The following is a 71,694-nucleotide window of genomic DNA, read 5'->3' as shown; positions in this document are numbered from 1 at the left end:
TATTTTTGCTTCAACGTACGACACTTTTATCTGCACATCACACACGTGCATTTTTATATTCATCGTTCGTCCCATCCTCGCTGATTAATCTGCTAAGCGAATCTCGAATAGTATTATAATAATACGACTGCACGAGTTCAGTCATGGCTGCGACACAATCGCGCGAGATCGTTTATATTTGAGATAGCTTGTTTTGCATGTATTTCAAGATTGTAGGGTTCTGATTAATTGAGTAGGATAAAGGAAGAATGTCATGAAATTTTATACTACTGAGATTGAGATTGTTTAAAGAAAATGTCTATTATTCTATTTCAAACATTTTTAACTTGATATCTAACTCATATATTTTACAGAAAAATTGTTGATTCATGTTCCTCGTCATATTTCCCTACGATCTTAATCATATATACTATAGAAAATTTAGACTCACTTATTTTTAATCAAGGTCGTTTAAAATTTTTGTTATCTCCATAAAATTTCATTCTAATTTTTCGTATCATTTGCCCTTCGTTCTATTCTATCTCAGTCAGCACAACCTTAAACTTTAATTTTATAAATTATTTTAATTTCATTTTTATTATGTTAAATTTTTATTTAGCAAAAAAAAATTAATTATGACACTAATTTTATATACATCTAAAAAAACTAGCCAACTCCTGAAGATAATGGTAAAAAAATGAGTGGAATGAGAAGTATATATTACAAAGTCTAATTAGGTTTTGTTATAATATGAGTGAACGGGAAAGATAGCAAAAGTAAAAAGGAAGAAAGGAGTTAATGCCTCACATCAATGACTTGGATCGGTGGTGATGACGATGATCCTCCACCCCCGGAGACATAGGAAGACAGCTGTTGTTGCTCATGCGCAATTCTTTTCTTCTTACACCAATCTTGTTTCTCGGAAGCCATTGACTCAAGTTGTGCTATTTCACCCTGAATTCTTCCTTCTTGTTCTTGCAGTTCTTGAATATAGCTTATTGCATCTTTCACAGTCGATGCCTTGTCCATCTGCAACACAAAGCCAATATTGTGACGGCACTAAGGAGCTAAGAGTTGATCACTACTCGGTTGGTCTTAGATTTTGACAAAAGTTTAATTTTATAAAATATTCAGTTATTTCATATTTTTTGAGATTTCTTTTTTCATAAATGTCTACATGGTGACGGAACTAAGGAGAGTCAAGCATATGAGAAAATATTGTGACGGAACTAAGTAGAGTCTAGCATGGGCTGATCACGACTCGATTGGTCATAAATTTTGACAAAAGTTTAATTTTGTAAGATATTCAATTTCATTTTTTATAGGGATTTCTGTTTTCGCAAATGTCTACATGCAAATATGCATGTGAGATTAGGTTGTGTACCTTAGTTATGTTGGGCACAATAGCTCGGAGGGCATAGAGCCTATCATTTAGTTTCTGCCTTCTGTTTCTTTCGGCGACTATGTTTCTTGATGCAGCTGAAGGCTGGCCTCCGTCTGGTGCAATGGAATCGCCGGGGGCTAATAATGTGTCATCCTGCAACAAGCTACACACCAAACATTTGTTCACGTATTGTTATTTCTCAAAAAAATGCCATAAAAATCATTAACTTATGAAACAACATGTGCATGTGTACTACCTGCGTATTAGTTCTTCAGCATTATAGTTGCTGTTGGTTTCCCAGTGCAGCTTATATTCATCAAAGCTTTCCATTTCACAACTATGCTTATATCTTTATTCTCTCTATGTGACGAGAGAGGATGAGGTGAAGCTTATGAAGGAGTTCATTCGCCTTTTATACATATTGGACTGCAAGCTTTCATATATAGGTTTGGTCATATACAAAATTAACCTAGTCAACAAACTATTAGCATTCAAATAATTGATCAATTTTAGCTATCAATTGATCTAAAGAATGAAGAATGCAAGTTGGCGACTTAGTCAGTCAGTCAGTCAATATTATATTCTTATATATATAATAAGCAAGCGTGCGAAATGATAATTTGTCCGTTATATACAGTATTTTAGAATAAATATGAATCATTGAATCTTATTATTTCATTAAAATTATCATTAGATATTCATATATAATATTTAAATATAATGTATAATTTATATTTTAATGTTTTAAACTAAATTGATATAAGTTTTGTAATAAAATGTTCCTCATATTCTTTTTATAGAGCATTTAAAAAATAGGAATATATATTTACAACTACAGTTATTTAATTAATAATATATTTTTTTTTATATATTAGTTAAATCGCAGTCATTGAATGGGTTTTAAATGTGATGGTGATTTTTTTAGCCTCTACAGACTCAGAACATATATTATATTTTAAGGAATTTAATTATATAACATTAATGATAATCATAATATTAAATTATGAACTTATTAAATTATTGTAAATTTATGTTTTTAATAACAAATATAGGTTGGATATAATTTAATAATAGAAATATTTAAAAACATCTAAATTAATTTTTAAGTAATATTATTTATTTTATTATAAATTAAGGTCTACAAATATTTTTGCTATGATTCGAATTTGTTTCAATTGTGAACTTGCTGTGGAGAAAGTGTATTGATATATATTAGAAATATATGTAAATATTTTATACCATATTATAATTCAATTATTAATTTATTGCTTAACTTTCTATTATATTGATACGACTAATTTTATAATATTATAATTATTTTTAGAAAAAATTATGAATTTAATTTCAGATTTTTAAAAATTTAGATATATATTTAAATGTTACAAAGTATGACTAACAGTGTTAATGTTACAAATGTATATGTAAAACTGATATAATTCATACAAGCATATACTAACAGCTATATACATTCCATAAGTTGTAATTAACTTTTAACAACTTGGCCGTCACAGCTGGCATCTGGTGATGTGGCAAAAATGATGTAAACAGGTGTGTTCATGAGTGGAGATATGCTAAAACTTTTTGACGCATCGAGTGACAATCAATCTCGAAGTGCTTGGTGCGTCCATGAAAATATAAAGTTTGAAGCAATGTGGTGGGTGTGATGGACGATAACTCATCCAGTACACAAACAAGTCAGGTGAGCTCACAACAAGTATCGGCAAGAGCACGATACTTACTACAGTCGATGAACAAGAAACCACATGTAACATCTTGCATTTCAAACTCACAAGAGAACCGCCAAGAAGTACACAAAACCCAGTTAAAAATTGTCGAGTGATAAGGCAGCTTGCCCATTCTATATCATAAAAAGACTGAAGCGACAGTTATGTCTTTGTAGCAAATGGCGATCCTTGACCACAAGTACTTTTTAAACGATGAACAACTTTCAGAGCAGCAAACTAGTGATTTTGACGAGAAGAAGCCATAAATTGGGCTCCACCAAGCCATTTTATTGTTGTGTATACTCCCAACTCGTTGATGTACAATATCCAACTCAGTAAAGTATGAAGACAATGCATTATTGACAAATTTCGTACCATCATCAGTGCATATAGTTTTAATAGAAGTGGGAAATTTTTTTATAACATGAGGAATAAACTGTTGAAACACATAAATAACAAGAGATTTGTCTTGCAACAATTGTAAGACAAATAAATGCTACTATCTTGAATTTTATATCGACATGGACCCCATAGATCAGCATGAACAAGCTGAAAAAGGCACGAAGTTACACTAACACTTGGAGTAAAAGGATCTCTAGACTATTTTCCTAACAAACAACTATCACATGTAGGAAGAGTTGTAGAGATACCCTCAACTTGTAATTTCTGCAAAACTAGAATAGAAACATGTCCTGAACAAAGATGCCAAAATTTGTGTTGTGGGGAGTTGCGAGAACGATGAAACAAACACACGAGTAGATGGATAACTGGGCAAAGATTTAGTCGAAAGAGTGACATTAATTGTGTATGTACAAGCCTTGATGCAGTTTATCGATCTCGAGGTCCCTCATCCAAGTACGGGCCTGGAGAGAACAAGAGGCATATGTAAAGGTAGCTTGACAAGCATTGTCAACTAATAGTTTAGATATTGACATTAAATTGTAGGTGCATGATGGTACACACAAAACATCATCCAATGTGATATTATTAAGTGTATCAGGGTAGGAGTTACATGGTCTGTGGCTACATTATTGATAATCCACTATGAATTTCCAATCTGAACTAAATGTATAGTGTTAATTGAATGAAACACTGTACTGTAAATTGGGAAGAGTTAGCAGTTGGTGTGAATCATGATAGTGTCATGCCAGTCTCAAGTACCGTAAAAGATGATGAAAAACCATTGATTAACTTCATGGATTTTGCAGCATCTGTACAACTTACTGACATTGGCTCAGTGAAGGTAACGATTCATTAACAAAATCTTACCTCGTAATACAATGAAATAATCATTAAATTCCATCAGAAATTGAGACAAATGAACCTCAAGATCATGTACATCCAGTTTAGCATTACTACTACAAGTGCACTTAACATAACTACAGTTAGGAGCCAAACATTCAAGTTCATCATGAACAACACGAAATCGAGTGAAATACACAGCAATTGATAACGTTTCTTGCGATAGATAAGAGATTTCACTTCACAAATTGAACAATTTAAGAACATTACTTTGGAAGTAGGGAAGTTCCAGATCCAACCAAACATCATGAGTAGCACGCAAATAGACAACACTATTGCCAAGACGTTACAGAATTGTTACAACAAATCTAATGAACAAGCAGTGAAGATGAACTCTCGGGTTTGAGATAGAATCCATCCATAAAACTTATCTTAAATTGAAGACAATGCAATCTCTGTTGAGCGACTCCACTGATTAAATTTTTATTCATCTTGAACAACGGTAGTGATCTACATTCTTGGAATATTAGAAGGATGCATATAGTACAGATGATTAACATCCAAACTAGTCAAAGAAGACAACACCGATCGAAGAGCCTAGAATCGCAGATAAGGACGAATCAGCATTAAAATCTATGACAGACACAAAATCGGAGCAACACAAAACCGACAAAATAAACAAAACACAAGTAATCTTAACCAGATCAGTCGAGCAACGAGATCAATTTTGCAACAAGATCAACTGAAGAATTTATCAACACAGACCATACGAGCAGAGCGACACAAAATGAAAAAAACAGTAATGTCTAAAACACCATGAACATGAAGAAAAGATCAAGCGCAAAGACTGTGATCCCATGTTATAAAATATAACTAACAGTGTTAAAGAGAACAAAACATAGAGATGATTGATGTGCATATCGATTTTACCGGAACTCACTCACTCTCTCTCTCTCTCTCACACACACACACATTCATTCATTTATGTGCATATCAACTTTCCTATTGTTAGTAATGGAAATGAAAGCACCCAAAGATTACCCCTTTTCGAATTAATTTCGTTGGACATCAAAAATGTTTCTTAAATTTAATTATTGTCTACTTATATAATAATAATCTTAATTAGTTATTTTATTTATAAAAAATTAAAGTATTATGACAGTTTAATTTATTATCTATTATCTATGATGAAATGCAATTTTATCTCTCTCTATGCAAAGGATCTTATTTAAATGCAAATCATTAGAATAAAATTTAGTTTATAAGCTAATATGATTATGGAAAATGATAACAAACTCGAATAGACCTCAAGATGGGTCTAAGCCAGCCCATGTGAGGTCGAGTAAAGTCGGGATGAGGGTGACGCTCGTGAGACTGAGATGGTCTAGAGTCTAGGTTCTCGAATTTGTCAAAAAATGTATGTGATGTGTTCAGAGTCTTAGTGAGATTTTAGTGGAGCTCGAATGGATTTAATATATCTTGAGTTGGTGATTTCAGACAGGGGTTGTGGGTGTTGGATTATATATGGTCATTTTTGTCAATTGGGATGGTATATTTTTATTTGTATACAATTTTTATTTTAATAATTTATTTTGTATTAATTATATAATTATTCATTATATATTTATTGATTCTTATCGAGTTTCAGATTTTAGATCGGTTTTTGAATTTGATTCGGTATATATAAAATAAAAATTCAAATTATTTTGAATTTAAAAGTTAAATTTAAATATAAATATTTGAATTAATTTTTTTCAGTTGGGTGGAACGAATCAGGTAATTAATTGATTCCGGATTATTTCAAAATCTCTAACGAGGGAGTTGAGTGTTTGTTTCCTGAGCGCAAACCCAACACCGATCCAAAAATTCAAATTTGGGACAGATTATCCCAACTTCTCCTCCAGCAGTGATCCAAATTTATATCAGTGAACAGTGTTGATCGAATATCGAAGTTAGTAGCACAACTGTTATTAGTAGAAATTTGAATTTTTGGATCACAGCTATTCGAGGTTGCATAAGTTATTAGCACTATTTAATAGAATTTGTGCCGGAAAAGAAACTTCAATAGGTAGTTATTTTGACTGTAATCAATAGGGCCGTTTGGGTGAAATTAAAACATGTGCTTATTTTTCAAAGTAAATAAGTTAAAAGCAGGTTAAGATTTATAAGTCATGAAACAAAAATCATTATAAGTACTTCTTGATTTTTTACCCAAACGGTACGAATAAGTGCTTTTAACTTATAAACTCAGGAGAAGCCGGGCTTTTAAGCCGGGTCCAATACCTGCGATAATATTCTCTTGCTATTATTCCGACCTCCACGTTATTTAATGCTATCCAGATCTTTTTCAACTGTTTATCTTTTTTTTCAACTGTTTATACTACCTTCTTTCTATAAGGATTCGACCCACATTATAACCCTCCAATAAAATATAGTTTGATAAAATATTTTAATTTTTTTCCTAACTAAAAATTTAATATTTAAAACTTTATATAAAAATTGAATTTTTTTAAAAAAATTATAAAATTATACTTTATGTACATATATTAAAATACATGTCAGACAATTTTAAAAACGGTAAAAAAATTGGCGGGATTGACAGAGTAATATATACTGTCTCTACAATTTTGTACGTTATTTAAGACTTCCTTTCGGAGTCAGTGCATACATATTTTTACTCTTTAAGTCCATCTCATTTCTCTACACTTTTTGATATTGCTTGAGACGCATTTAAGACCCATATAAAATATAATTTTAGAACTTTTTTTTGAAATTTTTCTTAATTATATAAAAATTTAGATAATAACAATTTATAGAAGAAAACGCATTAGAATGTGTGTCGAACTCCCGTCCCCTTAACAATTATGGGGACGGAGGGAGTAATTATTGTCTCAAATCATGATAAGCAACTTAATACATGACATCAAGGTCTAAATCGCAAGTAACATATAGTATGTGAATCTATCTACTTATATATATAGTAGCCCAACAGGTTCGTGTCAAGCCTCCCTCCTGAGCAAATAAATTACCTAGCTCCGAACCTGAGCCTAACTCCGAACCTAACATCGAACCTAACATCTTCTCATATATATAAAAAAAAGATGTTATTCATGAGGCTCGAACTCGGGATCTCTCCAATACAAATACATCACTCAAACCACTTGAGCTACACAAACAATTAGTTTATTACTCAAAAGCATTAATCACATACTTTAAAACTTTTGTATTTATATTCGTCTCAATATCTTATTTATTTGAGATGAGTTATTATTTCAGTTAAGTCTCATATATTGTTTACATGATAGATTAATATCTATAAATTAATTATTTACATAAATAAATTTAAAATTAAAAAAAATATGAATAATCGGGTTCGTGCCATGATTCGGATTTCAAAAAATAGATATAATTCGTATTCGAATTCAAATCTAACTTAATAGTTTAAACGAGCACCGATACAATATTATAGAAATTTTAAGTCATGAATGTGAGAAATAAGTACAAAAACTGAGGTTTAAGCGAGCATCTTTGAAAGGAAAAATTGATGGGCTTTCAACATGGGCTATGTCATATTAATTTCTTTTATTATAAAAGGCAATTTACAAAGAGATTACAATATTTTGGAGAACACGAAATAAGGTGTCTGAAAGAATATTCCTATGTAGAATATTTTTTTATTTTAAACTTATGAATTCAGAATTTGATGTGTAACTAAATCTTTTTTTAAAAAAATTATAGATATAAGGATAGTGACAATACATCAAATTTGGTGTCGGAAAATATATCTAAATGATATAATTTTGATGATATATGTATTTGAAATACTATAACTTGTGATATGAAGGTGAATTTAAGGAAATTTTATATTGTTAATCAAAAGTCAACCACATAATAATAAAACGCGTTTACGAGAACTACTAAAAAGATTTGAGTTATAAATTTTACTTTGTTAAATAAAATAACACAGAGAAATAAGTTATATATATTAAAGTCTTAAAACTATAATTTTTAATATGCCATCATCCAATATATAACATACCAGTTAAATAAAATGATTTAAACTACAGTTAAATTAATCATTTACAAATTAAACTAATAAAATATAATTAATTCTGAACCGGATAATCTGATGCGATACGGTGAAACTAATATCTGGTTAAACGGGACTAGAACAAGAATAGTTTTTTCATGATTCAAAATATCGAATATATAACTTGATCTTTAACAATTGAACATGATATGCCACATTGATCACTCCTAATAAATACGAGTATCAAAATATTAAAAATGTGAGTTTGCACAAAGCTAAAAAAGTAACTACACGACTAATTGAACTAAATATTTTATGGTTTTATGAACTTCATGATGCCTAACTCATATCTACTCTCTTTTTGCTATTTGAAATTCCATAAAATCATTTGTTTGAGATCTGTTTTATAACGATTACATGAAAAATCATTAAAAGTCTTAATAGACAAGCTCAAAAAACTAATTATAGAAAATTAAAATTTTATAACGAGATAATGTTATAACATACTGTATCAAAGTAATATTCATCAAATATTTTTAAATTAACAATAAAAATATAATACATTGAAGTACTATATAATTGATATGAAAAATAAAAGGATAAGACACATCAAAGGTGTCAGAAATTTTTGGGGTGCAATTATATGGTTAGTAGTTCAATTGATACTTTTATAATAAAATAAGGTACGTGTCTTTTTACGTACAACACATGTTTCAATTTTTATTTATACAAAATGTGTGCAACATATGCTAAAAAGAATGTGTTGATGATCTGCTCCATCATGTATCACTTTAATAATTATGCAAACGTACGCTCAAAAAAGAAGAAATAAATGTAGGGCAACGCGGACCACACATCTTCATTTAATCATGATTTAGGATATCGTAATTCACATATCAAAAACAGGTTTTTATCAAAATCATGGTATATTAGTTGAAATAATTTAATAATTTCAACAATAAATTACAGATTCTTTTAATGAGGTATAATATATTTAAAATTTAAAATTTCAGTATTAATTTCGAATATAATTTTGAACATTGATAATATGATGATGGTCTCTATATCCTAACGAATTTGAATATAGAAATATCAGTTCAAATGTAGTTTTTGATCTATAATTTTTTTTAAAAATATACTCCCTTCGTCCTATTTTAGGTGACCTTATTTGACTTTCACGGAGATTAAGAAAAAAGTAGTAAAAAAGAGGAAATTTAGTTGGAAAGTGGGTAAAGTGGTGGAATATATCAAAATTTAATAATAGATTTGAGATAGTGATGGTAAGTAGTGAGTGTAATAGTGTTTATTTAATATAAAAGAGTATAAAATAGAGAAGTAGTGTGTGTAATAGTGATAAGTAGTGTTTAAAAATAGTAAGTATAGTAAGTTCATTATTTTAGAGATGTCTCAAAAAAGAATAAGGGTCATATAAAATGGAATGGAGGGAATAGTACTTATTATTACTATTAATGCTATTAGCTTGCATATATTACATTTTTCATGTTTACATATTTTGTCAAAAAGTAAAACGTAATAGTTACGCTCGAAACAATATGATGACACACGGATATTATTTAAAACATAATACAAACTCAAGGTCCGTACAAGAACAATATAATCACATATGAATATTATTTAAAAAACAGCAAAAACTAGAGCCCCGTGCCTCGCACGGGCTTTTATGCTAGTTGAACCGTATAATCTAACGTTCAAGTGATCAATTAAAATCCTTCCAACTTATAAATTTTAAATCCTATATAAATAACATTTGTGTTTTTGATTTATTTTTAGTTTAGTAATTTTATTTTATTAAATACTAATATATTATTACCATATTTTTGTCATAAATTGGAAATTTACAATGGATGGGTGGTTTAATTTCGGTAAGGAGACCGGTTCATTACCGTGCTAATCACGGTTCATCATGTTTTGCTGGTATGAAAAGAGTTTTACGCAGTCCCCACGTGCGACACGTTTCGGCAAATAAACTGCAGAAGATACCGGACAGTTTTTAATATATTCTTCGCGTCAACAGCAACTACAAATCAAAGTCTGCAGCTTGATATCAGGCGCAACGGTTTACTCGCCGAAAAAACAGTCATCCCACAACGTTAAAACCCATTCGACCGACCAGCACAGCTCCTGTTTACCATATTAGTGCTATTTCAACGTAATCAAGTGTTGAGAAGACTTGTTGATGTATAATTCACGTCTTATAAGATTGGTCTCCGTTATTTTGAACATTTCATAACCATTTACATACATGAGATTTGGAGAATTTTTTGATATAATACTTATGGATCTACATTAATTTTTTAATCCACGGTATTATGTAAAAATCTGAAATATACTCTTAAAATATTCAAATTTAATGAGACACGTCTTTTATTTTTATAAGATTTGTTTTGGTGAAATTGAATGTCGATTTTTTTAGAGTAGACCATTAGAGCATCTCCAAATATAGAAAATCCTTAGCTAAAATGTGAGTTGTCATATCAAAAATAAAAAATTTAGCCTAACTTCTCGAAAAATTGACACTTTAATCATATCTATTGTTTTCTATAATTTTAGCCAACCTCTTGTGGATAGCTATATTTGTCGAACCTCAACAAGTCTGTAAGTTACCATATTGAACTTAAATATTCTATTTTAACAATTTAAAATATTACTCCCTCCCTCCTTTTTCAGTTGTCACATTTCTATTGTTATTGGTCAGTTTGACTAATTTTTTAACAAAGATTATAAGTCACTCTTTCACTATTTTAAAAAACTGAAAATTACATGTTAAAGTAGATTAAAAATTATTTCCGGTGACATATTTGTTTTATTTTATCAATTGATAAGATTGTAATAAATTTCAGTCAAATTTTGGTCAATTTGACCGACACATAGCCAAATGTGACAACTAAAAAAAGACGGGAGTAAAAACATACTCTATTTAAATTATAGCAATCAATATAACCAATACCATTGAAGCAGTTTCGGCATATTTTATATAGTTTTTTACAAGTCCAATTTAGCCAACAATTATAGTCAACCCCGTTGAATATGCTCTTAGCATCTATCTCTCATTAAAAATTAAATTGTACGGAAAAATATCAGATAAAATAGGTTGTTTTGACATTCAGTAAGTATTAAAAAAAAATTATTCCCTCCATCCTTCTGGGATGTATACGTTTAGAATGGACACGGAGACTAAGAAAAATGTATAAAGTAGTGGAAATTAATGAGAAAGAGAAAGAAAAGTAGGTGAAGTGGTGGGACCCATGAATATTTAATTGATAGATTTGAAAAAGTAGATGGAAGTAGTGGGTGAATAGAATTTTTATATTATAAAAGTTTATTATTTTAGAAAAATTTTGAAATGTATAAAAAAGATATCCCGAAAGGAAAGTATATAGAAATCATAGGGAGAAAGGGAGCAGCAAATTGGATATATCACTTTTATTCAATAAATCATGTTGCAAGTGGTGCAACTCGGAGAAGTAATCATTTGTGCATTACTTTGGTCACTATCGCTCCTGTCCTGTTTACTAGATTAGTACTATTTCAACGTAATCAAGTCTTGAGAAGACTTGTTGATGATTGATTCATGTCTTATAAGATTGGTCTCCGTTATTTTGATGATCATTTTATATTCATTTGCATACATGAGATTTGGAGAATTTTTTGATAAAATACTTATGGATCTACATTAATTTTTTAATCCACGGTATTATGTAAAATTCTGAAATATACTCTTAAAATTTCAAATTTTATGAGACACGTCTTTTATTTTTATAAGATTTGTTTTCGTGAAACTGATAAAAAATCTTTAGCTAAAATGTGAGTTGTCATACCAAAAATAAAAAATTTAATCTTACCTCTCGAAAAATTGACACTGCAACCATACTGTTGTTATATAATTTTTCCGTCTCATTTTAGTTGTCACATTTCTATTTTTGTTGGTCAAATTGACTAATCTTTGACCAGAGATTATAAATCATTTTTTTCATTATTTTAAAAAATTGAAAATTACATCTTAAAGTAGATTAAAAGTTATTTCCGGTGACATATTTTTTATTTTTTCAATTGATAAAATATTGATAAATCTCAGTCAAACTTTGGTCAATTTGATCGGCACAAAACCAAAAGTGACAACTAAAATAGGACGGAAGGAGTATAATTTTAGCCAATCTCTTATAGTTATGGATGACTATATTTGTCGAACTTGTACAGATCTGTAAGAAATCTGTAGAAAGATCACACATTATTTATTATCATATTGAACTTAGATTTTTTATTTTAACAATCTAAAATATTAAAAACATACTATTTTTAAATTATAGCAACCAATATAGCCAATACTATTGAAGCACAATTTCTCACAGGTTCGGCAAATTTACATAATCTCTTACTAGTCGAATTTAGCCAACAATTATAATCAACCCCGTTAAAGATGCTCTTAGCATGTATCGCTCATTAAAAATTAAATTGTACGGAAAAATATCAGGTAAAATAGGTTGTTTTGACATGCAGCAAGTATTAAAAAAATTACTCGCAGCAATTTGGATGTATCACTTCTATTCAATAAATCATGTTGCAAGTGGTGCAACTCGGAATTGAAGTAATCATTTGTGCATTACTTTGGTCACTATCGCTGATCAGTTAAAAGTAATCAATCAATAATAATAGAGGTGATTGCATATCGCACCCCCTAAGTATTGTTCAAAAACGATAGAGTACCGATACTTTAAGAAACTCAACTCGCACCCCTTATCTTTACTTCTCAAAACCGATATGCACCCCCTGCCGTTAACTTCCGTTAACTCAGTGCACTCCGTTAAGTCAGTATATATATAATTGCAATTCGGACCCCCTAACTTACGTTCAAAAACGATATTGTATCCATATTTTTGAAAACTCGAATCGCACCACCTATTTTTACATCTCAGGAACGATACGCAACCCCTCCGTTAAATTCCGCTACCTTCCGTTAAAATTCTCCCCCGTCTCAATTTACATGTCCCTTTTGCTTTTTGAGGAGTTAAATTGACTAATTTTTTACCAACTATTTGAAAATATGTATTTATTATTTTAGAAAATAGAAATTTACATATTAAAATAGATTAGATACCTCTATTAAAACAGTCTAGAAAGTATATTTTAATGTGTAACTTTCTATTTTCTAAAATAATAAATAAATATTTTTTTAATAGTTGATCAAAAATTAGTCAATTTGACAAGGGACATGTAAATTGAGACGGAGGAGTATTTTAACGGAAGGTAACGGAATTCAACGGAGGAGGTGCGTATCATTGTAAAGTTAGGTGGTGAGATTTAGGTTTCCAAGAGTACAGGTATAATATCGTTTTTGAACGTAAGTTAGGTATAATGTGCTGAAGTTACTCCCTCCGTACTATTCAATCATTTCTATGCAGTTTCTTTTTTTTAGATGTCTCATCATTTTTATACATTCTAAATATTCTAACTTTAATAATATAAAACATTATTACACGCACTATTTTCTTTCACTATCTTCATTATATAATAATATAAACACTATTACATCAAATCCTTTCCTCGACTATCTGAAATCTATAATTATATATAAATGAGTCCAGCCACTTACCTACCTTTCATCTAACTTTACTTATTTTTTACACTTTTTCTTGATCTCTGTGTCCACACCGAATGTATATAGACGATTGGGACGGAGGGAGTATAAATTATGATAATAGCATTCAAATGGAGTCTAGCAGTGAGTTTTTTCAAAGCTGAATTAAACACTTGTCCTAAGGGCATCTCCAACCGTGATCCAAAAATCCAAATTTGGGGCAATTCTGCCCCAAACCACTACAACCGTGGACTAAAAAAGTGATCCAAATTTGGATCAGTAAACAGTAGTGGTCCAAATTTGGATCACTACCAATCACTGATCCAAATGTTTTTAACATTAAAATATTATTACTTTTATTATTTGATGATTTTTTTAATGTTATTAAAGATAGATTAACTAATATTATAATATAATTAAAACAACGATTAATTATAAATTAAAATTTCAGAATACATGAAAATCAAGAGATTTGTTAAAGATGAGATATTTACAAGTACTTCTTCTGCACATTCAGTTGGAGTCAAGTCTGTTTGAGCTATCAACCATAATTGCAAACCCTTAACAACTTTTATCACTAAATTAAAAATCATACTCTCACAAACAAAAGAGAGAAAATAACCAAAATTCTCACCAAGGAGAAAAAGACGTAACTCTCGCGAAGGAGACTATACCAAACCAAAGTAATAAATAAAGATAAATAAATCTTAGATCGCGGAACCACATAAACAAGAGAAATTGGACTCAAAATCCACCCGCTTGAAACATAGAAGAAAGACATCGAAATCTCCTATGGTTTTAGATCTAAGAATTTTTCCGAGAATAGATCTGGAGCAGAACTACAAAAATAAGAGAAATCGGACTAAAAACCTACACGCTTGGAAGAAAGACAATGAAATTTCTGATGGTTTTAGATCTAGATTTCTCTTGAAAGAGTGTTATTCAGAAGCTAAGAAGAAACAAAATAATTAAATGATGTGGCTCTTTTCACCGGTGAAAACCGATATAAGTCTCAGACGCCCGACACGAAAAAGAAAGAAATAGGGCAAGAGAGGTAAACCAAATATTATTACAATCAATACATTTAAATCACCAAGATATCAAATGTCAATTGTCAAAGCATCATAATTATCCTGCAATATGGTTCTATAGGTTTTGCTATATGCCTTTTTGTGTTGGCGGTCTTTGTGCCAATACGTAAGACATTCCGAGAATGATTTATAATACAGACTTTTGCTTACTTATAAAAATTACAAGCATCATAGTTAAAAAATGGAACGAGTGTTCATCGTGGTCATCGTAACTGCATGACCTAATGCGAGATCGTTCGTAATAATTTGATTTGTTTGGTAAGTATTTTATCGTTTATTTTATTAGTAGTAAGATTACAATTTATGCCCAATTTGCACAAGTAGTGTAATTAAGTAGAACTAGAAATTTTATGTACGTACGAATACATTATATTATATTATATTATATTAAAAATAAATCAACTTTAGAAATTTAATAACCCATAAAAGAACACTTATCCGAAGAAATAAGGGAGGTAGATAGATCCTAAATAACGATGTATGAAAAATATTAAGCTAACCCAAACAGCCCTATAATTTGATCGTACTCTCTCGTTAATAATTGAAGACAACATTCATTACAGATATAGAAGTACAAGAAAACAGTTGCATGTTATTTCATTGAAAAATATACACCCGCCGAAATAGATAAAACTACACACACAAACAGATAAAAATCAAATAAAAATCAAAGAATTGTCGAACTATTTTTGGTATATGAAGTCTTCATAATGAAGACTGCACTTTGCAGAATCAAGAGTTAATACACCCACGCAATTCTTGTCTTTTTATCTGACTTTCACCCACGTAAAAACAGAAGTCACTATCAAGAGTTTTCGATATTACTGCACCTAAAATATGTATGCTGTTGAGTTAGCAGCTCATTGGACTGTCCGGATGATTATGAGCTGCTACAGCAGTTTCGATCTCCGACTTCACTGTATTTTTCTCCTTCTCATCAGCCTGACAATTATAAAACATTGGACTTGCTTAATTATTAGTGGACGACTGAGGAAAAAACTTGTAAAATATGAATGTGAATGTTTAAACGCGTTGGAGAACAGAGAAAAAACACATCCTAGACCAGCTTAGTGTTTGAAAGTTGAAACACTATCACGTGAAACATACGATCTCTGTTATGTATATGACACGTACACGGACTAATGGAAGCATATTACGCTGTTGTTGCATCCGCACACCACAAAGTGGTACTAATGTCTTTTCCTCTCTTGTGATTGTCAAAATCTTCTCAATTGTGTGACATAGACCCAAGAAAACACACATGATTTGTTGTCTTTAATTCAATATAAATGAAAAGCATACTTATTTAATGAATTTGTTATCGATAAACACTAATATTTCAACGATTTTTGAATTATATTCGGTTATCACACTATAACGATCATTTTTTTAATTATGTGATAGATTTTTATATAGCGATTCCAATCTCATTATATTAATAATAATGAGGTCTTTATATGAACAAAAAATTTTATTAACAAAAATTTGACACATAAATAAAAAAATTATTATATTTCTAACCCATCTTTATATTCAATCAACTAAGAGCATCTCTAACCCTTAAAATCTTTAGCTAAAAGTCCAAATATTATGTTAAATATAAAATTTTTGAGATAAAGAGTATGAATTACACTATACTTCAATGGTAGAAAACCTTTATTAACCAATTTCTTGTTGTGCAAAAATGATTGATAAAAATATATTGCCCCTCCTAAAGCAAAAGCGCACACTCATACCTTATCCACTCGAAAAACCATCTACAAATCCTATCCAGGTCAAATGTGTTGTGTTCATTGGTCCATATCTCAATGGTCCAATATCTCAACGCAAGGATGCAGATTTTGGAAATTTAAAGATTCTCAGCAGCATAGAAAATGCATAAAAATTTAGTAATATTAACATGACAATGGTCCCTGCCGTGACTTCTGGAAATTATTAATAAGATCTATAGCCCAGCCACACATTCACGCGTAGTTTAGTGTGCGGTAAACGCACGGTTGTTTCATCGATCGATGTGTACATCGAACTAGAGAATAAAACGATCATCTAACATGCCTGTTTTGCTATTTACAGAATTAGAGGAAAGTCGAGCTTTGTTTTCTTGTTTTGGCTTATAAACAACTGTCGTGTAAGAAATCCTATCAAATACAAATTTTTTCTTTCGATCATATTTATGAAATATCAGGATTTAGTTCTAAAAATGAGAGTGAATTAATTTATAATGAAATATTCACACCAATTAATAATGGTTTTCGAGATTCTTTGAACCCATACCCAAACTCATATAGTTGTTAAACGATCAATTTTTCCAGAATCCTAACATGTTGCTAGGAGCATTTACCAGGATCATATTATATTTTAACATTTTTCTCACTTGAATGTCCATTTATGGGTCGAGAATGAAACACGGACACTCATCTTTGAAGTAATAAACTTGACTTTGTGTCCTTAATAAATTATAAGAATATTTGGGGAGTCGAACCTGAGTTTTCCGTATACTATGTTAATTGACAAATTCTCCCAAAACTTTAAGGTGTTAGATGGAGAGCTCATCATGATTATACTCCCTCCGTTTTGAAATATAGATCGCTTGACTTTTTGGCACACACTTCTAAGTCCTTTGACCGCATAGCTAAAATCATTATTTTCCAAATTTTCTTTTTCTGAATTAAAATATTAATCGTATACTTTTATTCAGAAAAAGAAAATTTCAAAAATAATAATTTTTGCTATGCGGTCAAAGCATTTAGAAATATGTGTCAAAAAGTCAAACGACTTATATTTCAAAACAGATGGAGTATTATATTATATTATATAGTTTTGTTAATTTTGTTGGATAATCAAGAAATTGTTTATAAATTAGTTTCAAAAAAAAAAAGAAATTGTTTATAAATTATAAATCAAGGAAAGAAAAATTTAGACAAACGGCAAGAGATTTACCTCGATAAAAACTGTCTTCAAAAGGGTGTCAGATAAGGAAGTAATGTTGGCAGAGATAATCTTAAGCTTCAATGTTTCAAAAACTTGGCAGAGCTTGATTATTGTGTCCGTTGTTTTAGTGCATGTCAGGCTCACCACAATTGTTTTTTCTCCGATATACGACACCCTCAGCTGCACACCACACACATGGCTTCTTTTTATATTCATCTCGATCGCCCCATATATTATAATAACAATACTATATGACTACAGTCATGCCCAAATTTTAGTTTTTGTATAATATATGTGTAAATTAGCGTGACCAGGCAAATGAGTGAAAGAGAAGTTGGGGAAAAGGAAAAAAAAAATAGAAAGAGTAAATGGCCCACCTCAATGACTTCGATGGGGGATGATGATGATGATGATCTTGAACCCCCGGAGTCATGGGAACACAGCTGTTGTGGCTCATGCACAGTTTTCTTCTTCTTCTTACAAGATGATGTCTGGTCTGCTTGTTTCGAGTCCTCACTACACAAATCTTGTTTCTTGGAAGCCATGGACTCGAGTTGTGCTATTTCACCTTGAATTCTTCTCTCTTGTTCTTGTAGTTCCTGAATATAGCTTATTGCATCTTTCACAATCGATGCCTTGTCCATCTGCATCACATGATCAATATTAATGTGAAGGAACTAATATGCTGATTAAATCTCTGGTTGGTCTTAAATTTTGACTTATTATTTACTTTTATAACATATGAAGTTTCACATGTCTCGGAATTCTGATTCCGTCACCGTTTGGTTCGTATATAAGGTTGAGTACCTTGGTTATGTTAGGGACAACAGCTCGGAGAGCATAGAGCCTATCATTTAGTTTCTTCCTTCTGTTTCTTTCCGAAACTATTGTTTTTGATGCAGTTGAAGACTGGCCTCCGTCTGGTGAACTGGAATCGTAGTAGGCTGATAATGTGTCATCCAGCAACAAGCTGCACGCCAGACAATTTGTAAGAGTTATTAATTCTTCAAGAAAATGTTATAAAAAATTCATTAAATTATGAAACAACAGGCTGTAAACTACCTGCCGAGTTCTTCAGCATGATAATAGCTGTTGGTTTCCCAGTACAGCTGATATTCATCTAAGCTTTCCATTTCACAACTTTGTATATATCTCCCCAAGTATATCTTTTATCTTTTCTTTGGCTTCCACTTCTCTATTTGAGACGAGTGCAAGAGGTGGAGACTTATCAAGGATTCAGTTGTTTATTACTATATATAAAGGACCGCCAGCTGTTCATCAATATATATAGGTTGTTCATATACCCATGCACGGTTTTTCTATGGTGTGTCTATGGGCACACACTAAACACAAAAATTTATGAATTTGGATGGTTTCTATTGGCTTATCTTCTTTAATAATGGTGAACCCCCTTGTAATTACAACAACCACACCAATCAAAACTCTCCAATTTTGTAAATGTTTGTGCTTAGCATGTGACCATAGACACACGCTAGACAAACCCATCTATATATGGTTGTAAAAATCAGGAATCCGAATTAATGAAGACTGTGATTAGAATTGAATGATTGAATGATTGAAAATAAATGAAAAGATTAATTAATTTAATTGAAAATCAAATATTTAATAATATTTAGAGTTACTAACCAAAAAATCCAATCAACTTATCTTTTTTTGCCAATAAAACCTTTAAACTTTTCTTTTCACTAAAAACCTCAATAGTAAATCTAGAAAAATAATTAATCAGGTTTACTTATCGCCGACATGTTGATTAACACATATCTTATGTGGCAACATAACTAAAATTAATCAAAAATTAGTAAAGATAACTAAAAAATTTTATTTTTGTGAAGATTTAACTACAAGATCTAAAATAAGTATAACTTATAATTTTATTACAAACTTTTGTGTACGCGAGTTTTAGCAAGTAATCATGATGATTAAGTAGCTTACTTGACAAATTATTGCAATTCAAATTAATATAATAATAGAAGAAAAAATGAGACATCAGACAAGCACATCTTCACTTATTTTCATATTATTTTTTGAATCAAAACTAAAAATATCATACCAATAAACTCACAATCCCGTCAATAATTTTTAAGTAGAATATGTACATATGACTCATACAAGTTAGAGGCTTAAGTAGAATAATTAATATAAATAACTTCAAAAAAATTATAAAACGGTCAAAATAATTTATTCCTTGGTACAAATGATGAAAACCCTTGGATCTTCCATGTGGTGTGGGTTTATGAAATTAAAATATTATAAAATATAAAAGAAAAAATTATATTTATTATTGAATAGACAATATGTGGCATATACGTGTATAAAAAGATGCAAATAAGGGAAATATACTTAACAAGTACCATTGTAAATTTAACCATGATTTATTTTATATTATTTTTTGAGTAAAGTGCACTTTTTGTACTCGCACTTTACTCAAGACACCACTTACAATACTGTAATTCAAAATCGAGCACTTGCAATATAAATTTTTGTATTCCATTACATTTTGTTGCATTCCGTTAATTTAGATTAACTTTGTTAATAATTTAGAGAGTAAAGTGCATTTTGTGTACTCGCATTTTACTTAAAGTGCATTTTGTGTACTCACACTTTACTATAAATTTTCAACTAGAGTATTGCAAGTGATGTTTTTGTGCAAAGTGCGAGTACACAAAATGCACTTTACTCCCTAAATTATTAACGGAATTAACCCAAATTAATGGAATACAACAAAGTGTAATGAAATACAAAAATTGATATTGCAAGTGCTCGATTTGGAACTATAGTATTACAAATGGTGTCTTGAGTAAAATAGGAGTACACAAAGTGCGCTTTACTCTTATTTTTTAAGAAATTTTGAATTATATTATTTTTAAAATACACAACCTATCAAACTTATTATTGTTATTATATCTTCATGAAACACAAATTATTAATAATAGTCTGTGATGCATAATTTATTTTAATAAATTAATAAATTCATATATATTTAAATTAATATTTTATTTTAATATGTTGGTAACAAGATTTGGAGCTTAAAATTTTAGTAGCATTTTAGTGAAATATAAAAAAATAGTTTAGTAAATTCTTATCAATTTGATATAAGTGGTCAAACGATTATAATAATCGTACCGAATTCATTATCGATTCGTGTGTGCATGCCTTTGGCTCCCGTATATGCCGAGACACCAACATTGTGACAACACTAATGGCCTCGTGGGTCTTGAGTGCGAATACGAGTTTGTAAAATCACTCAAGCAGACATGAGTCAATTCGGTCAACCGTTTTACACAGGTGACTCAAACAGTCAAACATTACGACCCTTGAGTCTTGAGATGAGAGGCCACGCTTTTGTTGTGGGGAACAACAAATGTTTAAACATAAACTCTGCCCACCTCTTGTGTGCACTATGCCAGGACGGTGGTGTTACTCTTTTCATTCATCATCTCTACGACTCTACTTCCTTAATATATTAAAAATCAAGTCGAAGTATATATTAAAATATTTTATAGTACTATTACAGTATTTTAATAATTAAAAAATTGCTCAAGGTAGATGATTCTTAGTTAGATTTAAACACTATGATTGCGAGCGATAGATCGTTATCATGACAGAGGTAAACAAGTGTCACTACCTAGGGTACAAGTGTCGAGTACAGTTAAATTAATTATTTCTTAATTAATGTTATTTTAACATTTATACTATTACGATATTATCTGTGATACTTACTTTTTAATATTTACTGTTATAACTGGAGCTATCCTACTGTTTAATAAGAAAGCGGATGATATTGTCACCTTTGATGCAATACTGACTTTATTGATGGAGCTTGCAATGACCTAAATGATAATATTCTTTGTATTGGTAAAAGGGGTTAACTGGGAGAGAAATCGGAGAATCATGTTCTCTGGACATAAACAAGGTTGTAAGTTGTAACCCTCTAAAAATTACAGTAAAAAGGAATACAATCACCTTTTTGTTCTGAAGCATCAAGCAAACATCGGATATCCAAGGTAGAATTACAATCTGCACAGGTAGTTTATTAGTACATTAATTCAATAAAGCCATAACAGGAATGGCTGTGGAGCATGGAGAGAGTAGTTGGAAAGATTTGATGGACTTTCGTATAGACGTTGAGCTTTACTTTGTTACTGGAAAATAGAAGAGTTGCAGTGGAAGATGATTTCCGAAAAATGAGAGAACAGAGTAATATTTTATATGGATGGTGGCTAGGTAATTTACATGCATAGATTATTTCGGAGTAAGAGTCGGGAGGATATTGATCCAACAGATTCAATTAAGGAGCTTCCACGATTTTTAATTAGTTGATATAATATTGGAAAGTTAAAATCACAGAACTGGTATTGGATCCGTATTTGAAAGGTTCGGCCAGTAAGTACATGCTCAGCTATTTTTTCTTGGGCACTTGGGCAGCAGTCGAACCAGTGTGTATTAATGTCACAGGCTCCTTAAATACAAGGCTGAATTATTCACACATTTGTTCTCTAGAATTATCTCAAAAAATCCAATACAGAAACTAAGAGAGAATGAAGAGAAATTTAGTCTTCCTCTTCCCTAAACACCACTATGTGACAATGTTCATACAATCTCCTAAATGCTCCTCTTTAGAATGGGAACAATTCAGACATCGCCGTGTATTTTGATGCTATCTAGGATCAGTGGTCTCTCAATTATGGCAAATGAGTTATGTTTTAGGTTTATTCGTCTTAGATGTACTTTCTATGAACAAGAGAACAAGGTTCAGCCGGAGATTTGACAGGGCTGGCTGAAGCAATATTGTGGCTCAAGGCAAAGTCAAAAACTGAGCCAATTATTTGAAAACGTTAAATATAAAAAAAAAAAAAAAAAAACTAATATTAATAATGTGATGCAAAAAATAAATTTATTACTTTAGTTAGTGATGAAATTAAGAAGTATGTTTAAACTTTTAGATTTTTTTTAATAATTTATATACATATATATCATTAATATTATATATGCATTGTGTAATTTGTGTTAGAATATTTCCTAATTTTTTAAGTAGGGTAAATATTAATATTTGTATTCATTATTAATCTTAGATATAGTTCATATTATCTTTTACAAATTATTATATACTCCATTCTGCATCTAAATGCATTTTAAAAGTGATATACAAGTGCTAGTGGGATGCATTGTTCAGGGGAACTAGATCAATCCTATTAGGCTTCTAGAAATCATGATAAGAGATCAGTCCATTATGACGAGGCTGTGCTAGTTGAAATTCCGACATTGGCATGTAAACATGAAACATTGAAGATAATAGACAATACTGCTTCCATGTTACCGTAATAAGATCTGAAAAGGCTTTAGTTCTCTTTCAACACAGATAGCTGTCTTTTAAGGACCTCATTTTCTTTCCTCAGTTTCATAATCTTTTGCTTTAGTGTTTCAACATTTCTGCTTGAACTCAGATCATGTTGCTGTTCGCCCAACTTTGCTTTGCTAACCAGCACTGAAAACAGCAAAACAAGAGCTCAGATTATACACATTTTGAAGAAATTACATCTGTACTTGAAGAAATTTCCACCAGTTAGAGTATATTGCATTTTCGTTCAGAGCTAAAACAGGACTTCATTTTATGCCTCTGCCTTGTGCACTCACATTCTTTCTCGGTATCCTGAAGCCTCCTGTTCAAATCATTTTTTTCTTCTTGTTCAATCGATAGACAATCCCTTAGATCTTGATTCTCATTCTGATCTGTTTGTGAATAATGAGGGTTTATAAGTCGAAGAAAAAGTAGTCTGAAATTCAACATTACGAAATCTGCTTTCTTAGAAGCTTACATTTTGATTCCACGTCCAGGTGAACTCTTTCCAACCTAGTTACTAGAACTTCTATATGCTTCCTGTGCATAGCTAAATCTTGGTGGAGCTGAACTATAGTAGCTTCATTTGATGTCTTTTGAATTAGGCATGCCCTGAGACAGATCAAAAATTTCACACCAAGATCATGATATCAGACGTGTAACCAAATCCCCACCCCCTCCAAAAAAATCTTGAATTATTCAAAAGCAGACCTGATCTGGGTTTCCATATCAGTAATCCGGGCTGCATATTCTTGTTTAAGAATTTCTACGGTATTCATGTGTTCCTGCTCATGAATTTGACTATTACTGCCAAATGCAATTAGAAGAACTCCAAAAACACTTTATAGTACAATCTACAAGATGAAGTAAGGAACCTTGACATTTGGACAAGCAATTTGCAAAAATTAACAATACAAAACTATGCAGAACTCAGCAAAAGTTTTCCTTTAATGATATAAGTGCATGAGTCATGTTCAAGAGAGAACCATTAGAGACAGAACCGATAGAACCCTTACCTTATTTCTAGTGTTAGTTAGGGTTCTGCAGCAAAACTTTCACATGCAAAAAATGTCAATATCTATGTATTATGTTTTAAAATTATTTTTGAACACACACAACGATGAAAAAAAATGAGAAAAACACGTATTTAGATTTAGATCCTAAAAATCTATTTAAAATTTAGGGTTCTGCAGCAGAACCTTAACCTTAGTGGTTCTATGGTTCTATTTTAAGCACTGGTTCTCTCTTGAGCGCGACCCATAAAGGCATAACAGTGAGCCTGTAGATTGAGTAAAGGAAGATTTTACTTTAAAACAATAGAGTTTTACAAGGATCAGTAGGAGTGTTTGTACTAAAAGCTTAAGATAGAGTCTAACCACCATATCTTGAATGGCTCCACTCTCCATGATTTAGCAATGTGAATATAACTTACATTTTCTTTCCTGCCACATTCATCACGCAATCTTTTTACTTCCTCTTGTAATCTTTTGAAATTGCAGTCGCGTTCAACCTGTCGTATATATGTGTGTCAATGTGTGTGTGTGTGTGTGTGTGTGGATAAGGTCAAATTCTGCCAGAAACCATTTGAACTACAAACCTGCAAATACAAATATACAAAAATTCACTCTATATACAAATAAGTTCTTTACAGAATCAGAATGGAAAATAGAGTTTATACTACATATATTAACAGTTCACTGAAGATAAAGATAAGATTCACACAAATTCAGTTTAGATTCACTTATATTACAGTTTGTATTGGAATGCAAACCACTTCTTAGGTAATAGAATACACGGCTTATAATATACAAAATAATATATAACAAAGTATAGCTGAATTCAGTGGAGAGTTACTTGATTTGAGAACCTGAGAAATCTACTTTTATACAATTGGATGATTAGACAAAAACCGTTCAGACTAGTTTTGCGAGAATACTTTATATTTCAGATATTTTTCACAAGCAGGTTTTTTAGTTATCGGGCAAAAAAGGGTCTCGTTTAAACCAAAGCCTGAAAAAAGTTATCCACACAACCACAATTTTTTACTTTCGGAGTGAAGTTTAAGCAAAATAACTAAATAAGTAAGCCCAACAATAGATTTTATGTCAGAGGTGAATGTGCACCTGATCTGCCATTTTATTAAGACATTCAGTGTAAAGATTGGCCAGTCGCTCATTCTCTGCATATTACAACAAAATTAGTTTAGAGTCAGAGACTCAGAATTGTCAATATCAACTGCAATGTACAAAAGATACGAATCTCTTATCTCTGTGTGAAATCAAGTGATGAGATGAATCATGATTTGTATACATGCTTATCTTGGATATGAATGGTACTAAAAAGACATGTTAGTTAAGATTAGCCACAAGATTCAAAGAGTTGAGCAATCAGGTATCAGACAATATCATAATGACATGTCAGACCATTCTATCAACTCATCACGACATCAAAACACAAACTCAGGAGGTACCTGACAAGAGAGAAATTTTTGACAAACTGAAGGAAATAATTAGTTCTGTAGCAATCAAGCAATGAAAGAAGAGGGAAACACAAAAAATATGATCTTAGGGGGGCATTTAGATGTTGATGAGATACGAGAATGGGAACAAAGGTTGAAGGGTATAGGGAATGGGGGTAAATGTAAATGAGAATGATATAAAATCCCAAAGGGTTGGAGAGTACAATTTAACCAAATCGTTAATCCACACACTAACACGTACGATTGAGGTCCCAATTCCCATTAACAGGGCTCATAAAACATGAACCAACCACCACCTTAGTCTTGCCAAAAGGCAGCAACACTGCAACACAGTTTGCAGACTACTATTCTACAAAGTATAATCTGTTCCTTAAACCTAATTAAGACTCGCACATCGCACACTTGATAAAAAAAAAATCTTACATAATATTAGGTTTAGCAAACTAATCTGTTTTTGTACTACAAACATATTCATCTTAGATACTTCACCTTGCCTTATTTTACAACACAATCACTTCGGATCAAGCAACAAATACATACATTCTTCACCTCAACCACAACAAAACCAAAAAAACCCGAATGATACCCAACTCAGTATCACAAACTCAACTAAAAATGTAGCACATTACACTCTCCAAATCATCACATCGCAAGTAACTTCATATACGAATGTCAAATATTACAAGTGAGTCTAACTATTTAAAACATCAGTAATCATCAGGCCTAGATGTATATACATACAAAAACTCAGAACGAAATCGATAAAACAAATTCGACACTAGTCTAACTTTACTCGGAAACAAATAAATATAAGATTGAGCTATAAAAAAAAAAAAAGTAACAAACGTAATACAAACCAGATTTGAGGCTATCGAGACTGAATTGAAGAGCCTCTCGCTTCTTAACTTCAGCGTTACAATTGGCTTTGAGCAATTTGATCTCTTCAGCACTCTTCTTAAAATCCTGGTTCAAAATTTAGTTTATTATATAATTAGAGATTCAAATCAGAGAAATTAAGAAAGTTGAGAAACAAATATGAATAGCACAAGTACTTGCATCGTATATTTGATTGAAATCAGAAAGCATTAAATCAAATTCATCATTTGCCGCCATGTCCTATTTCATCAGGCCCTCCCCCGCTTAGCTGCTTAGGTGAATTGTAAAATATATATATTATTTACCTTGTTTGAACAAATTGAACTTCATATTTCTCCTTTAATAAAAAAACTTCATATTTATTTTGAAATTGATAACGCTAGAGATAAAAGGAATTACATGATTTGTATAGGAGTAAAATTGTTATAGTTAATAAAAGTTTGGCGATGATTTGTGTTTAGGATCTGTCCAATTTCGATTGTGTTTGTAGATGCCGTATGGCTTTTAATTAATGAATTGATTCCTTGTTATCAAAAAAAAAAAACAAATATTGTTTACTTTTTATACATTAGAGTTAGAGTTAAAAAAGTTACGTGATGATTTGCAGTTTTATTTATAAGTAGAATACATCACAATTAAAAATAAATCCATTTTATTTTTATTGTTCTAAAAAAGTAGAGAAAACAAGAATTTGTGAATGAACAAAAATATGTGACCAAACTAAACCAACCTACGCGTAAGTTGAGATGGATTGAGAATATCTAAGTGGGGCTCGAGCTGATTTCCCTTATTTGTATTTGATCTTCATTATTTTTTATCAATACTTTCATTATTCAGCAAATTTCTTTTTGAAATCTGATTTTACTGTATATTTCTTTATTCTCAACGATCAATTATAGCAATACCATATATGCTATGTGACTTAAAGAAAATAATTTTAAATTTTACTTTAAGAAGGTTTGTAATGAAGTAAAAACACATACATTTTTATACATATACAATTCATCAAATAGAAATCAAATTAAAATAGAAACTAAAAACTAATATAACCTTTACATGAATCGAATCTAATAAACACTAAGTAAGTGAACACAGTTGCGGACTATTCCAATGAAAAACGTATTTGTTTAAAAGATTTTGCGAGTCCAAACTATTCTGATAAAAACCTTTATTTCTTAAAAGGATTTCATGATTCAACCTTTATTTCTTGAAAGGATTTCATGATTCCTCTTCTTTTTTCTTTTTTTTAATCTGACTTTACTGTATTTTTTCTTCAATCTCAACGAAAATTACATTTATGACCCAGCAAAGATAATGATAAAGATTTAGGAAACACCTACTAGTGAAATACTACATGTTATCCATATGAAAAAAAAAATGCTGTTAAAAATTATCTAGGGAAGTTGATAATTTTTTATTTACTTTATCGAAGCCTTTAAATTACATAAATATTCATTTGCATTCACGTCAAAAAGCCCTACGAGCATCAAGCTCTGTGTATTGTATTGGGATGGTTATGAAGATCCCTTGAAATAGAGAAGAGCAAGACCTACAAGTATAGATACGACAAGAATTAGTACAGCAGCTGTGATGTTGAAGTTGGCACTTCTCACAGATTTCTGGACACCCACGGTGCCTGCATCAACTATGTTTCTCTCTGACAGTGATGGCTTGTTTCCTGAAGACTTGGGAATCACCATATCCCAGAAAGATTTGGAGGCAAAAAATCCCAATGTGGGTGCTTCTGTTTCAAGCTCCAAGATTTTAGATGCATCAGTTGGGGCTTCCACCGACATCAACTCTACAAAATGATCTTTAAGAACCTGGTATCAAGTAATGAGAGACAGAAGCACGAAAATTTTATGAGAAGAATTTAGCAAAAAAATAATTATGAATTGCTTAAATATTTAATACAAGAGTATCTATGTGTAGTAACAGGCTAACAGATGAAATGTATTTGCCCTCTCCATGTTTGCAAAATGATATGCACCGGAACCAAACAGCATGTAATTAAAGTTACTTGTTACCGTATCCCATTTTATTAATGCTTTCAAGTTAATGCGCAACTAGCATATCCAGTTAATTCACATCTAGTGTTGCAGTTACTTGCCTAGAACTATAGCATATCTAAGAAATCCCGCTAATTATACCTGAAGAAAATATCTCCATCATCAGTATATATTGATGTATAATCATGAAAAGACTTGAATGAAAAAAGAAAAAAACAACAGCAAACATGATTTTGATAAACCTACTGCTAACTCTTTACAACTCTTATTTGTCTACTGGCTCTATTACTTATGAAATAGTTGCAGGCGGTTATTACAGCCGCCCAGTCGACAATTCAAGCCCAGAAATCGACTAGTCAACAAGTCCTGACTATGTGTGTGTGTGTGTGTGTGTGTGTGTTTAGATTAACTAAAATATATAAAATAAACACACATTATTTCATAGTTTAAATCACAAGTAGTAGATATAAGTTCAAATAGCAAAGGGCAGTAATTACACACAGAGCAGAATGGAGGAATAAATAAGGCAGTAATTCAGTAAAGCAGTGAAAAGACAGTTGAAGACTGATGCAGCAGCAATTGAATGGTGAAAGAGAACTAGGAACTACGCTTGTACTGAATCAATGATAAAAACAGATCGTGCGTACAATGTTATGCTTATTGTATATATAATATGTGTACAATGATGTGATATAGAATAGATTATTCGAAAGTTAAAACTCAAATTTATAAACAAAAAAAATTAAGTCTAAAATTTATAACTAAAAGCCAAAAAAATTAATTTTGCGTAAATAATCAGCAAAAATTCATTTTTCATATGAATAATATAATATTTGTTTTTTTGTGTGAAAAAAATTAATAAATGAAAGGGATATTCTCTATGAGACCACTATATAACTCGCTTTTGTCAAAGGTGCAATCACATTTTTGGTTTTATCATTGATAATATTGTATATTTGATTTTCCACATATAATACCCTAATCACTGTTATGTAAAATGTAATAGAATTGATTTAAGACTGTAAAACAAATTGTATATAAAAAATATTTCCAGAAAAATATACATGAAATAGACCTTTGAATCATGTAAACGAGTTTAATAGGAGACGATGGAGAAAAGTTACAAACCTCAAGTGTTTCAGATGGTTGTACGTAGTCACAGATGTATGTATCCGCCAACCATGGTACAAATACTCTTCTTGGAAATGCAATCTTGCATTGTTGACTGTTTTCATTGAACAAAAAAAAATTCATTAGATCTTCATGTGGCACCCAGGAATTGGTATAATAGTGCTAACATTCCAACACCCATAAAATAAACACAATAAAATATATCATTTTACCTGAGGAGATAACCCCTAAAATTTGAAATTGTGAATGGCAAAAACCTAAATTTGTGATATCATAAAATTCGCGAACACTAATGCATCAAAAGCAATTGTATGATGCAAATCCATACAAGCAACTGATAGTGAGTGCTTGTTAATAAAGCCATAACTACCTTAAAAATTTCAAGTCGAGTTTAGCACCAAGTTTCTCAGTGGATAAATCATTCCTTAATTCTGCAACACCGCCTGCAATAGGATCTGATTCCGAGTCTTCCTCATCGCAGATAATATCTAACCTACTTTGCAGACTTGTGAGTATGTCTCCCTAAATAAAAAGAACTTGTTACTGAAAGACAAGGTACAAACATGTTAAAGTAATAACTCTAACACGTTTAATTCTTGAGAACAAAACTATTACTGTTGTCATATAGTTTCATCAAATTAATGTAACAGATGCAGGAACTAAGGTTTGTCTTGTAGTGCTTCAATGAAACACAAAAGTTGTGAAATATATGCAGTTAGTTTCACTAAACTATAATATTGGAAATATCTCACTAAAATTACTATAAATTGGTCTATATTACATGTGTACTTGAAGCATTGTTAGTCTTGTAGCACTGTCGTAAGACTAGTAAAAGCAATTAAAGGAAAGCATATTTCTTTTTCTTTTTTTATAAACATGTTGGTATGTTAATTTTTCAAAAGTAGGCCATCAATATAACATCAGTTGCGAATGAAGACAGAGCTCAGAACTAGGGAGCTGCGAATGAAGACAGAGCTCAGAACTAGGAAGCTGCGAATGAAGACAGAGCTCAGAACTAGGGAGCTTTTTCCTCCAATATCTCTCCAACTGAATATGAAGTCGTCTAATATATATATAGGGATAGGATCAAATAAAAACTTTTTTAAGTTACAAACTTACAAACTTTTTTTTTTGAATTTTTTTTATTCTCCGAACCTGTTAATCCTTAGTTATAGATTAGAAAGTATCCATGTTGAAAATTATTGAAAAAACATCACAGTTTTAAAAATAACGCATAGATAAATCGTGCATTCAACACATTCGTAACTGGGGTTCAACATTGGGTGTAGAATATCAATTATCATTGTGTTGAATATATTTATAGAGATGCTTAAACTATATCTCTGGACTTTGGGTAGAGTCTAGAATGATAAATATTGGTTATATAATAAGTTTAACTTAGTTCTTATATTGAAAAACTAGTTTATGTACTTCTCCAACACAATTTTAATCGATGTTCAACAAAATATCTTATAAAAATGTTGAACCCAAGTTATGTATGTGTTGAACAAAAAAAAATTGTAAGTTTGTAAGTTTGTACCAGAACCCTCCCCTATATATATATATATATAAGCACACACATACACTCGTATTTTTTTTCTTCTTTATCTTCCTGCAACTCTGTTGCATATTAAAGGTCTAACGACCTAAGTTGAACAATGGTTTGCCCCCATTCAAATGCTAATATATTTGTTCTGTGTAAAGGTTAAGATTAATATGGGGAGTAAAGATCAAGAGATTCTAGTCTAAAGGTGTCAAGCCTACTATCAGAAAACAAATCTCTTGACTTTCACAATATCATACTCCAATTTTTGTGTTCACATATTAAATAAAATCTATCGTCATATGCAAACTTTATTTCTATATTACTCAGCACCGGTCGTGTCATTATCACAATTAAAGTTCATAATCTAAAGCTTTTTTATGGCTGGAAAAAATGAATGAGCCGTCAACCAGCACAGTTTTTAAAACTTGAACACTCAGCATAGTGAAAATTGAAAAGTTCAGTACTAAAGTTAGTTTTGGCACCTTTATATCAGCCAAAGCTTGTGAAACTGGTTCTCTAGAGTTTATGTATGCAAAAGAATACACAGAGCCCCTGAAAGTGAGAACACCAACAACCTCCTTTTGACTGCCTTCAATAGATAAATAGACAATGTCAAAGCCTTAAAGTGGCAAGGAAAAAATTAAGAAAATATAGAGTATGAAACATAATTATTTAGTTCTCTGACAAGACTCAAACACAGATGAAGTGAAAAAGGAACCTATATACCTTCCAGAGCTGTATTCTGCATAAAAGGTACAAGGAATTCGACGTCATGCAAACCCTCGGATGCACACTGCTCCAGATCAATTACCTAAACATGTAACATAAAAACAGTGTCAGGCAAAGCAACTATATAAACTTCGTGCCTTGCACATTTTTTTTCATCAGACTGAAAGAGTACAAACATATACAAGTCATGATCCATCAAACTGATAAAAGTATGCTATTGCCTAAAGGCTACAACAATGCATCTGCAAATCGAAATTGAAGAAAGTCCCGTTCAATTCACTTATGTTGTGTTTGGTTGGGGAGAATGGAAAGGAATGACTAAAAATAAATGAAAATAATAGAGGAAAGAGGGAAGTTTTGAAAAAACTGAGTGCGCAAATTGTAATGATAAGATTTGGGAAAAAACAAAGTATAGAAAGGAATAGACCATTCCTTCCCAAATTGGGGGTGTGAATTCGATCTCTAAGTATAAGGTATACGGAATGGAATGGAGGAAGGAATGAAATCCATTAACAATTGCACATAACATAGTTCAAATTTCATTCCATTCCTTCCTAATTTATTCACCCTAACCAAACACAACATCAATAAATCATGTTCATCATAAGTCTTAACAATTCAAGGCAAAATAATATAATATCATTTATATGAATAAAAGCAATTATGTATGTTCTACGGTAATATTTAGCATGACTTAGAACAAGTCAACAACATCTCAACTTTTTCTTAAAGTGGCTCAAAAACCTACGTAACTTAATATTGAAATATACAAATGCCAGGGAGAAGCACATCATAATGGGATCTCCTTTCTACATGACCATACTTCTAGGAACACTAGTGACGAAGCAGCCACAGTCATGCACTAAAAAGACAAGACAGCAAACCATCACAATGATATCTATAAACTAATTTACTCCACAACTCAAGGGAAACACATCACTATCAAACATCTATTTCACAGCCTGATGGACATAAGAAACCTACAGTCAGTATCATGCTGTGTAGAAATCATTCAAAAGTAGGCTTGCGTAACATTACATAACAACAGAAATGACAGTACAACACTTTTAAAAAGACTTGTCAAACAGCTCCTTACCAACTTCCCATCAATTAAAGCCTTGGCAGTTTTAAGCTCCTGAACTTGATTTGAAATTCCATGGCGAAGAATGGCAGCCAAACTTTCAATACTAGATCTATTCTCGTGAAATATTGGCAGTCTGCGAAGAAGAGCTTAAACAATGAAACAGCACCTCGGAAAACGAGAAGAAATATGCACTAATTTTTTTTTTTGTAACACATACGTAATAGTTACTAATAGTAAGTGCAAATGTAGATCACTTTAGTAGCTGAAAATACTAATTTCCGATTAGAGAGTGCAGGCTACTCGTTTACCAGGGTTGACATATTGACATATGGTTGTGACTCATTACATTGTCACTTGACTACTGACTATGGAAACAAGGAACGCGGGATGTGGCATCGGTTACCCGGTTTGTTCATCCCCGATCCCGGAACAAACGCAACCAAAAACACCAGGGTTCGCTACCAGCAACGCCAGAAGCAGTGTTCCGGAAGAGCACACATGGATTTTTGTTGAGAATAAACAGATCTTTGACTCAGTGATAACATATGACAGTAAATTAAATTGGAGTTCGATAGATATTGTTCTGCAGAATGATGGAAAGAAGTAGAAAAAGAACGGCGGTTGGTTGGTCGTAACTCGTATATGTGTATCTATATGATAAAGGGCAGCTGATAAAAGAGGTTACTAAAGCATACCTGTATTTGGGCCCCTTACTCTACATGCCCAATACATTTTCATATAAATTAACTTTTAGTGTTTCAAACTATTAAGTCTGATAAATTAGCTCATTTTCAGGCCCAATCATCTTATGAATGACAAAACAATTAGTAAATTTATAATACACAAGCCAAATTGATTTATTTAATATAATTTCAAAAATATTAATAAATGTGTAAATTATTAATTACAATTTAAAATTGTATATTTAACTGGAAAAAATATATATATAATTACATACTCCCTCAGTCCCCTCCAATTGGTTACATTGGAGGGAAGGGTTTGACACTCATTTTAAGGTTCCTATAAAGTAAGGTTTCATAGATTATTTTAAAGTTTTTTTCTTCTGAATAAAAGTTTAATATTTAAACTATTATACAAAAATATAAAATTAAAAAAGAATTATGAAACTATGTTTTATATACACCTTAAAATGCATGCCAAGCAGTGGAAAAGAAAACCGTAAAGAAATGGATGGGACGCAGTCACGCAGGGATTATTATTCTTTTCAAGAAAACCCATCGTACTTAGACGTTCCAAGTTCCAACGTACCCAAACGTCCTGTCGTACTGGATTCACTGAAACTAATGTTCCCCGTATCCGATTCCGTCCCCCGTCTCGAATCGAACCTCGTCCTACGTAACATTGCTACTGACCAAACTACAAGTACTACTTGGAGCTATGTTACCCAAATTCGGCTGAAAGTGTCCACATAAATGCATGTACAAGTGTCATACTTAGCAATATTTTGAAAATTTTACATGTTCTCATCCTAAAATAAGTGTCTAGTGTCCATATCAATGTTTGAGTGTCTAGTGTACGACACATGTTCTCGAGACAAAATGAAGAGTTGGGGTAATAGAGACTTTGAGTACTAAATTTAAAATGAGTTCCTATGTTAAATGTTATTCAAAAAAATAATCAGAAACCTAATGGGAACTCTGAGGTATGTTAGTGAATTATGACTATTAACCTCTCATGTTTTTCATTCCTTTTCATTTCATCTGACAGCGGAAACCTCGCATTTGGTGTGAAGTCACAAAACACTGGTCTCTAATTCGCAGGTACCTACATCAGAATGTATTGGTGTAATAAATTAATGTAAAGGTCCTCATCCCCAGTTGTGTCTGTATACTTAAAGCATGCATGAATACATTTATGTTGCTTCCCCCTTCAGAATTCGCTCGGTTGTACATGGTTAATATATGAAATTAGAAATTTTACATATCACAAGCATCATGATGAGGAGAATGAAGCTAAGGGATTAATTATTAATATTTCATAGTTATTTATAAAGATAAATTAGTCGGGACTAACTAATATAGGTTGAAGTGGTTCAAATATATTCGGATTTTATAATTCTTTCCTTTATCGAATATGGATGTAAATAAGTAATTAAGTACTATGGTTAGTTTCCTTTCGTCGAGGTTTTTACTTGTCCTCCAGGTTTTAGAATCTCTACTTTAACAGTTGTAATCTTCATCGCTTGACAGAATGACAGAGTTAATTTATATGAATTGACAAAAGTTAAGAATGAACTTACTGATTTATTTTGTAATCTGCACAAAGAAGCTTTGTACACCTATTTTTTGGCTTACAAACATCGTACCACAAAACATCATATCTTACTTATAATATCATAGAATTTTTAATGTCAATTAATGTGCCTCCACAATCCTCTGACTAATGAAAATGCATCCAGACTTAAAGAAGGCCAAAAGAAACAGAAAAAAAAAAAAAAACACCTTAACCACTAGAAGTTCGACTGGTGGTGAACAGACACAGTAGATAGATGTAGACATCGAGTATAAAGATGAACAAAAGACAGTCAACATACCTCATATCAAAGCTATATGTGCACCTAAATGTCTGAAGAGAAGCCAAAGCTTTACCCATTTTAAAATCGCATGGTCGAAGGCTACTTGAGGTGATGTTTGAAGCCACAGTGCAATTTCGACATGTCCATCTAAATAAGATAATGTCCAATGTATCAATAGAAAGGAATGAATACAGAAATAAGGATAACAATGTAAACAAGGGTGAAGCTACCTCCTTGGACTATAACTAATGTGAATAAGCAGACTTTCATCCAAACCAGCGGCCTTCAGCTGCGCTGCTTCAGCTGCTCCTTTTACAGTCTGCATGAACATTAACAAATCAGGACACGAATCAAAAAATGTTTAATTTCACCAAAGGAAGAATATATAAGTTAAAGGCTATAATCTAAAGGCCATAATTGCTTCTATGAGTACAATAAATAAGGTTTACCACAATTATATTCTAATTGTTAGCAATCAAGAGACAATGAGATAGTAGATAATTGCTGAATTTATAAATTATAAGAAAGACCTGGCAGAGGACTAAGGTTGAATTCTTAAAAGAGCTTTCATTAGCCCATATATATATCCCGACCACTTTCATGCCGCCTAACAACATTCTTGAGACCTATAAAAAAAGGAGAGGTCAGTTGCACTCTCAAACCTGAAAATTTGGTTAAAGCTAATTATTAAATTAAAATGTCATACACTATTAATAATCATCATTAAAAAATGCAAAGTAAATGTGAAGAATGAACTTGTAGAGGCACTTGAAATACTTGAAAAAAATGTTTTATAAACCATTTATATCAAAAGTGTGGACCAATAAATACATCATTTTGGGCCAAAAATTCAATTTGATTGCGTGCCCATTTAGGACACATAAAACTAAAAGTCTAGAAATCATAGAATATGATTGTTATCTAAACAAAAAGGACTTCAGATCATCTAATTAAGAGATATAATAATAACCCCTACAACCTAATACAAGGTTGGAGAGCTAAGAATCCTATATAACATCCAACATTATTTATTATTGTTGTCTAAAGAAAAAGCTTGGTTACACGTCCAACTGAGTCGAGGAAAAAAATTATTATAGTTGTATAACAAAAAGGACTTCCAATCATCCAATTAAGAGATATAATGATAAACTCACAACCTAATACAAGGTTGGAGGCCTAATAGGCCTTTATAACTGCATTCGATGAATAAAAACAGAATTGATAGACAAGATCCAACTCCACTACTTGTTCTTTGACCCCCAAACACCTATCAATAAGTACCTCCCGTGACATTATATTCACTTATCCACTACTATGTCTGGTTAACTAGATAAGGTAACATAAATGCAAATAATAGTTCCAATCACACAAGCTCGTAAATAAGTTAAAAGCAAAACTACATATCAACGTAAATACAATGATGCATAAGTTTGTCTATATACCGAAAGAGGGAGAAGCAAAACTACCTGACGAGCGTGTTCGGAAACCCAATCGGCATCGATGGACAACAAAGGAGGAGAGGATGATGAGCCTCCTTTCTTATTCTTGTTTTTCTGATTGTTATTAATATCGACAAGTGAGCAAGCAGGCTCTCCAGCATCATTTCTAGGCGTTTGAACTAAATCGAACACGAATCCTCTGTCCAATTTTGAGCTGAGCTTGCCAATTACAAGACCTACCTGTTATTTCTCCCCCAAATTTACACATTTGATATATAATAAAACATATTATAAGAAACGGATATTTCGTTGATTCATCTATATGTAGAGAGAGAGATGGGCAAAGAGAGAGATACCTCGCAGGAGAGACCGGATTGAGTGAGGCGATCTTCGGCGAGTTTAAGCTGCTGTTCTTCGCCCACTACTGATTTCACCATAGTCTCTCTCCTCTCAATTTAATTTTTTTAAACCCCAGTAATAATATATTTTCAAAACTTTCCGGTTTATGTGTTTATGACAAGGGAGTCGGAACAGGGAACAGAGAAGGTGTGTTGCGTTTTTTTTATTTAATTTCAATTTGAGATAAATTTATATTAAACTAATATATAATTTTTAGTTAAAATAATTTTTTATAATTAACAAACGTGTTTGTGTTATTATAATTAATAAATTAATATATTAAAGTACCGACCGATCAAATTTTTAATATTTCACCATCAAGAATACGGTTTTTCTAGTGTGTGCCCGTGTGCACATGCTAAGCACTAAAACCTGTAAATTTGAAGAGTTTTGATTGGTTTACCCTCTCTAATAATGGTGGACCACTGCAATTACAACAACAACACCAATTAAAACTCTCCAAATTGATGAATTTTTGTGCTTAGCATGTGCCCATGGGCACACACTAGACAAACCCTAGATATATAGGGTTGCACTCCAAACAGAATACCTTAAAAAAGATAACATCACAGAACACTATCATAACACCTTGTTTTTCACAAAAAATGATTTGTTAAGATCATAATTACATAGTTAAACACCAATTAAACTCAATATATAAAATTTAATATCCAAACTCATCCAAATTATTAATATGAAATATTATACTCCCTTCGTCCCATTTAATTCTATACGTTCTTTTTCACTGCTCGACACGCACTTCAATGCTCTTATAAAACATAGTTCTGTAACTTATTTATAAAATTTTCTTTTTCTGAATAAAAACATAACATTCAAACTTTTATACAGAAAAGAAATTTTTTTAAAATAAGTTATAAAACTATACTTTACAGGAGCATTAAAGTCCGTGCCGCGTCCCAATGTATATAACTCAGGGGGACGGAGGGAGTAGAATCCAGAATAGAATCCATAGCAGAATCTAGAATGGAATCATATATATTATTTTGCATGATTAATATTACATGGAATCATGTTATTTTTAATCCATATTTATTGTTAAACATGGTAGATAATATTATTATTCATAATAAAAGTTTAATTAGCTTAAAATTAGAGTTTAATTCAAGTTTTAGATGAGTTTTTATATTGGATTCTAAAGTGTTCTTCGTTATTCTTTTAAGAGTGTTCTTCTTTAAGCAATACCCTATATATAAATTTGGATTCCTATAATATATGTCATGTAATTTCTTTTTATCTTAAAAAATAATTGCAAAAATATCTCAATGTTATTTAAAATGATCAGACTTATGATCGCTATTTCAGAGGAATTGCGTTTTGTTATTTTATTTTTTTAAATAAATTACTGATGTCAAAAAGTTATTTTTGAAAAATAAATGTTTATTTGTACAAAATAAGATATTTTAAATGTTTCATAATTTTTTCTTTGAAACACCTTGTGAATTAAAGAAACAAATATAGGCAAAAACTATATTCTTGAATTGTATCGCCTAGTTATATATATATCTTTTAGCCTCTATTCTAAAAATTCATGATTAATTATGATTAATCACCAACTATTTCATGTTTTGTTGTTCGCTGAACTGATAAATTTCTAATTTAATTAATCTTCGATCAATTTAGTTATCCCCGATTAATTTTTAATTCGTGACTTTATCAATTAAATCTGATTCTGATTTTTTTCGACACTACTTTTAACTTGTAACTCTATGTTTAAATACACGTAGACCGAAGACGATACATGACATTATATGTGTCTGACATATTTGCAAGATACAATATCAAATATGTGATAGCTAAGAAGTCAGAATATATTTAAGAGTGAATATATTTAAAAGTGTAACTTCAATAATATTTTTTACACTCTTGTATTTTATATTTTATAAATATGTGAACTCGACAAGATGGAAAAGTGACGGATAAGTAGGAAAGAATGAATTTTTATTAAAACTTAATCCTTGTTTGAAGGTTGAAATCAGTCCAAGATCAACTCCGATAGAGGTGGTCAATTCTCATACACTTATGGTTGTCTACCTATTTGAGATCCATGATGGTCAAGATGCCTCTCAAGAGTCAAGATCACGGAATTTGACAACTTCCTCGTTTAACTAAAAATTAAATATTATTTAAAAATTATATTTCATCTTACCTATTTTTGTAGGTAACATTAATTGAAATAAATATATAATATTTATGTAGGGATCACATTACCGATTTTTGTAGTTGTCAAACTATTGAAGTGTATTTCATAAAAAAAGTTATCAAAAATAATATGATGAAGATATAAAATAAAAAACTAATACATGTAGAGTTAACAAAATTTGACAACTATTTTAACAACCCATATTAGTGATGCTCTTACATGGTTCAACTCCCTCTCCAATCTCACCCTTTTTATCTCACCCCAATCATGCATTATAAAAAATGAAATTGAAATTCAAGCTTCACATATTAAATATAGTATTTTCGTTTCAAAAAAAAATTAAATATAGTATTTCAATATATACGGAAATATCATAAGCATTACCGCCGGAGTAAAATAACTTTTTATTTATCTATATTTTAGAAAATCATTATTTCACTATATTTGATGGGACTAAAATAAGAGATATTCTTGGAGATGCTCTAAAAGTCTCCGAAAATTTTATTTGAACCAAGACCCTCTACCCAAATCATCCGGAGATGTTCTAAAGATGCACATCGCCCGAATAAGATTTACGTACTCGTGTGCGTGTTACCAAGTACCAATCCATGTAATAAATGTACGAGGCTCCAGACATAGTAAATATTTGCAGCATATCTATTATCTGCATATCACCCTGTGAAGACTATGGACATCATGAGAACCGGCAAGGCAAAATTGCCTCTCGTGTAGCTGGGCAATCGGTTAAAAAGCATGGTAAAAAAATCCAACATCTTTTTTCACTTAAAGAAAGGGAAAACACTAGTAGAGGAATATACAAATTCTTTTTATGTTCGTTTCTTACCAAGTTATCTTTCACTGCAAAAAATGAAGAGAAAATTGTGGCCCTTAAGAGTCTACTATCAAAGATGTAAATATAACTTTTCATTGGCCTCGGTAAATAAACTAATGTTACAGAGCTTACAATGGGAGAAAAAATATAGGCAGGGGGGGATGCACAAGGAACTGATGGCAGCCTAATATACAAAGAATGATTACACGGACATACCATAATCTACATCTCTGTGTACCTAGGATTTGCCTTTATGGACATATACAAGAAGGGTGACTGAACAAGCTATACCCACCCCCATTGCAAAGCAAACTATTATTGCAAGAAAAGGAAAAGGGGAGGAAAGAAACAGCGCAAAAATCAAATTACATGTAGACTCACAATGAATTGACCGGTATTCTTGGTGAGGAAGGCTCCAAGTCGGAAGAATTTAAATAATTGACGGCTCTTTCAAAATCCAGCAAAGGTCCCAGCCTTCTCTCCACCTCTTTGCTTTGTAAATTTAATTCTTCAACGACCATTGATTGTGCAAACTTGCAAGAGGATTCGTCGCGGAATGCCAGGGTCCACCTCCCATCAACTAAAGGTCTTGATTTAGTTTTCGCCTGAGCAGTAAAATTTACAGCATCCCTGAGGGGAAAAGTAGTTGGACGGATTCGAAGGTGGAGCCATCTCGAATGCTTATCATCTATCTTTGGCTGAATAGAAGTAGACCATATATTAATAATAAAACACAATGCTTATTTTCTACAAAGAAAGAATGATATGAGACTATATAACAATTCATCGCAATATTATATAACATCTGTTTTCTTTGTCAGACAAGTCCCAACCTTTTGGTAGTAACTATTCAACTTCGATGATTAAATGTCATACAGAATGTAGTAGAGTGAGTAAATTTCTACAGCAGTACAGTTGATGTGAAAAAAGCAGAGTACAGTTTGGAATTTTGAACTGCACAATCAGTCATAAGAAAACTGGAGATTCAGTTTTTACGGGAGTTAGAAAAGGAAGCTTAATGCAGAGGTGAATTCTGAAAAGGTCAAATTTTGGACCTTTATCAGGGTTAACGACCCTCAACACGACCTAACTGCTCGTAAGTTGGAATCTTATACCTTGATTGGTCTTGAAGTTGGAGTTTTATCCCTTAATTACCTATTTGGGGTTAACAAGCCCCAATTTGCCTCCTACAGGTCTTAATTGGGAAAATCGTCCCTAACTGGGGTTAACAAACACTAGTTTACCCTAAATCGGTCATAATCGGGGATGAGGCCTAAATTGAGACATTCTACTCTAATTGGGAGCTAGATAACCCATAAGCTACACATTCAAATTGGAGTCCCAAATTGTACAACTATAGAGTTGTTTTTATATTACAATCACACTTACATTACATCCAGCCAAAGGTGCAATAATGCGAACCACCCCACGACGTACTTTAGAGCTTAATTCTTCTGCAAGAACAACCCAGCCAGAGCTTCCCAGCGAGATTGCCAAAAAGAAAAAATGGCGTTCTTTACCTCTCTCAAAAGCAATTTTACATGGCACAGCATCAGCTGAAAATTAAAAACATCAAAATATAATAAATTCCCTAATCATAGTGAATAATAGTATTCTTCTCCAGAAAACAACTCCATGTTTCTTCAATTATATAAATATAATCAATGTATATCCTGGAACATATTGCGATCATTAAATAAAAATATCAAGTGAGAGGGTTAAAAGGGACAAAGATATGGCAGATCCTATGCTACTTGGACTCCGCTACAAGTGTCCAACATGGATACATGTCCAAGTATCGGACTCAGCAACATTTTGAAAAGTATAAATGTTTTTGGCCTAAAATAAGTGTCCATGTCCGAGTTTCTAGTGTCCTACATGGGTACTTGAAGGTAAAATGAAGAGTCCGAGTAACATAGAGCAGATCAAGCAAGAGGCATACCAAGACTTAACTCGGTACTTGGTTTTGGACCAATGTTATCTACACCTGCAATTTTTGCTCTGCACTTCTCTGGGAAATCAATTGGGGGATTTATTGGAGGTTGGTCCGGCAAAGGTCTGCCAACTGAGAAAATACGGAGTTGATGAAACAGTACAAACACCTAATGAAGAAAAAAACAAAGGGATCAGAATAAAAGATAAAAAAAATTAATTAGTCAACAATTTACCAATGCTTGAGTTAGCATTTGAATGTAGGTACACTTATGCTCTAAATAATTCTGCTGTAAATATTGAGTTGCAAACAACCTTCACCAATTCCCGCATTCTTTCACCAGCGGCAAGGGACGAATCACTCTGATCTAATAGAAGTCACAGGACAACAGATTTCAATACATGAAAGTTAGAACAGCTACATCAATGTAGATAATCTTGATCAACAATAGACCTATGATACTAAGAATCAAGAACTGACAATACTTGAAGATATACAAATATAGTTAAATGTTGTCAAACCTTCTGCTAAGAGCTTGTGTTGCGGAAGGAGTATGCATTTGAGCTCTTTCCGAGGTGAGGAAGCCTCAATTGCTACAATTAAACAATTTATTACTAAGTAACAAGCCAAATGTGAGAAAGAAACACGTGTTTATTTCACTAAACAATACCTCTTTTGCATTTTCTCCATTCATCACAGAGGACTGTTATAAGTAGATCAGGCCAGGATCCTCTAAATTCTTCAATGAGACGACTATTGCACTTCATATATGAATCCTATGCGTGAGAAACTAGCTTGTCATTACATAATGTATATGCTACTAAATTTAAAGGAAAATCATTATGCAAGCATCAGGCAAGAGTAATTTAATTCCAAATAACTTACTTTCAGTAAATTAAGGTGGTTGTTGTTGAACTCAGTTTCCCTATAAGGAAGCAACTGTCGTAGAAGCCACCCACCATCCCACAATGTTTCTGCAGAGATATCTGATCGACAAAAAAGACTGACCAATGCGTCAAAAACCTGCAACAGCATTTACAAAATAGGTTTACACACTCGACAACAAAAAAGAACTGTGTGTTTACACAAACTCTTCTAGGCTTTATTCAGTGAAGGCAGTGGCAACACAATACATTGGTAAAAAAAAACTTTGTACTTAAATACCACAAAGCAGTAAAGGTTGATTACTTCGTACTCTAAGCTCTAAATTTCTTAAACTAAAATCATACAGAAAAAAAAGACGACAAAGTAATAACAAGAAAAATTATTTGCAATTATATCATCCACTGTCTAGTTCCACACATCTCTCCTTAGCAATATATTTGCCTATACAGGATCTTATTCTAATAGAAACCTTTTTAAATAAAAAGTAGAAACTAAGAGTATTTTTGTAGACATTCTTTCCTCCCAGCCCCATTTACATATATATATATATGTATGATGTATGTATAGTACCTCACCTGCTATAATCATATAAGCATTACTTTGAAGTTTGATCACAACATTCAATATCTTAAATTAAGGCAATATCTTTGCTTTTCCTTCCTTTGTTAATCTCCATCTTCAACATCATTGCATACTATCATGCTCTTCATCTTCTCTTCACTTCATTTATACATATTAAGATTAGTGATTCTTAGTAGTTTATACAATACAATTTGATGATTTCCTTAACAGAAATTGGTGATGCCAAAGAGAAAGATGATATGTAATGAGATAAAGACAATCAGTAAACTAAAGGAGATGAGCGATAGAGAGGAACGATAAGATCCAAAGAAAGAGAGAGGAAGATGTTTTCTATTTTTGCGGGTTCTTTAGAATCTATGCTGGCCATAATATTAAATCAATGGCAGCGGTGATGCTAAATCATTGCACTGCATATAAGGGTAACACATATGATTGTATGTATATATTTTGATTCTGAAGGTGAGTGGATGTGGATGGAGGGGTGTCATACATCAGGGAGGAGAGAGGGAACAACTGGTTACTTGATTCACTTTTAAAAGTTGGTACATATCATTAGTTTCTAGTTTCTACATTAAGTTTGGTTTCTATTTGATCATTTGCCTACATACATACATACATACTTACGTACGTACGTATGTATGTATGTATGTATGTATGTATGTATGTACGTATGTATGTTCACTGCAATCCGTATCTATGTTACCTCATCATATCCGTATCTATGATTTATAAATTCCATCATAATTGTTTCCCTCTAAAAGGTTAATGAAACATATTAACTGTAAGAAAATTTCAATGCTTTCGTAATTATTTTGTATTCATGGCTTCTCCAGCAGAAGTCACATTTCTATTAACATGTCAGTTTAGCACCGTTGATTTATCAATGACTTGATCTTTTTAAATACTTCCAAAACTTTCCAAGATCAATAATTATGTCCATGTGTTTCGGGAGTATACATGTATGCCACTAAACACGCATATGCATGTTCGAAGATTGTATGGACCATATATACTCACACAAAAGTATGTTTAGCGAAAATATAAATCTAGAAAAAATATTTTTTGCGGAAAGAATGACAGCAAAAAAATAGTAGACCAGGAGAATTACTTGATTTTTGTGTATACGAGGGCTTTCTGCAACTTCTGGGCAGGAGCACGATACTCCATACTGATTCTGATCAAACAAATGAATTGAATATGATACAACAAGAGAGTGTATTTGATGCAACTACATAAACAGGAATCATATCATGCAAAAAAGTGGAGAAGTCACTCTCTGAATTGCCCAAATTTTTTGGCTAAAATCAAATATAACACCACAGGAGTAGGACAACAAATAGCATGTACATGATACATACACAAAACTAAAGCTATCTTTCGCATTTTATAAAGCTTGATATTCGGGGCGATCATTTGGAAATTATAAGCAGAGTCTTGACTTGGTCTTTCTTATGATGAGATTTCTACATTGAGAATTAGTCTTTATAAAGACAGATTATATAGTGGGTGGACAAATGTCCAGGCTTATAAACATTAAGAAAAAAAGGCAAATATATCTAGCAGCAACTAGAGGATGTGAGGTAGAAGTAGTATGACAGTGAGGGATAACATACCTTTAATCTATCTATGTAGCTAGTAAGTTCGTCTCCACACCCCTCTTTAATTACGTTGCCTTCTTCAGAAAAGAGTTGTTCTTCTCCAGAGCCTTCACCTACCAGAGCTTGCTGTAGAAGGACACAAATATATTAGTATAGGATACCATGAAAATTCTTGATCTGCGGTACTAAATAATTTGATTGAGTTTATAGCAAGCGTAAACTGTTCCAAAGGGGAAATCACAATATAAGACAAACGATCTGCATATCATTTCAAGGACAACAAAATGATAGTCTGGAAAACAGAAATCTGATGGCAAAATCGTCAAAATAATGATGTAATGACTTGGGAGGCTATGATAAGAAAAGGTTGTGAAGGACAATAATAAATGAAAACAATCAAGTGACCTCAAAGTACCAAGTGAAACAGTACTCTACTACTCTTATCTTCTCTACACAATATGATACGATTTATTTCCAAGACATGAATACTAAATTATGGGAAGTTATTCAGTAAAAAAAAGAAAAAGTAAACTTTTGTAAAGTAGAGAATAACTATAATTTGTATGACCATTTACCAACAGTAGCTTCTTATGCTTCTTGCGCTCAGGCAGAATTCCAAGAGCATCTAGCATTGATTCATCAAGTTCTGCAAATCAGAGAATTGTAAGGAAACTTAAGAATTTAATGTAGAACATGAGCTGCACAAGCACAGTGATACAACCTTTTGCTTGTAATAGTGTAGCCATCACATTTATAGAACCCATAACTTGGACATCATCCCCAACGGCGATATATGAGAGCAAAGCATCCCTGCAAGCTAGCAACGTTATTTTGAGTATAAATACTTGTTCCCTAATTATAATACAGCAATTTACTGTTGCTTTTAGCATAACAAGTTAAAGACATTCTATACAGCCACTGAACTATATCTGATACACATTCTTCAAGTATAAAGTAGTGTATATGAACTTCTCCAGCAAGACTGTACAAAGTCATGTTGGCCAATCTCAAAATTACAAGTACTAAAATACTAGCATTTTAAAAAGGCAAAAAGTGCCAATAACTCTGAAGAAGACTCCCTAATATGTGCACACAAAGAGATCAACTCTACACTTCATAAAATATACTTTTAAGACATCTTTTTTCCACTCTAAGTAATCACTAAGTTCCGTAACAAATAGGAATATAACCTTCAACTTCAAGTCTATATTTCGAACAAGGCCGCATTGGTAATTGACTTGGACATAGCTTTACTTTCCGTGATTGACATACGAGAAGTATAAGACATTTATGGTATGAGCTCAAAAACTGCTATTGGTTTATGATAGGGACTAAGGGATATACCTGCGATCCTTGAAACACGAGATAAAGAACTAATCTAAAGTTTAATATTGTGTTGTGAGAATATCTGTTCTAAAAATTTCCACTGAAACCCTTTTATTATGTGATACATGATTGATATTATTACAAAAAAAGTTTTCTTTTAAAGTGATCACAAATCACGGTAAAAAAAAATCAGTGAAACTAAGAAGGTAAAATATTTATCATCCAAAGAATGCCACCTGCCTAGTAATCCCTCTGTTTAACATTATTTCCCTTGTCTCTGTAGGTACAGGATATTAGCGTAGAACCCGATTAAAACATACCTTCGAGACTCCACATCTATTTGATGATAATAATAACAGCGTGACACACAAAAATTGTATGCTTCAAGCATTCATAAATATAATGTCGATTGTTTTTCTAGCAAGTGAGATGTATCTAATTATTTGTGTGCATATAATACAGCCAAAGAAAAGTACTGCAAAAAAAATTTAATGAGGTACACTAGGGGAAAATAATGATACTTTGTATGTTACCTTAAAGCAAGACATGATTCCTTGTGATCAAGTAACGAGACTTTTATAGTTTTTTGTAAACAGGCAGTCGAGTTCTGAGAGCTTCCAGAGTCAGTCTGCAAAGCATCAACACCATTGGATGCCTCTTGGCTTTCTTGGGTAAAACAGATACCACATGTGCAGCCATTAAGCCTAGCTTCAGAACTGGGAATAAAGGCTTCAATGTGACAGAAAAGGGCAGCAGCAACAGTGTTTGCCAGATCTTTAATCTTAACAATGCGCAGAATGCAACAAAGTACATAGAGAGAGGCCACAGCATCAAACCTCATTTCCTGTGCGGATTTTAAATACAAGGTTAGACAAAGTTTTCAGGAATGCCAAAGAAGTAGCTATGGAGGCCCAATACAGGAGCAACAGTTAAACATTGAAATATTGATAAGTTGGTGCAAGGAAAATTACATAGATTACTTCCATCCTCAGAGAAGGAAGAAGGTAAGGAAATATCAAAAGCTTCAGTAAGTTGTCTGTAATCAACCTCCCAACATCAGGAATCCCCGCAGATATCACATCACTAAAATAGTAGAGATTATCTTCAATGTCATCAACGGCAGAGAGAATTTTAGAGGTTGCTTCAGAACTCTTGTTACTATCATACATACCAAATAGCAATACTCAGATACTATAAGTATAATCGATGGTGATTTTTTAATATAAAGCAAAACATTAGTATTTCGTACTTTGTGGTATTCCCCACCAATTCATTTAAGCTTATGCACTGATCCCTGAAAAATTCAATTAACTTCACAAAATAATCTGCACGGGGCCTGCTGGCAACATATGTATTTACTGATTCATCTCCAACTGAAATCCAATAAACAGATATAGCAAGATTAACCTCTAATTGATGCAATAAATTTCGAAAGGATACTAGAGCTGGTTACAATTGCCCCTCATTAACTCACCATGATACACATTTAGCGTCAAGGAACGTACAGCAGTACGAACCATGCTCTCTTCATGGAAAGCGAACCGTATTGCTTCTTCATAAAGAGGAAAGGCAACGACTTCATCCTATATGCAGAAAGAATCAGATACTAAAGGAAAGATAAAAGCTAAAAGGGATTTACCACATATGAAATAAGCCACCAGATTCTGACCAAACAGTGCCTTACAATAGGTAAACAAATACCCAACAGGCCAACACAAACTTCACCTATTGCTACAAAGTGGATGTCTGAGTCCAACTAAAACAGAGTATGAAAATAATACAGGGGGGAATACAACTGTATTATGAGTTTCATCGGTGCAGACAGCTAAGCTAACAGAAATCGCATATTTTCCTTTGTAGAAGTCAATTGGAAAAATTGAACAAAAGAGCAAATATTTATGCATATAAAAAGGTTTACATTTTGTGGCATATAAAAAGACTTACATTTTGTGTCTTGATGAGTAGCGAGATGGTATTCTTGTTCAACTTCCCACTTATTGCTCTTTTAAGTGGAAAAAACATGTATTACAAAGCACCGGTCAGTAAAAGATTTCAAAACTAATAATTTGCGGAATCCCAAAAAAAATTGCAGATAGATTCTTTGTAAATGAAAAAAAACAAACCTTAAAAAAGATATGTAGTAAGACACTAGCTCTTCATTCCGGAAGTCAAATTTATAGGTTATGAGATAGTTAATATACTCATTACTGAACATATAATCTGCACATTATGTTCAGAAAAGAAAAATTAGAACACATCAGCATCGGCATTTTTATAACAAGTTTGCAAGAAACTAATATAACCATTCTTACATATGGAGTGTTCACTTTTAAGATTTTGAATCATAATGCTCACTGTTTGCAATAACTGAAGTGAAATAATCACAGTTTTACTAATTCTCAGTACACGCACAAACTCCCCCATGACTTGCTTCTCCATAAAAAACCTGCCAAAGATTAAGAATTCCATCAAATCATTTAATACGTCTAAGTAAATGAACTACAGGTACCAAAGGACTTTACGAAGTCCTACTCGAAGAAGCTGGCATCATGTTGGTCACCATATGTTATCAACTCCGCAATTGATCTCAGTGCCTCAATCACAAAATCCTTCAACATAAATAGTAGTGCAACAATTCAATGATTATGAACAATAACACTAGAAGCATTTCACCAAAGACAACATAATATGCAAATACCAAACACTTACCTTGTTCACCTCGTTAACAACCTGAACCTTCATCAGCTGATCAGTTAAATATCTGAACCCAGAAACTGTATATTACTACAAATAATGAGGAAAGCTAAATATCTGAAAGCAACCAATGATCAACGCAACGTTCTAGCAAAAACAGACTTTCAAAATGGGAGCTCTATGCATGTCCGACTTAGCGACTCAGCTGAGTACGTGTCCAACTCACCATGCATGTCAACACGCATATCGCAGTGGACTCACCTTCAACACATGTGACAAGGCCCACCTTAGAAAAGTCCCAATAACCTGCTTTTAACCTAATTTCAGACTTTTTGTCATCTCATCTCTTCTCTCTCATCTGATTCTATACACACCCGTCTATACAAATATGGAATAAGAAAGTAAGACGTGGGATGTCGGTGGAGATCGTTTTCACAGGTGGACGGTGTAGGTTTTTTAGAGATTACAAATTGCTCTTGATGAACCAGAATTGGAGGCTGTTTTTATAAGAGACAAATGGACATTCTTCTAGAAATGAAAATGCATCAGAATGAATCTTATAAATGATTACCACTTACTGTTAAAAAGAGTTTTATTGTAACTAAGTTGTTTAATGTTTAACATATATAAATCCTAATTTATAATTATATTAAATTTTCGATCAGGACTTTCTGATTATTGGTGAATCCCATGTCTCCTTACCCGTCCCCTGTGTCGCCGTATCCACGTCCGTGCTTCCTAGATGTAAATTTAGGCTCCTGCAGTACACTAGGAAGTCTATGATGGTGGGTGGGACTATTCATCTTACGAATTGCTAGACTACTAAACACCAAGAAACTATATGAATTTTAAAATGTGGAACTGAACTGCTTTCATACCACTGTTTTCTCTAAACAAAGTCTAAATATATTTAAGATTCATTTATACAATGGGCACCAATCTTTTTATTAAAGATACACCCAGAAGGCTTAGGAAATTAGTCCTAAGGAATTATCTGTGATTTTCCTACAGACAAATTGAGAATTACAAAAGGGCGATCATATCCATTAATAAAAATCTAGCTACAACCTAATAGGTACTTAACCAGTTAAGTATTAGTAACATCAGGCCCATCTAAATTCATCTCCATGTTCAATGATTTTCTAAAATGTCCCTGATTACGTGCAAGATTTAATCATACGCCAACTGACACAAATGAAATCAGAAAAGGTACACTCTGAAGGATGGAGACATATTTTAGCTCTAAGAGATTACTTAATATTCCTATAGACAAGTTGAAAATCATAGAGGCCACCCTTAGTTTCATTTAAGTAAACTTATGCACTGGATAATGAAAAACCTCTCTGCAAGTAGACAGATAGGTACACTTAACATTACTATCATTTGATACAACACCATAATCAACTAAAACACATGACATTTAGTTAAACCTCGACACATCGTGTTCCATTAGCAATACAATTTGTTCTTAACTCCAAATTCAATTAAATATCATCTGAATTAAAGAAAGCTACAACTGTTGCAAACTAACTATGGAAGTTAGATAGAAGCGCACAAGATTATGATACACTAGTTTGAATTCAAATTATAAGTTGCTTGAAATATCGCAAAATGACAGCCATTAATCTCTTCTACACAATAATTAGCTAAAGGAACTCTAATACTTTAATCTGCTATCCTAAATATTCAATAAATAAAACATGATCAATGAACTAGAGTATTCAATTACATGCAATTGGCGATGTTTTATATAATTGTGAGCTCAATTCAACAAATTAAGAGGAAAATATATATATTACACTATAATTTGGTTCCTAACTGAACCCTAAGTTGAGTATATCAATTAAATTGAAGTTGAATTACAAAACAATAATACTACCTGAGTTCATCCAAAGTGAATCGATCACGAGATCTCCAGAAAGAAAACCACATGATTATATGTATAAAACGGCAGCTTCAATTAGACGGCAATGCAAAAATCATATTGAATGACTTCAATTAAGAAGCCATTCAACTCAACACGATCTTCAATTCTCACTGTAACAAAGCGTTTGCACTGGAAAGACCGTCAATTGGACGATATATATCTGTGTATAATATGATAATTTGTGTGTATGAGTTATTATTTTATGTCTTTGTTGTGAATGAGGAGAGTAAAAGATTGAGGACTTGTATAATTTGTATAGTGGAGTTAAAACGAGGATTGTATGTATCGTTTTTGATCGAGCGAGAGATTGTTGTTCAGATCCGAGAGAGAGAGAGAGAGTATTAGTGGAGTCCTTCCTTCGTATCCGATTCGGGTTTCTAACAAGTTTGGGCTATTTTGTTATGAGTATCGATTGCTTGTAGTATAGTCCATGGGCTTCTGGAGATGCTTGTGGTACCGGTTTCATTTTTACTGACAAATAGCATTTCGATCTGCTAATTTCCGGATCTATATATCTACAGAAATTAGATTTTCCACGCACGCACAGGGGTCATTAAAATTTTGATATAGGACGTGTTTGGCTAATAAATAAAAGTACTTATTTTAATAAAAAATTGGCTTCTACTTTTCCTAACCCGTTTGTATAAAATAGTCAGAAGACTTTATAAAAAACTGAAAAATGCTAAGTTTTTATTACGAATTCTACTTTTCCCAAACACTGTAATAACTTATAAGTCGTAACTTACCTCTCACTTTTACCCCACTTCTTTATTTCAAGAACGAAGTCGTTTTTTTTTTAAACTCACTCAAACGGTCCTATAATACTCTCCGTCCATTTTACGTCTCTTTCATAAAAAAATACATATTCTAATAAAATTTAAGTTGAATATTTAATTTTATAATCTAATTTTGATCATTACACTAAATTAAATTGTGTTGTAAATATATATATATACTTCCCTATATATGTGGTCCTATTCCGATACAAACTATTAAAATACAAACTAATAAAAACCAATGCCGTTAAGTAAAATGGTAGGAGTTTTGGGACCGGGGATGAACCCCGAGATAAGCCTGGGGGCCCTGGACGGGGTCTAAGGGGGCCTAGTAGGAGGCGGGGCCTAGTGGGACCATGTTGGGGCCAAGTTTTGGCTCTTAAGGTTGTCTGGAGCCTGTCCAGGGCCCGTGCGGAGCTTGGCCGAGGCCCTAAAGCCCGCGGTGGATTGAGTGGTGGCGAGGGTGGGCCCTAGGTGGGTGATGACATATAGGGGTGGGTGATGTCATCTAGGTGTAGTTTCACCTGGTTTGTATTTTAGCTGGTATTTGAGTAATTGCCTATATATATATACTGTCAAACATTATAAGTTTTATTATAATACCATCTTAAGAAAAAACATTCAAAAAATTACTTTGAAAAAAGAGAGTTACAAGTATTGTGAGACAATTTTTTAAAAAGCCATGTAAACTAGAACAGAATAAATACTGCAATTTTAAATTGATGTCTGAAATTGTCCAATAATGACATGCAAGGTTTTATGATACTCTCTCCGTCCCAGCAGGTTATTTATATTCATTGTTTGCACTCATTTTGAGGCTCCTATAAAGTATAGTTCCTTAATATTTTTTAATTATTTTTCAAGAATAAAAGTTTAAACGTTACACTTTTATACATGTGGTTTGTCCATTCCTTCTAGTTGCTTTTCAGTACCAGCCGAAACGAACACTCTTTATTATTCTTTGCGCTTCTCCTTTAATTCTCTATAGAACTATAGTTAAGACATGTAATAGTTTTTCTCTCATGTTCATTGATTATCAATTATTTTTTTAGTGAGGTGTACTGAATTCTAATAAGTTTTAAGCTCAATTTCAAGATCATTCAACTTAGATCTAAATGATTCCTCAATCTCTTCATTACACTCAACCTTATTCTCAATATATTATTTTCTTTTTTTAAGGCTAGTGATTGTTAAAAGTAATGTTAAAGTTATTTTTGTTTAATATATCTGTTGGGGTGCCCAGCATCTCCCCAACTCGAACCGTGGCGCTGGCTACTGCAATATAAAAACTATAGCTGTGACGTCTTCAACAAGTAGCTGCTTTTGGTGTAGTGGTTTGCGCTAGGGTCCTCAAAATATCATCATTGTAATCATTACAATGAGTGTGTACTTGATCATAGAGCATTTAAATTCAAGATATGTATAATTCACATGCATTTATTGTATACAACTCATATAAAAACATATTATCATAATACACAATCAAGCATGAGTCCAAATACATGTGCTGTTAACATTATGTATTTTTGGATACATATATTATTAAAAAATAGATCATGTATATATATATACACACACACATATATATATGTATAACATAACACTTCTTGATTCATATCAGTGATTAGTATATCTTCATTCTTATATACAATACTCGAGCGATAGTAATGTGTTTAATATTTTGTGATGAAGAAACACGCGAGCTTGAAAGAAAACCCGCATATGGAAAGTGTCCACATTGTGGTGGAAAAGTAGAGATTTTAGATGTGGAGACCAAAAGTCGTTGCTGTTTTTTGTTTCCCGTGTGTTTTGAGATCAAGCGCAAGTTCCGTTGTACTATTTGTTCCAAGCGTCTTGTTCTTAAATACTACTAAAAATATACATATTTCATAATCAGTATGAAGTTGTTGGTTATTTTTTAGTCGTCAAATAATAGTTGTTTTCTTATATTAGATATAAAAATTACTCTGTTATCGGATTTGTTCAAAATCAACTCAAGCTATGATAGTATATGCATCAACATGTATCAAGTATCAACATACAACGACTCATCGAAGAACGTGTTTATAACACGTACATATGTTAATAATTTTTTTAATATAGTTGATGTACGAGACTTGTGTTATCATATTATTTGATAGTCAAATGATGTTTTAATCGTTTGGAGCTAATTCCCATATATTCAAAATAATCACATACTTACAATATATCGTCTCAATTTTTTCTATTTTATCATAATCGTGATGTGGATGGTGATGATAATTAGTCAAATAAAGATATAATTAAATAAAAATGAAAAGTATGCATGGGTATCTCATTTGCAGACCGGGGTATGTTGCAAACACGAATTTCATTAATCAGAAATTTCATAACATAAACATACACATTTTCCATGTAATTACTCCTTAATTAAAGAGCCCGTGGTCACCATTATTAAATTCCATCTTTACACATCCATACAAAGTGCAAGTTAAAAGCAGGGCACCAAAATTCCAAACAATTAGCAGTTAAAAAAGGAAAAATCATAAACACAGGCCAAACGGTTGTTTATAAAAAAGCTTATTTGTAAACTTCCCCGCAGTTTCCTCTACAATTTCCACTCCACTCTGGTTCTCTCAAAGCACTTAATACACACCCTCCCTTTCAAGGTACGCACGCGTTACATCCACACACACACACAGCTTCTTCACACACCACATCGTACTCGAAATGTAAACGAATTTCAGATTTTCATTCGGTTATTTTATTAGTTTTTGAATTCGGAATCTGAATAAGATAATATGAAACCCTAGCTCTTGTTGCGCATTGATTAGAGATGAGTTTTGTGTAGGAATGTATTAGAAGGATTCGTTTTGTGATTGTTTGTGTTTGTGAGCGTCATCTTTCCTGCGGTAACACAGAAATGAGTGAAGAGGAGAAACCGTCGCCGTATAGGCGACATGATAATGATCTGGAGGCCGGCATTAATGAGTTCGAGGAGGAAGAGGATTCAGGACCTTTCGATATTTTGCGAACCAAGAGCGCCTCCGTTGATCGACTCAAACGATGGAGAGTAAGTTCTGTACATTTACGTTTCGAGTGAGTTTGTGAATTGTGATTTGTTTCGTGATTGTGATTGTTTATTGTTGTTTCGGCATGTATATATGTACAATGCATAGTCGTGAGATGATTTGCCTAGAGTACTGCTGAATTTCTGAACATGTGTTATGCTTTGTCTAATGCACATGAATTTTCGTAGTGTAGTGTATTTCTGTATTGCATTGTTATGAATTGAACTGTATTACAGCTTAATTGAAGATGAAACCAAGTAATATTATTCGTGTATTATCGTATATTTATTACTTCCATGATATTATTGAATGAGTACTGTATCGTTGTTGCTGATAAAAATATAACAATATTGTTGCAATATTTACCGCGACAACCTATTGGTGATATATAGGTTTCCAGAGCATGTGTTGCTGCATTGTTTGCCAACTAGTTGATAATCTAATTTATCATGATGAAACTGAATGAAGGCGGCACGAGACTAAATCAGTAAAGAGGACATAACAATTGGTTGATAGACCTCAATATATAATTATTTATAAAAAACGTAATTGTGCGCTTATATGTACCTGTATCTGTTCTTTACTAAATTAAGCCAGCATGATAGGAAACCATTGTTTTTGTATAAACTTTAGCTGAGTGGCATGACTAGATTATATGTCATTTACATTTAATATCACATCTTATTTGAAAAGATCGCTAATGCTTGAAGCAACTGGTTCCATCTTTTTCAGCAAGCGGCACTTGTGCTAAATGCTTCTCGTAGATTTAGGTACACATTGGATCTGAAAAAGGAAGAGGAAAAGAAGCAGGTTATAACAAAAATCAGAACACATGCACAAGTCATACGGGTAAGATATAATTTATACTGTACATGTAGCTTGTACATAGACTGTAATCTTTCTGTTATTCACGAGTCCCTGATGTTTTACGTACTTTTTTAGGCTGCCTACCTTTTCCAAGCAGCCGGGAAGCAAGAATTGGGCAGTATGTATCTTCTTGCAGCATGTCAACTACTCTTATCAGTAACTTATTGTTTTTGTATTTTTACTTTGAGTGGGTATTTGATGTCGTGTTTTTTGTGCATAAGCACAATGATAAAATTAATAGAAATGTAACATACTAAATGGTGGTGAATGTTGTATTTGATTATTACAATGTTATATGCTTTCTCCCGTGGTTTGTAAGATGTCTAAGATGTATGATATGAACAGTACCTGCTTACTTGAATTTTAAGACTATATACAATTTCTTGATGACATTGCTGATCTCTATTAAAACATTCTGCTAGTTCTATAATCTATTTACATGCTTTATCACAGAGAAGTTTTCGTTATGCCTAGTTGAATAATTTTTTACCACGTACTTGTTACGTACCTCACGGCTCCAGTGATTCATAGGCGTTTCAGTAAATCATGCTTTTATTTGTGGGATAAACTGACATGAACCTTTTAATTACTTGCAAGTAAATTTCAATGACTATCGAAAGCTATTAGTATGTTAAATTGAGTATCTCTCGGTTCCATGCTTACAGTTTCTGCCAGTATCCTTATGTTCACTAGAAGAAATCTGTTTACTAGGTTTTTATTTTGAGTTTAGCTTTTTTTCTAGGTTATGATGAACAGAAGTACTGATCTCTAAAGAGGGATGTACAACCTCTCATAGATTAAATTTTTGACTATGTAGTCGTATTAAATTTCAAGTACAAGTCTGGTTTACTTCTTATCAAACAAAGCACACAGGTAACACATGCTTGTCACTATATTAATATATTTCTCAAATAGTTGACTTCATATATTCTTTATCAGCTGCCCCGAAGTTGCCAGTAACTACAGTCCCTTCTGGTGATCATGGTAGTAAACCGGAGCAACTCGCGTCAATGACAAGGAATCATGATTTCTCTGCTTTGCAAAATTATGGCGGGGCAAGTCTATCGTTGTTGATCACATCTCCTGATTTTGTTAAAACTCCGAATGTTGCCCAGTTATTATTCTTATCTATTAGGCGTTCTATATTTTTCCCCTAATATGTTTTTTTGGTATTTGGATTAGGTAAATGGACTGGCTGACACGTTGAAGACAAGTTTAGATAAAGGTATCAATGGGAATGAGGCTGATATTTTGGAGCGGAAGGATGTATATGGATCAAATACGTATCCGAGGAAAAAAGGGCGAAGCTTTTGGGTATATGTTGTTTACGTTATTAATTGAGTCAATGTATAAGTAATTGATTGTAAATCTATTTTTTCTGTGATAATTTATATGATGTTAAAATTTGCTTTGTATCATAACATACCTGATTTCTAATTTGTCGTTTTTTTACAGAGATTTCTCTTGGATGCATGTCGCGATACTACTTTAATAATTCTGATGGTAGCTGCAGCTGCTTCTTTGGTCCTGGGCATAAAGACGGAGGTGAGTTTAATGTGGTGGTATTATATTCTGTTATAGAACATGAGAACAAGATAGCAGATGCTGATATTAAATAGCTCTCTTAATTTGTTCCACCAAAGGCTGATGAATGTCATTATACACGTAAGCCCGATGTTTTTGTGAAATGCATTGTCATTGTCATAGGTCAAATAGAGGGACATATTCAGATATCGAAGGAAGGAGTCCCTATCCCCTACATATTCAATAAAGTTCTGGCATTTGTTACTTTGTTTACTGAGATAGAAGAAACAAAACTTCAGAATGAAGTATATATATATATATATATATATATATATATATATATATATATATATATATATATATATATATATATTTGTGCTATTTGACGCATGCTGGGGGTGTTAACTTGTCTGATGTGTTTCTTGGGGATCTGTATAGTTTTTTTTTTTTTTTTTGACAATGCAGGCTTATATGCCTTACAAATTAGTATCTGTTCTAACACTTTTCAGATGAGCCAGAGTCGAACCCGGGTCTCCGGGGACAACAAAGGATAAACCCACCACTTGGGCTATCCAATCGTGCTTATATTACCTGTATATAGTCCTTCTTAGATTGTTTAAAAAGCTTATATTACCTGTTCTTTTAGGGTTTATCTGAAGGTTGGTATGATGGTGGTAGCATTGCCTTAGCGGTCGTAATTGTTGTTGTTGTCACAGGTATTGTTTACCTTACTAATATTGAAATTGTGATTTCCTATAATTTAATAGTGGGTAATTATTTTATTAAGTTATTTTAGCTGTTTTCTTTCAAGTATATTGCCTGCTAGAATGCCAGTATTGTTAACATGGATGATATATGGGGGATTGTGTATTTTTAAACACAATGAATCATTAATCAAAGTGTTAGGCGCTACAAGTTTTAGTGTTTCATTGATGTTAGTTGCATAGTGAGCTTAGCAAGCTTAAACACACGGGGTCTATATTCCGCGTTCTTTGCATTGGTTTTTTCTTTAAAGTGATTTGTATCTTCTCCCCTCCATCTTTTATGACGGGGCTTCTTCTTTTTATGTATTACCGAGTTCAAATTCGTCATTTTTTTTTGTACTCCTTCCATATATTTCTTGAACTATGTTAAGATTTTCGGGCAGTATTAACAGAGTACTGGGTAACTAACCATTAGAACCAAGTTACCAAGTGTAGTCAAATATATTAATATTCTCCTGTAATTCTCCAGTTGAAAATGTCTGCATGAACTAGTGATTGTACTTGTCCAAAGTTTGCTTAATTCACATTTCTCTCTTTGTCCACAAACACAGCTCTGTATTGTATTCACTTGTTCTATTAGTCGTAGACCTCATCTTGATTACATATCTAATTTGATTGCTTTTAACTTTCTGTAGCTCTCAGTGACTATAAACAGTCTCTTCAATTTCAAAATCTAAACGAGGAGAAGCAAAATATACATTTGGAGGTGAGACTTGTAGTAGTAGATGTTGCTTTGAGTCTTGTAGTAGTCCTGCATGTATTAATAATTAATAATAATGATAATATGTGCAGGTTACTAGAGGTGGTAGAAGAGTAGAGATATCAATATTTGATATTGTTGTTGGTGATGTTTTACCTCTAAAAATTGGTGATCAGGTAATTGGATGAACTTTTGTTGCTTCGAGTCGTTGAGGAATTGGTTTGACTCTGTATTTACAAATTCTATATTTAATTACAGGTCCCTGCTGACGGTGTTCTAATATCTGGGCAGTCCCTTGCAATTGATGAGTCCAGTATGACTGGGGAGAGCAAGATCGTGAGTTATGAAGCTATGCTATTACATGCAATCACATATGTATATATAAGGGATCTAAAGATCTGTCAGTCTGTCACCTAGAGGGTATGACAATTGAGCACAAAAGGGTTACTTGGGCAGATATGATAATAAAGCTCAATCTCTTGAAAGGGGCCGTCCAACAAATTTATAATCAATATCACTGATGTCAATTAATGTATCATGGTTCTTGTGGTGTCCACTTAGTCGCTTACAACTTATGTGTATTTTGTCAGGTTCAAAAGGATCATAAAGCACCGTTTCTTATGTCTGGTTGTAAGGTAGCCGATGGTTATGGGACTATGCTGGTATGTTTCCTTATACTTTCAATCTCCATGCTTATGTCATAGGTATTTCCCTCCCGGCATGTCTGTGCTCTTGGTACAACGATTTTGTTGCCATTCATGCTGTAGTTTTTGTATTTTAAGACTTAAGTTGAATGTTAAGATACTTCAAAATATTATGCAACACAATTGTGTAATATGTATGCAAAATGACAGAAGTATGTGATGAATTTGGAGATAGTGGCGGTCAATACTGAAAACTTTCTAAAGTATTGCCGACATTCTATCGTCATTAATATTATTTATTGAGCTACCAACTGCATAATTTTTGTTAAAATTTACTGACATTCATTTATTATAGGATTGTCTGATAGGGTTGATGATTAATTAAGAACTATGTAAGACTCTAGTGAGACCGGAACATGCGTATGGGGTTAGCTTAGCGATAGGTTTGTTATTATAAACATTATCGTCATTTTGGAAGGTGACATACTAATTTGATTGGGCCATGTATGTTTGTCATACAACTAGTAGTTTATAGTTGATTGCCCATCTTTATATTTAAAAGCATGAAGGACATAGGCTCTTCTACAATCTGTTCTCTTGTAATGCTTTAATCATGATGTTGGAGGTGGACCGACTGCTAATATGCTCTAACAGTCCTTTTTCTCTGATGAATAGAAAATTAAATGTAGCTAACGTTACCACAGCAGCAGTACATCTTCAATATATAAAATTCTTTGCACACAGTTATTAGGACTTCTATATGAAACTTTATACATGAAATTGCTATCTTCAGGTTACAAGTGTTGGGATTAATACTGAATGGGGATTGCTAATGGCTAGCATTTCAGAAGATAATGGCGAAGAAACCCCATTACAGGTGACTTTTTTTTGCCAATTTTTGCAGTTACTTTCTTAATTATATTGTTGTTAATACGTTTAACATCTTTGAACATAACTGGATTAATTTTATTGGATCTCCTAGGTCCGTTTGAATGGAGTTGCAACATTTATTGGTATAGTTGGCCTAATGGTGGCTGTATCTGTTCTTGTTGTTCTTCTAGCCAGGTAAGTTGCTTATAAACTGTTCTTTAAATTCTGTGTGGTCTTGCCAGACACTTATACATCTGTGTATCAATAGATATTTTACCGGGCACAGCGAGGATGAGGAAGGGAATCAAGAGTATTTTCCTGGCAAGACTAAAGCTAGTGATGCTATTGATGGAGCAATTAAAATTTTCACCGTTGCAGTACGTATTTTTCTAGATTAAAATAATTGATGTTTATGTACCTGATCTTGAGTTTTTATTCAAAATCTAAATCTATAGGTCACCATTGTTGTTGTAGCTGTTCCAGAAGGGCTTCCTTTAGCTGTCACTTTAACGTAAGTTCATTTAATTTATGTTGTTCCATTATATTTCTGTTTGATGTCACTTCTGTATGATGTGCCACAGTAGTTAATAGTGCTTGGCTAATTTTTCCCGGTTGATCCGACTTCATCTTTTTCCTTTTCTCAGGCTACTAGCATCTAAACCTCATCTGCCTGTTTATGTTTTATCTCACCAACTAATATCACTGGCATCCATTAAAAATTGTAGACATGTTTTTCAGCTTTCATGTCTTCAGGATCCAGATCAACTAAATATAACGAGATTGGGTAAATTGAGTTTTAGTTGACATAGAATGTCTTCGCATTTTGAAACTGGCAGTACTTTATTGACTAGGGTCTCCTTAACACTGTGACAAACATGATCACAGGCTTACTATATTTACTTGTCTTGTATGCTAATATCTCATCAACTATGTTCCTTATGCCTGTCCTCTATGCTTATATCGCAGGCTTGCCTATTCAATGAGAAAAATGATGGCTGACAAGGCCTTGGTAAGTATGAAATTTGTGCTTTAGCATTGATATCTACATGACACATTAAATAACAGATATCAGTTACAGATTTGTAAAACTGTCTGATATTTTTATTGTTTAATGGTATGGAGTACAGGTCAGAAGGCTTTCTGCATGTGAAACAATGGGTTCTGCTACCACCATTTGCAGTGACAAAACAGGAACTTTGACGCTAAATTTGGTGCGCTCTTCTGTTATCATTTGAATATGTTTGTTGCTTTAATATGCATTTAGATTTTAGACCTAGAGATACTGAATGGAGGGGAAAGATTCCCAAAACAATGATATAGGAAGAGGAAGCTATTTAAAAAAACATGAGCATTGATGAAGTGAATTCACTGTAATTTAGGTTTTGATGCTGAATAAGTTATGTTAAACTAGCCAACATTTCCATTTCGCTACATATTTCATTCTTATAATGAGCAACAGTAAGACACTGTTTATATTTTTTGTTCATAGTTCTCTTTTATATCTGCAATATTGGATTTACGCATCATTTTACATTGAATGGCTACGAGTCCTTGTGCTAAGACTTGATTACTCTTAGATCTCAAGATCAGTAGCCATTATGTGTTTATTTTGGCAAGGTTCTTATTTGACAAACTTACTATGTTTTTTCTTCCTTTTTACAGATGACAGTTGTTGATGCTTACATATGTGGGAAGAAATTTGATCCTTCCGAAAATCAGTCAGTGTTACCTCCTAAAGTTGCATCACTCCTAATTGAAGGCATAGCACAGAATACAACCGGCAGTGTGTTTAAGTCCGAGGTAATAATTAGGACGTATCTACTTCCTATATTCAAATATAATATTAATAATTCTTATGCAATTTCTATATTTCGAATCATGAATATGTTTATGGTTAAGTAGTACTGCAGTTCTTCACTTTTTTTTGCACATTGGTATAGATGTGTAATTAATCTGGTTTGTTTTTTACTCATTTTCCAGCTATTTTCTAATTTGATGTCCTCATAGTTTATTTTGAAATGATGAACAATTATTTCTAAGAGATGCACAACATCCCCCCCCCCCCCACACACACACAAATTAAACGGACCAGCCTTCTAGGTTGCTGAGAGATGTTAAAAAGTATGGCCCCTGTCAGGCCGGGCTTTATCTAGGTCTTAGATAGCCCGGGCTTACGTAAAACGTGCCAGACTGGGCTTTATTAAATTATTTTACGGGCGGGAAATTCATATAAAAGAGCCGGTACTAATTTTTAAATAACCTAAAAGTTGATGTTCTTGCGTTTTTTGTACATGCTTTTCTGGTCTTGTAAAAGTCTGGCTATAGTTATTTAATCCGAATTTAATAAGTTGTAACATGACTCTGTAGAACTTTTTAATTTGACTTCTGATTTATTGACTTTAAACAAAACTACGTAGGACTAATTTTTGAGTTTCCTATGGTCTATCGTTGACAGGATGGCGAGGTGGAGGTTTCTGGATCACCAACTGAGAAAGCCATTCTTCAGTGGGGGGTCAACGTAGGTTTCCCAACTACCCCCCACTACAGTTGCTAAAATTTATAAAAGAATATAAGTCCTTATTCTCTGTATCTTTTGTTTCTTTTTTGCAGCTAGGAATGGCTTTTGATGATGTCAGATCAGGTTCTTCTATTATTCATGCTTTTCCATTCAACTCAGAGAAAAAGCGCGGGGGTGTAGCGGTACAGCTGGTGAGAGTAATACATAATTTAGTTTTTTGGATTTAGGCCATAGGTTTTGTATATGTTCAAATGGCAATTAGATGTGATAGAGCAACTTTTTGATAGACTGGAAACATTTATATACTTTATATTCCTATCTAGGGCAATTGTTCTTTCCGGTGGATTGATGCACCCTTATAGTTGCTTTGCTAGTTTTTATTGTTGTGGTACATGGTTATGCAAGCTGAGGCTCAAAGTGAACATAGACCCTTCCCGACTTTATATTTTTTTATTGGTGTTCTGAATCAAATGTCACATTTAAGTCTTCTATAGAGTTTCTCGAACAAGACACCTTAAGATTTCATCATTAATCCTCTACCAACAACTCAATCCTTACCTTTCCATTCTTGATTATGTTTACAGACAGATTCTAATGTTCATCTGCACTGGAAAGGTGCTGCGGAGATAGTTTTAGCCTGCTGCTCAAGCTACATCAATGTCGATGAGGGCTTGGTGCCAATTGAGGAAGATCAGGTCTGAGTGGTCATTTCAGGACACTAACCTCATTAATTATGTACATATTAAATTATAAATCATTTCCAAGCATGGGAGGTGACTTTTGTATAGTCTAGTTATGATATGCCATGCAGGTGTGGAGAAAAAAATTAATTACTTAGATGATGATTGTTTTGTACATTATAACACAAGTGTATTTGTAGTTAAAAAAGGTATAATACCTAATTAGAACATTCTAGAATACAGATTTATGGTAATGCTTATGTATCAGGAACGTAGAACCTTGGATTGTACTTATTCTCCAAATTTAGGGATTTATATAAAAGCAATTGCTCTCTTTTTTTATTTAAGAAAGTTGAATTATATTATTTTATAGTATATTAATGAAACAGAAACTTTGGGGAAATTCAATTTGGCCTAGAGAGAGTATATAAGTATATGGTATTCCTTATCTTTTCTGGCCTCAGCTATCAAAGTAGAATACACCTGAATTGTGCGAGTTATAGGCCCTCATGGTGAAGAATCACCACTGTTTGTGCTCAGTTGTATAATCAGATATATTTTATGTTGATCAAGAGCTCTACAGTAAAATGCGACTCACATGTGTCTTCTTTATGAAATTTAATGCATAATATGAATTTTTGGCAGTGCTGAAAATGCATGTTATATCAATGGATAACTTTATTTCGAATAATTTGTGCTTCATATCTTTTTTTTATAATCACAAGATATTCGTGTGTGCACTTACTATGTGGTAACTAGTTATATTGACTGCTGCAGACTCTCTTATATATCCAACAATTTTGCAGAGAATGTTGTTTAAAAAAGCCATCGAAGATATGGCTGCAGGAAGTCTGCGTTGTGTTGCCCTTGCTTACAAAAAATGTGGCAGAGATACTGTACCAGATAATGAAGAGGAGCTGGCTCATTGGCAATTGCCAGAGGATGACCTCGTCTTGCTTGCTATTGTAGGACTGAAGGTCTGATTTGTTTTGCACATTATAACTTCTCGGAATAGATCATTTAACCTAATTTTAACATATGTTGCTTGGACTCTGGTATAGAATGTTGGATTCTAAAATCTTAAAACTGGGGATACAGGGACGGGGTCACACTTTAAATACTTATTGAACAAGTATGTTATATAAAATTTATGCAGAAAAGAACAACAATAAAATGAGATTAAATATGACTTTTTGACTTTGCAAATCAGGCTCTTTTTTTATGCTCTTCTTCATTGATTATCATTCCTCCTTCCTTTCTCATCTTTTATGTTTCACATCTCAACTTCATGTCACAAGTGGTCTTTCCATCTGTCACTCTACATCAAAAGTGTAGGAATTTTGAGAAATAGATGTTACAGTCATTTCATGCTTTTGCAAGTCTAGGTATAGATCCTTCAACCCGCTTTGCCATACAGTTTTAGCTAAAAACTATAACGCTCTGTTGTAGCTAATGACATCATATACATACCCGTCCATACAGTGTAGATTCTGGGGATTTTTCTTTTTAATATATTGATATTAATAACGAGCTACACTCGTAAAATATCCTTGTACTTGGGATTCATGGCACAAAATTTTGCTTATCTATGTTGTTTGCCATTTATACTCATATTGAAAGAATACACAATAAATGCAACAGAATATAAGTATTGCTCTAACTAATGCAGTCCATATTATAGTTTAAAAATTCATTTGTTTAAATTCGACCTGGATAGCTTTAGATGCAAATGTGTTCTATTTATTATTTAATTTGCTCAGCTGGTTTATTCCACCATTTTTCATTTGTTACCTTGCACTCATCTACATCTTTAGTGTACATGCACGAGGTATTTTTTGCTCGCACCTTTAACAAGTCACATAATATGATAATAATTATACTAAGAAATTTGAGGGAGTAGTTCTTTATTCAATACTTCGACTTGTGAATCTTTCTACGGTTTGCAACATTATCCTTTTAAGACATTTTCATTATTTTAAGAAGAGGTCACAAAAATCAAAGGAAAATTTGTTATGTTTGTGTTTAATCATGTATGGATTATATATTTTATAATTTCTTGTTTTTTTCAAGAAATTGGTTCGGTGGTAATTTGGGTAAACCAACCTGGTCGATTCATGAGTGTTTATAACAACATGTGTACTGGATGCAGGATCCTTGCCGCCCTAGTGTTAAAGTTGCTGTTCAACTTTGCATTGATGCTGGCGTCAAGGTACATGTGGTGTCTTTGTGATTTGCCACTTCTTTGTTTTGAATTGTCTGTGCTGATCAGATCCTAAATCTGCAGTTGAGGGTTATTTTTTATGTTTAAAACAGACATAGCTGTTTAAATATTCTGTCATTATATTCTTCTAGGAGTTATGGGTGGGAACTACTTGCTTACCCTATGCTTCATCTTATTAAGTCCTCATGTTCCTTTTCACATGACAACTTGATCTGGGGATCTGGGGATCCACACAGGTGAGAATGGTCACCGGTGACAATCTTCAAACTGCAAGAGCAATTGCTTTGGAATGTGGCATACTTCAGTCAGATGAGGATGCTACTGTACCTAATATCATAGAGGGGAAGACATTTCGTGAATACTCAGAAGCTGATAGGCTTATAGCTGCTGAGAAGATATCTGTATGAGTTCTCTTTTAATGCAAGTTTTAGCTCATGGTGGTTTTAATTTCTGTAAGCTGATAATTAGTTTCTGGTATATAGGTGATGGGAAGGTCGTCCCCAAATGATAAACTGTTGCTTGTGCAAGCTTTGAGAAAGAATGGACATGTTGTTGCCGTAACTGGGGACGGCACTAATGATGCACCTGCTTTACATGAGGTCTGGACCGTCGGGTTTATGGAGTGAATTATCAGTTCACTTTGATCTCCTAAAGATATATCTGATTTATCTCAAAGTTATAAGACTGTCTCTTTTCTTAGCAGTTATTTATTATTTATTTATTTTAAATTACGTAGGCTGATATTGGTCTTGCCATGGGAATCCAAGGAACTGAGGTTGCAAAAGAAAGCTCCGATATTATTATATTGGATGACAATTTTGCTTCAGTTGTAAAGGTTGGTCTTTGTTATGTCAATTTCTGTTGCTTAAAATTGTTTTACATAAGAATAAGTGAAAAAGATTGTTACTGGAATTATTGATAAGATGTGCCTCTCTTGAGCTTTGGTGTTTAGTCCCTAACCAAGAGTAGTAATGCATGTCCTCTAAACTAACATTAGTTGAGAAACGTTGGCCACAATGATAAGTATTTTTGTTTATTATATTCTTTGGTACTCCATTATCTTTTTCTTGCCGATTAGGCTAGGTCCGAATTGAATGAAAATTTGAGGTTCTGAGTCGTCTAGTTAACATTTGGTGCTTGGGTGGTGACTGTTCGGTTGTTCCTCCTTTCTCCAGTTTGATCTCCTGATAATGGATCTAGATTGTATAAAATGTGTCAAGGTGTCGTCGATCACTGAATCTGTATATGATTGCTTTACAAAATTACCAATGGGCTACCTGATAATGCAGGTTGTTCGATGGGGCCGATCTGTCTATGCTAATATACAAAAGTTCATACAGTTCCAGTTGACAGTAAATGTTGCTGCTCTTGTGATAAATGTTGTTGCCGCCGTTTCTGATGGAGATGTACCACTTAATGCTGTGCAGGTTTGTTTCTCGCCCCCCCCTCCCTCCCTCCCTCTCTCTCTCTCTCTTTATGGGCACGTGCATACATGGATATGACTGTACTTAAATTATCTGTCAGCTTCTATGGGTGAATCTTATTATGGATACTCTTGGAGCACTTGCTCTGGCTACTGAACCACCAACAGACCACCTCATGAAAAGATCTCCTGTCGGTCGAAGGTTAGGCTTCTCTAGACATTTGAATATTTTGATATTACGCAGAACCTCGTTATTTTTAAAATAGATTTTGATCAAATACTTTTTTCAACTCGTGCTTCTACATAATCATGTTTCAAGATTTTTAATCTCTTGAAATATACTGCATTGATTACTTCTATCTTGTTCCCTCCAACAGAGAACCTCTAATAACGAATATTATGTGGAGAAATTTGCTTGTCCAGGTATTATATTTATTCATCTGTCTCTGTGCCACCTATTATTTGTCATCTATCTATAGTATGTATTATATACTTATATATAATAAGCGTAAGGGAGATAATTTGGTCGCATGGTCCTATGATCCAAAAACTTATCATCCGTTGGATCGTATGTTGAACAAATAAGCACCGTTAGATTAGAACAAAATTAAATTATGTTCTATAAGGAAACTGATATCTACTTGGCATGTTTATAATTCCTTTTCCGAATCCAAAACAAATTCTGTCTTTCATGTGTTTTTGGTTTTTTTAATCCAAAATAAATATTTCCTACAAATTTTAATTATAGAATCGTATAAATCACACCGTCAAAAAATTATTTTTATTCATCGGATCCTATATTGAACAAATAAGCACCGTTAGATTAGAACAAAATTAAATTCTGTTTCATAAGACAACTGATATCTACTTGCATGTTTATAATTTCTTTTCTGAATCCAAAACAAATTCTGTATTTCACGTGTTCATGATTTTTTTTAATCCAAAATAAATATTTTCTACCAATTTTATCTGTAGAATCATATAAATCGCACCGTCACAAAATTATTTTTATCTAATATATTTCAAAATTAATAAGCCCGATTTATGTGAGGAACGAATACAAAAACTTTTTTTTAATCCAAAGCAAATTCTACCATCTTATTGCATGTTTATGATTCATCTTCTTAATTCAAAACAAATCGTGTTTATCAATTTTAATCTCGAACCATAAAAATTTTTAGAAAAATATTTAAATCACATTATAATAATTTTAATATAAAATACATTTATAAATATAATCTAATAGGAGTTGGCGTCACATATTCTACTTAAAATAATTTAAAATTTGATAGAAAGAATTTAATACGTTGGCATGATACATACAATTTTAATTTATTATTTATAAATTAAATTTTTTCACACCATTTAAAATATATTTAAAAAGTTTATAAATAATTAAAAAGCTCCCGTGCCTTGCACGAGCTATAAGCTAGTACACTATTAAAGCGAAATATTAAATAGTTTTGGTCGTTCGGTGGGTGTTCGGTATTTGGGTCAATTGACGGGCCTCTTTATTTTAATACATATTTTAATGGGCCTACTATACTATAATCAGAACATATCTGAACATTATAATTTAACCACATCACTTGTGCCTATTTGTATTTAATCTTTATCGATTTTAATGAGCCCAGTTTTTAAAAAACTTATTTTAATGAGAAAAATGTATAAACTTAAACACATCAATAAGTTTATTTATTTATATCTATTGTAAAAGATCATCTTAATAAATATTGATTATTATCTATTAAGTATTAAATATACTTTAACGGGCATAATTATTAAAAATATCTTTTAAGACATCAACAAGCATACTTATTTAGATCTAATTTAAAAGGTCACCTGTAAAAAATAAAAATAGAAATTAAAATATCAAATTTTAAAATCTATATTGAATTATTGAATTGAAATATTAGATTTTTTTAATAAATATTAAAAATCACCCTGCATCGCATGGGATATAAGCTAGTTCTTATATATTGCTAAACACATTAAATAATATTATAATATTATAATTATAATTTTTTGTTTGCTGTTTGTTAATTTGAATTTACAGGCTTTCTATCAAGTCTGCGTCCTGCTTGTCCTTAATTTTCATGGCAAAAGTATTCTGAACCTGGAGCATGAAAAAAAGGAACATGCTGAGAAAGTGAAAAATACATTGATTTTCAATGCTTTTGTTCTGTCTCAGGCAAGTGAAAGAGAACAGTCCATTTTCGCATAAGCATGCAGATAATATGTGTTTGTCAGTGTAGTGAGTCGTTTCTGTTTTCTGTTGCGACTAGTTGTTTCTTTCCCTGACTTCTATTTTTTGATTTATCTGACTATGATCTGTTTGAATGAAAAATATACTTCTTGTTGCTTTATTTAACCTATTTAGGCTTTCAAATTTATAATCCATAATCATATTTAATATTATGATGATTACTACACTGACAAACACAGATCAAAATTACTGGCTCTATATGCTACTGTAACTTCAAATGATTTATATCAATTCTGAATTGCATGTACATGAATAGAAAAATTCAAGCGTGAGTAGATCTCTAATTACAGTATGTAATGAGCTGTTACCCGAGTGTGGCAAGGCCTGACATTAAATTTTTGTAATGCTGATGTGTTGACTTCTGTTTAAGTGATGTTTCTCAGTGCGAGGAAGAGATGGAGTTAACATAGTTCTTGTCTTCACAGCCTTTTCTGTCTCATGTATATAGTCTAACAGAAGATCATGTCATTGCAGATATTTAATGAATTCAATGCACGCAAGCCTGACGAGATGAATGTATTCAAAGGTGTTACCAAGAATCGTTTATTCATGGGGATTGTGGGAATAACTCTAGTTCTTCAGGTGAATTTACAACTGTCTGCCTTGTTTTGCGGTGATTGTTGGAGTGCTCTGTAAAAAAAAGGGCAGAATTTCCATTGACTTGTATCTTGTTCTTTTTTTTTTTTATCATTCAGGTCATTATCATAATGTTTCTCGGGAAATTTACTACAACAGTTAGGCTTAGCTGGAAGTTGTGGCTCGTCTCTATAATCATCGGCTTTATCAGGTCAGAATATGTTGATTTCAAAATTATATTGTATACATGTAAGTTTATTGTTTTGTGATTGTTGGCAAGCATCAGCCTGACATGGTTCCTTTGTAATGAGCAAGGATAATGAATATATAATATGCTTGAATTACAAAATCTGATTTCTATATATGTTCTTAGCACAAGTGATACACTCGCTGTACAAGTAGTAGGGAGTGGACTGGCAATTCACAAGTAGAAGGAACATTGTCAAATACTATATATATATCATCAAATAAACATTATGCATGTAATAGATAGCATATAGTGTCCGTTCCCTGGCTTAAAGATACATGCCTTTTAAACAATCTCATACATTTTTCTCTGTGTAATTTCTTATATCTAGTTGGCCACTTGCTGCCATTGGAAAGCTGATACCAGTTCCAGATAAACCTTTGAGTTCGTTCTTCACCAGAAAATTGTTACGTAGAAGAACTTCAAGAGGTGCAATCTCAATGCTCCTATGTTATCATTACTCCTAGATATGGACAAGAAATTGTAGCTCAAATTTACAGTTTCATTTCCCAGGATCTGCAGGTTGAAAGGGTAGGAAGCTGAAATGGACATGCTTCTGAGTTATTTTATTTTTGCACATCCACTGACCACGTATACAGCTGTTGATAGAAGTAGTGATGTCATATACAACTTCTTATGCTAGCATTGTTAACTTACACGACACACGAGGGTTTTGCCAGGCAATTGTCAATATCTGAAATTATTAGTTGCTCTTGAATTCTTTTTTCTTTTGGGGGCATTGGTATTGAGCTGAAACTGGTTCCCACTGTCAGTGACTCTGTGCAAACAATCAAGTTGAGACTGAAAGTAATAGTATGAGCTTCTACACCAAGTTGGGTGCAACTTAGCTGATTACTTTTTGACTTCTGTTTTTAACTATTTTTCCTTTTTTGACATCTTATACCGGCATTACCGGCATACTGAACTCATCTGCGATTTGGTCTAACATGTACTTTTCCCAACATTACAAGTGTAGTAGCAGTCTGGCAGATACATTTTCAAACATGGCTAGTGGTTTGTGTTCTAAAGAACATGGCATGCGAATTTCTCTTCCCTTTCATATGAA

General features: G+C 32.5%; 7 protein-coding genes across 10 annotated transcripts in view; 2 read left to right on the top strand and 5 right to left on the bottom strand.

Moving 5' to 3' along the window:
* The window catches only part of LOC108217314 (transcription factor bHLH35), an 8,767-nt gene extending 7,074 nt beyond the window's left edge, over positions 1-1,693 (bottom strand). The window contains exons 1-4 of the mRNA XM_017390150.2: positions 1,620-1,693; positions 1,364-1,526; positions 787-1,008; positions 1-30 (exon numbers count right to left, since the gene is read on the bottom strand). The exon at positions 1-30 is cut by the window's left edge and continues 141 nt beyond it. Coding sequence (XP_017245639.2) covers positions 1-30; positions 787-1,008; positions 1,364-1,526; positions 1,620-1,693 — 489 coding nt within the window. The remainder of the gene's footprint in view (positions 31-786; positions 1,009-1,363; positions 1,527-1,619) is intronic.
* Positions 1,694-15,618: 13,925 nt separating this feature from the next.
* Positions 15,619-19,229, bottom strand: LOC108218914 (transcription factor bHLH35). Its single transcript, XM_017392080.2, has 5 exons — positions 19,040-19,229; positions 18,785-18,947; positions 18,355-18,621; positions 17,987-18,157; positions 15,619-15,988 (listed from the first exon to the last, which is right to left on the bottom strand). Exons 1-5 carry the CDS (start codon positions 19,108-19,110, stop codon positions 15,899-15,901), a joined length of 762 nt encoding a protein of 253 aa, XP_017247569.1. The 5' UTR covers positions 19,111-19,229; the 3' UTR covers positions 15,619-15,898.
* Positions 19,230-23,027: 3,798 nt separating this feature from the next.
* On the bottom strand, positions 23,028-26,947 carry LOC108218915 (protein At-4/1). Its single transcript, XM_064092185.1, has 8 exons — positions 26,818-26,947; positions 26,673-26,778; positions 25,460-25,515; positions 24,769-24,846; positions 24,048-24,121; positions 23,815-23,948; positions 23,633-23,728; positions 23,028-23,483 (listed from the first exon to the last, which is right to left on the bottom strand). The coding sequence occupies exons 1-8, from the start codon at positions 26,926-26,928 to the stop codon at positions 23,338-23,340; spliced, it is 801 nt and encodes a 266-aa protein (XP_063948255.1). The 5' UTR covers positions 26,929-26,947; the 3' UTR covers positions 23,028-23,337.
* Positions 26,948-28,081: 1,134 nt separating this feature from the next.
* Positions 28,082-37,664, bottom strand: LOC108218913 (uncharacterized). Its single transcript, XM_017392079.2, has 11 exons — positions 37,522-37,664; positions 37,193-37,405; positions 36,257-36,352; positions 35,957-36,045; positions 35,745-35,873; positions 33,203-33,323; positions 32,104-32,188; positions 31,860-31,966; positions 30,202-30,353; positions 29,829-29,925; positions 28,082-28,514 (listed from the first exon to the last, which is right to left on the bottom strand). Exons 1-11 carry the CDS (start codon positions 37,600-37,602, stop codon positions 28,206-28,208), a joined length of 1,479 nt encoding a protein of 492 aa, XP_017247568.1. The 5' UTR covers positions 37,603-37,664; the 3' UTR covers positions 28,082-28,205.
* Positions 37,665-40,629: 2,965 nt separating this feature from the next.
* Positions 40,630-51,899, bottom strand: LOC108219066 (protein TRANSPARENT TESTA 9). 2 transcript variants are annotated; one of them, XM_017392318.2, is made up of 21 exons: positions 51,455-51,899; positions 49,591-49,642; positions 49,414-49,490; positions 49,194-49,327; positions 49,005-49,101; positions 48,826-48,883; positions 48,356-48,464; positions 48,131-48,254; positions 47,853-48,039; positions 47,415-47,725; positions 46,277-46,365; positions 46,131-46,201; positions 45,571-45,681; positions 45,066-45,131; positions 43,376-43,513; positions 43,161-43,266; positions 43,012-43,083; positions 42,805-42,857; positions 42,500-42,659; positions 41,947-42,113; positions 40,630-41,255 (listed from the first exon to the last, which is right to left on the bottom strand). In XM_017392318.2, the coding sequence occupies exons 1-21, from the start codon at positions 51,505-51,507 to the stop codon at positions 40,935-40,937; spliced, it is 2,556 nt and encodes an 851-aa protein (XP_017247807.1). In that variant the 5' UTR covers positions 51,508-51,899; the 3' UTR covers positions 40,630-40,934. The 2 variants fall into 2 exon arrangements, with proteins under 2 accessions (XP_017247807.1, XP_017247808.1); XM_017392319.2 differs by having other exon boundaries at positions 49,591-49,655; positions 51,455-51,598.
* A 2,046-nt stretch (positions 51,900-53,945) lies between these two features.
* On the top strand, positions 53,946-54,152 carry LOC108217313 (uncharacterized). The gene has a single exon (XM_017390149.1). The coding sequence runs from the start codon at positions 53,946-53,948 to the stop codon at positions 54,150-54,152; it is 207 nt and encodes a 68-aa protein (XP_017245638.1).
* Positions 54,153-54,783: 631 nt separating this feature from the next.
* LOC108218986 (calcium-transporting ATPase 9, plasma membrane-type) lies at positions 54,784-71,483 on the top strand. 3 transcript variants are annotated; one of them, XM_017392197.2, is made up of 35 exons: positions 54,784-54,926; positions 55,179-55,330; positions 56,061-56,177; positions 56,271-56,313; positions 57,135-57,250; positions 57,378-57,509; positions 57,651-57,740; positions 58,366-58,435; positions 59,119-59,189; positions 59,276-59,359; positions 59,442-59,519; positions 59,774-59,845; positions 60,621-60,704; positions 60,810-60,892; positions 60,966-61,074; positions 61,153-61,208; positions 61,664-61,706; positions 61,825-61,908; positions 62,360-62,497; positions 63,153-63,215; positions 63,308-63,406; positions 63,800-63,910; positions 64,702-64,872; positions 66,045-66,104; positions 66,353-66,517; positions 66,599-66,715; positions 66,853-66,951; positions 67,406-67,543; positions 67,641-67,741; positions 67,917-67,962; positions 69,596-69,730; positions 70,280-70,387; positions 70,501-70,592; positions 70,960-71,057; positions 71,142-71,483. In XM_017392197.2, exons 2-35 carry the CDS (start codon positions 55,181-55,183, stop codon positions 71,153-71,155), a joined length of 3,237 nt encoding a protein of 1,078 aa, XP_017247686.1. In that variant the 5' UTR covers positions 54,784-54,926; positions 55,179-55,180; the 3' UTR covers positions 71,156-71,483. The 3 variants fall into 3 exon arrangements, with proteins under 3 accessions (XP_017247686.1, XP_017247685.1, XP_017247687.1); XM_017392196.2 differs by having other exon boundaries at positions 54,788-54,926; positions 55,109-55,330; XM_017392198.2 differs by lacking the exons at positions 54,784-54,926; positions 55,179-55,330; positions 56,061-56,177; ... (1 more) ...; positions 57,135-57,250; positions 58,366-58,435.
* The last annotated feature ends 211 nt before the right edge of the window (positions 71,484-71,694 follow it).

The sequence above is a fragment of the Daucus carota genome, chromosome 4 (assembly GCF_001625215.2).
Source record: "Daucus carota subsp. sativus chromosome 4, DH1 v3.0, whole genome shotgun sequence".
Classification (NCBI taxonomy): domain Eukaryota; kingdom Viridiplantae; phylum Streptophyta; class Magnoliopsida; order Apiales; family Apiaceae; genus Daucus; species Daucus carota.
This window is presented reverse-complemented; position numbering and strand designations above follow the sequence as displayed.

What these genes read in the sequence shown, in the direction of transcription:
- LOC108218914 (XM_017392080.2), bottom strand. Translation starts at nt 19,110, where the DNA reads ATGGAAAGCTTAGATGAATATCAGCTGTACTGGGAAACCAACAGCTAT. An exon ending in TTGTCCCTAACATAACCAAG is followed by an intron (nt 18,622 to 18,784) that starts GTACTCAACCTT and finishes CATGTGATGCAG; the next exon opens with ATGGACAAGGCATCGATTGT. An exon ending in TGAAGACAGTTTTTATCGAG is followed by an intron (nt 15,989 to 17,986) that starts GTAAATCTCTTG and finishes TATAATTGTCAG; the next exon opens with GCTGATGAGAAGGAGAAAAA.
- LOC108218915 (XM_064092185.1), bottom strand. Translation starts at nt 26,928, where the DNA reads ATGGCGGCAAATGATGAATTTGATTTAATGCTTTCTGATTTCAATCAA. An exon ending in TCTCGATAGCCTCAAATCTG is followed by an intron (nt 25,516 to 26,672) that starts GTTTGTATTACG and finishes TGTAATATGCAG; the next exon opens with AGAATGAGCGACTGGCCAAT. An exon ending in TCAGGATACCGAGAAAGAAT is followed by an intron (nt 23,484 to 23,632) that starts GTGAGTGCACAA and finishes TGCTGTTTTCAG; the next exon opens with TGCTGGTTAGCAAAGCAAAG.
- LOC108218913 (XM_017392079.2), bottom strand. Translation starts at nt 37,602, where the DNA reads ATGGTGAAATCAGTAGTGGGCGAAGAACAGCAGCTTAAACTCGCCGAA. An exon ending in ATTAGTTATAGTCCAAGGAG is followed by an intron (nt 35,874 to 35,956) that starts GTAGCTTCACCC and finishes TATCTTATTTAG; the next exon opens with ATGGACATGTCGAAATTGCA. An exon ending in ACATATAGCTTTGATATGAG is followed by an intron (nt 33,324 to 35,744) that starts GTATGTTGACTG and finishes TCTTCTTCGCAG; the next exon opens with ACTGCCAATATTTCACGAGA.
- LOC108219066 (XM_017392318.2), bottom strand. Translation starts at nt 51,507, where the DNA reads ATGTGGTTTTCTTTCTGGAGATCTCGTGATCGATTCACTTTGGATGAA. An exon ending in TAAAAGTGAACACTCCATAT is followed by an intron (nt 49,102 to 49,193) that starts GTAAGAATGGTT and finishes CATAATGTGCAG; the next exon opens with ATTATATGTTCAGTAATGAG. An exon ending in ACACAAGCTCTTAGCAGAAG is followed by an intron (nt 42,858 to 43,011) that starts GTTTGACAACAT and finishes GACTTCTATTAG; the next exon opens with ATCAGAGTGATTCGTCCCTT.
- LOC108217313 (XM_017390149.1), top strand. Translation starts at nt 53,946, where the DNA reads ATGTGTTTAATATTTTGTGATGAAGAAACACGCGAGCTTGAAAGAAAA.
- LOC108218986 (XM_017392197.2), top strand. Translation starts at nt 55,181, where the DNA reads ATGAGTGAAGAGGAGAAACCGTCGCCGTATAGGCGACATGATAATGAT. An exon ending in TGATGGCTGACAAGGCCTTG is followed by an intron (nt 61,707 to 61,824) that starts GTAAGTATGAAA and finishes TATGGAGTACAG; the next exon opens with GTCAGAAGGCTTTCTGCATG. An exon ending in TACCACTTAATGCTGTGCAG is followed by an intron (nt 67,544 to 67,640) that starts GTTTGTTTCTCG and finishes ATTATCTGTCAG; the next exon opens with CTTCTATGGGTGAATCTTAT.